Genomic DNA, 62222 nt, shown 5'->3' with positions numbered 1-62222 from the left:
CCCTTCAACCATTCCTTAAAGGGCCAAGACACTAAAACTCCAACCCAACAAGTCCTTCCCCCACCCCTGCGCAGGGAGAACCTGAGGTCACCCGGCTCTTGCGGGCCGGCCCGGCTCCAGACGTCTACGCTCGTCCCATTAATGGTCTGGTCCCTCCGGCCACAGGGCGGATGGAAGGACTTCGATCCTGCCCAGGACGCACCTCTGCCAAGGCTGGGTCCATTAGCGCCCCCACCGCATCCTGCCTCTCCGCACCAACCCCCCCTCCCCGCCCCCGAAAATCTCCGCCGGGAAACTGAGGACGGGCCGTCCTTGGGGCGCCGGGCCCAGGCCTTTCCCTGGCTCCCGTACACCTTGCACTTGCACCTGCCCATTTTCCAGTCCCATCCATTAAGGCCCAATGGGGTTTTATTGTCTGTGCAGACCCTGAGATGCCGATTCCGCACCTCCCCCCCATATACTCGGGCCCTGGGGCTTGGGAGTCTGTCTTGTCTCTCTCATAAAAGTCTATTCACAACTTGTTAATCCCTTTGAGGCCCTGGGATGAAAGGGCAGGGATCCCAGCAGCTCCACCCTCACCCTCTGCCGCCTTTGGTACTTTCTCTGTGGCTACAGAGGTGACAGACGCCCTGCTGGGGCTGGGGGCTCCCAGGGACGAGTTAGGCTCAGAGCCTCCAGGCTCCCAGTACATAGACTGGGGAGCCCAGGAGAAAAGCTCCCTGGAGCCCACACTGGGACAGATGGCTCCGCGGGGACCTGGCCCCACCTGCTGGTGGCTTCTGAGCTAGAAAACCTCAAGTGCAAATGGGCTGTGCTCCAGAGGCTGGCGATCAGATGGAGTCAGGGGCTCAGCCAGGTCGGGGATTAGGATCTCAACCCTGGTCTCAAAGTCTAACTGGAATTCGGATTCATCCCTGGGCGGCACCACGCTTGGAATGGGGTCTCGGAATGGGGTCTCAGAACAGGGTCAGAGGCTTAGCAGAGCGGTCAGCAATCCAGTTGGGGGTCTGGGACTCAAACTAGGGTCTAGGAGTCGGGGCTCAGTCCAGGTCGGGGGCTCAAACAGAGACTGAGGCTCAGTCTAGATCGAGGGTCAGAAGGAGGTGGGGGAGACTGGGTTTCAGGCTGAGGTCAGGGCGGAGTTGCTGGGAGGTTGCTCAGCCCGGGGTCAGGGTTCAGCCCATAGTCTAGTCCAGCCTGGGATCCGTGGGTGGGCCTCCAGTTGCCTCACTCCGGGATAGGAAGCTCTGCCTAAGACTGGGGACTCAGTCTGAGGTCATAGGTCATCCCATGGTCAAGAGTTAGCCTGGGGCCAGGTTTAGGCCTCTTGGTGGATCAGGAAGATTAGGAGAACAGGACAGGCCATAGCAGATGCGTACTGTTTACCAAAATCCTGAGCTCTGGCTGGGAGCCACAACCCCGGGGTAAGAAGAGGGAAGTCCGTCCTTGGGGATACTGGGAACTGTAGTTTAGTGAATGCCCTGTTGCGCTGCATTCTGGGTAATGTAGTCCTGGACCGGTCTGTCAGTTAAGAGTAGGTAGAGGAATTCCGCTTCAAGGGCCGGATATCAGATCCATCACAATTGGTTAGATGGACTGTTCATCAAATTACATCCGGGACAACCTTCCTAGGGATTGGTGAGAGCGGAGGAGGAGTTAAGCGGTATCAGCGCTCCTATTCGGAGCTGGTGCTGTCCATTTGGGGTCGTACGGGGGAGGGTTTGCGAGGAAGCGATCGCTGATTGGTTACGCGGGCTGGAAAAGCCGACAGGTCAGGCCCCACCGTGCGGCGATTGGCTGATAGGTGGGCGGGCTTGGGGGCGTCAGAGGCGGTGTCAGGAGATGCGGTGGCTCCAGAAATGGCAGTGAGCGAGAGGAGGGGGCTTGCCCGCGGGAGGCCCGCTGAGTGGGGGCAGTGGCTCCTGCTGCTGCTGCTGTGTGGCGGCTGCTCTGGGCGCATCCACCGGCTGGCGCTGACGGTGAGTCCCGCCGCGCCGCGGTCCGGAGCGGGGGTCTCAGCTTTGTCCCGGAGAAGCCCCTGGCTTGGAGTGGTCTCGTCCTACCTCCCCTGCTCCTTACGCGGGATGGAGCGGTCCGGCGCCCCCCGTTTCCGGGCCCGGAGTGGGCTCGTCCTGGGAACCCCCTCGGTCCTCCCGATGGAGTTGCCTGGTCGACCCCGCCCGTCGGGGGCGGGGCTTCATATCCCGAGACCCTTGGCTCTTAGCCTTCCAAATTCTCGAGATCGGTTGGGGGGCGCTAGGGACCCGTGGTGCCGCCCAGGGCAGACCCTGCGGGTTCTAGAATGGGGTCCTCTGGGCGCTCATTGGGATCTTGGGGGCTCAGTTGAAATCTCGGCACGCTGGGGGCTCAGATGGAATCTAAAAATTTTCCAGGAGATGAGAGCCAGGCCCGCCGAGACGCATAACTTTGCTCTCCGGGTGATGCTCACCCAGTGCGGGGACTTCCAGGTGCCCCAGGCTTTCTCTCCCTGGATTCTCAGTGGCCAGAGGAACCGGGGCCACCGTGTCTGGCATGGGTCTGGGGTCACGGCCTCCGAGGAGGCCCTCTCAGCCTCTTCTGTCACCCTCTGACCTGTCCTAAGTATGGAGATACCAGGAGGGGGCCGAGGTCCTTAGGGGAGCCTCATGCCAGCGCCCTGGGGCTGAGCTGCTGGGAGTCTGAGTTGCCTTTGCCTTCTTGGTCTCCGGCAGGGGGAGAAGCGAGCGGTCATCCCACTGAACAGCTTCGGTTTCTACACCAACGGCTCCCTAGAGGTGGACCTGAGCCTCCTGCGGCTGCGCCTCCAGGAGACAGACGAGAAAGTCCCACTGGTGAGGGGCTTTGAGGAGTTTGCTGGAAGTGGGCGAGGTGCACAAGTTTCCGAGGTCCACCTCCACTAGATTCACATCCTAGCCCTGCCAGCCACTCGTAGGATCTTGGGCAAGTCCCTTGGCCTCTCTGAGCCTCAGTTTCCTCATCTGTAATGTAGGAATAATAATATCTTATGCAGTATGTGCTAGGCACTGAGCTGGAGGCCGGAGCAGGGGGTGGGGTAGGGCATACCAATGGACCAGACAGCCCCAGTTCCTGCAGGCAAAAGGAGTAGCTAGATTCATGGAATACCCACTGGGTACCGGGTACCAGGCAAAGCAATTTCCATGGGTCTGTTCCCACACAGCCAACTCTCAGGGATGCTGTGAAAATTTGGCACCTGTAAATCCAAACTTACTGGTGTTTACACAGTCTCAGAGGTATGTGGCTTGCTTAGAGTCACAGAGCCTGGATGCAAATTCAAGTGTGCTGGATTCCAGAGCCAAAGCCGGAAGCCAGCAACATTTTATTTATTTGTTTTTTTTACATCAACATTTTAATTGGAGAAAACAAGGTAGGCTAGTCCAGAGGACCCGCAAAGGTCTCCCTGAGGAAGTGACATCCAAGTTCAGTGACACAGGATGGTGAGGGGTTAAAGGAAGAGGAATAGGGGGCGGGGGACAGCATGGATTGCTGGAAAATTCAGTGAGCCAGTGTGGGATCTAGCACATAGTAGGTCATCAGTAAATTCGAGGTTACGTTTCTATTGGTACTGAAAGAGGTGGCTTGGGGCGGTGGGGGGGGCTCTACCAGAGCCCCTCACATCCTCCCCTTTTCTTTCCACCTGCCAGTTGGGGTTCAGTCTGACCCGGGTTCGATCTGGATCTGGCAGCGTTCGATCATACTCAGTGAGTGGAGGGGGGAGGTCGGGAGGGCGCACGGAGGGCCTGGGATGGTGTGGGAGGGGGGTGTTGTCTGTCTGCATCTGCAGCCCTAAGACCCCCGTTCTTTCCTGGGGGAGGAGCAGGAAGAGACCTTCCTTTGCAGGGTGGACAAGGAGGAGGCAGGGTTGGGCTGGGCCAGTGGGAGGAGGTAACCTAAGGCTCCCTCTTGCCCACTCCCCAGACGCGGGACCCCCAAGAGTGTCCTCTCCAGAAAAACAGTACCAACTTCCTGGTTCTCTTCCTCATCAACACCAAGGATCTGAAGTGAGTTGGGGGCCGGGGGCTCCCCTAAAGATCCATCCTTTGAGTTTCCCTCGATGCCGTACTCACAGGAGCTGATCGGGTGGAGCCAGAGAGAATCTTGGCGCCCTTCGGAGGAAAGCCACTCACTTTTTAATTTCGCCTTCAAGCCTTCTGATTGTGGGCAGGAGGGAGAGAGGGGAGGGGTGCCCAAGGAGTCTTGGGGTCTCAGTACAGAAGCCCCGCACACAGCGCTGTTGTGAGAATTAATAACAGTCATTCACACTTGTTGAATGCTTCCTATGCTCCAGGCAGCGTCCTGTGAGCTTTACAGAGCTTAACTCATCAACCCCTTCTAGTGTTATTATCCCCATTCTAAAGATGAGAGAACTGATGCCCAAGAATTGGGGTTTGCACCCAGGCAGCTTGGCACCAGGGTCCAAAGATACCATGTTGCCTCTCTGTGTATGTCAGCGTTTTCTTTTTAAATGATGTACTTAAGGAGAATGAGTGAGTTAATGTCATGGAAAATGACAAACACTGGTGCAGGCAGCGCACAGATATAGCAGCCATCTCGATGGGTGGTACCCAAATGCTAGAACTTTGTGACCACTGATCAGCGTGACGCCAGCCCCCAGAGAGGAGACCCAGAGGGCCCAACGGGCCAGTGAGTCCCTTGGCGCAGGTGGTGTGCCTGACATGAGCCTTCAGCTCCCAGCCTCATCCTCCTACCCTCCACCCTCATCCCAGGGTCCAGGTGCGAAAATATGGGGAGCAGAAGAAGCTCTTCATCTCTCCTGGACTCCTCCAGGAAGCGCCCTCCAAACCAGGGCTCCCGAAGCCAGAGCACGTGGTCACCCCCAAGGTGGACAGTGGTGAGTCAGGCTGGCTATGCGGGCAGGGACAGGGGCTGGGCAGGGCTGGTGTGCCCATCCCCCCATTTTTCTGCTGTCCCTCTGTCTGCGCATCTCTAAACTCATTCACTGGTCCCCTACAGGGACCAACACGACGCTCGACAAGGACAAGTCGAAACCCACAGTGTCTCAAGGAGACCAGCAGGTTCAGGCAAGCCAAGGCAGGAGGGAGAAAGGCCCACCGCAGGGGGCGTTGGGGACCTGGGGCCGGCTCATGCTCAGTGGAGGTGCTCTGTCCCCTCAGGGCCTCAGTGGGCAGGACAAGGAGCTGGTAATGGGCCTGGGCCATCTCAACGACTCCTACAACTTCAGCGTGAGTGTCTGTGAGCACCTGTGACCCCACCTCTCCCCAGAGCGGGGCCCCCCACGCTGAGGCCTCCTCTCTTGTCTCCCCTCACCACCCAGTTCCATGTGGTGATCGGCTCTAGGGCTGAGGAAGGCCAGTACAGCCTCAATTTCCACAATTGCTACAACTTGGTGCCAGGACGGGAGCACCCATTCGACATCACGGTGCGTGGAGCGCCAGCTACAGGCCAGGTCCACCCCCAGAGTTTAGTGTCTTCCCATCCTCCTTGCAGCTGTGCTGTGAAAAGAAAGCTGATAGACCCATTTGGGAGATGGGAAGACTGAGGCTCAGAGACGGGGTCGGGGGTCACCCAGCTAAAGCGTGGGAGAGCTGGAGACTCACACTCAGGGCTCTGCCAGTCCAGAACTACCATGCAACCCCCACTGCCCACCACTGCCCCCTCCCCAGGTCATGATCCGGGAGAAGAACCCCGAGGGCTTCCTGTCGGCGGCGGAAATTCCCCTCTTCAAGCTCTACCTGGTGATGTCCGCCTGCTTCCTGGCTGCCGGCATCTTTTGGGTGTCCGTCCTCTGCAAGAACACGTAATGCCCTTGCTCCCGGGGGTCCCCCATCTCCCCTCTTCAGACCCTCGAGGCCCTGCCCCTGACTGATGTCTCCCGCTTCTGTCCCTGATCCCCTGCCAGGTACAAGGTCTATAAGGTCCACTGGCTCATGGCGGCCCTGGCTTTCACCAAGAGCATCTCCCTGCTCTTCCACAGTGTGAGTCTTGGGCTGGGAACAGGAGGTGGCGGGCTGGGGTCTCTGGGTCCAGGAAGAAGCCCATACAGGCCACTCCCCAAACCCCTACAGACCCTGGGCTTGGGGTTCCATTTGTCCAACCATCTGTGTGTCCATCCATTATATCGTTGTGGCCAGCTGTCCCTCCAACTCATCTGTCTGCCTGTCCTTCTGTCCAGCTACAATTGTCCACCCTTCAGTCTGGCTGTCCACTGGTCCAGCTGTGACTGTCCATCCATCCAACTATGACCTTCCATCCACTGTTGCAGCTGTGACTGCCCGTCCCTCAGTCCAGCCGACCGTCCATCCATTGTTCTGGCCGTAACTGTCCATTTCTGAGGCCACTCGCCATCCTGATCGAAACTTAGTTCATTCGACTTCCTGACCACCCGTCCGATAGGGATTGTCCGTGTTGCCAAACCATCACCATCTGCCCCATTGTAACCACCATCCACCCGTTCACCCACCCACCCACCTGTCCATCTGTCTGACTGTCCATCCGTCCATCCACCTCCAGATCAACTACTACTTCATCAACAGCCAGGGCCACCCCATCGAAGGCCTCGCTGTCATGCACTACATCACGCACCTGTGAGTGCCCTTCTGTGCCGGGCAGGTGGCGGGAGGCAGGCAGGAGAGGGCTGGGCTCCCCCACCCACCACCCCCCACCCCCGTCCCCCAGACTGAAGGGCGCCCTCCTCTTCATCACCATCGCCTTGATCGGCTCCGGCTGGGCCTTCGTCAAGTACGTCCTGTCCGATAAAGAGAAGAAGATCTTTGGCATCGTGATTCCGCTGCAGGTGCGGAGGAGGCCCGGGGCGGGCGGGCAGGCAGGACACATGCGCCTGTGTGGCGCGCCCACCCACGTGGCCCCGCCCCGCCCCGCCCCGCAGGTCCTGGCCAATGTGGCCTACATCGTTTTGGAGTCCCGCGAGGAAGGCGCCAGCGACTACGGGCTCTGGAAGGAGATCCTCTTCCTGGTGGATCTCATCTGCTGCGGCACCATCCTCTTCCCTGTGGTCTGGTAAGGACTTGGCACCGGCCCCCGCCCCCTGCCCCCCATGGTTATGGGCGGAGGAGTGCTGACCACACCCTGTTTCTCCCACCTCGTCCCAGGTCCATCCGGCATCTGCAGGACGCATCTGGCACCGACGGGAAAGGTGAGGCATTGTTCCCTGGGACTCCCTGTGCCCTCAGCCGCCATCCTACTGTAGGCCCCTGTTTCTGACCCCTGGATGTCCCTTCCCTCCCCTCTGACTGTCCCCTCCTGCCTCTCTACCATGCCCTGGACATCCGTCTCCAGACTTTGCGCCCCGTGGACACTCCTCTAAATGTCTTCCGTCTCCCGAGCCCTCCTCCACCCCTCCCCTTCGTCCCGCCCTCAGCCTCCTTCCACTGACCGCCCCCCTCTGTGCCCACCCCTCAGTGGCAGTGAATCTGGCCAAGCTGAAGCTGTTCCGGCATTACTATGTCATGGTAGGAACCCCGCGCTCACCATGGGGGTTGGGGGGTGAACAACCAACCCACTGGCACACCCCCACTAACCCCTCCATCTGCCGTCACTCTGAGCCTCGCCCCTCTGCCCACCATCCCCGAGCCCCGACCCCAGGCATCCCGACTGGTCTCTGTGGTCTCACCGCCCTGGGGGTCCCTTGGTTTCATGCCACTCATGTCCCTGCAGGTCATCTGTTACGTCTACTTCACGCGCATCATTGCCATCCTGCTGCGCGTGGCTGTCCCCTTCCAGTGGCAGTGGCTATACGAGGTGAGCTCGAGGGCCCCAGGTGGGGCGGGAGGGTGGACCAGACAGCGGAGGGGCTCGCCCTGAGAGGGTATGTGCCTGACACTCCTGCTCTGTCCCCTCGCCCCCCACCCCCCGCCCAGCTCTTGGTGGAGGTCTCCACTCTCACCTTCTTCGTGCTCACGGGCTACAAGTTCCAGCCCGCAGGCGACAACCCGTACCTGCAGCTGCCCCAGGAGGATGAGGAGGATTTGCAGGTGGAACAAATGTGAGCCTGCTGGGTTGGGTGGGGCTCGAAGGGCTGTGGGGATAGAGTGGACAAAATCTGGGCAGCAGGGATGGGGCCAGGGTGGGCAGGGCTGGGGCTCTGGGTGAAGTGAGTGGGGGCTGGGTGGGCAGGGCCAGGGCTCTGAGTGAAGTGGGTGGGGCCTGGGCAGCAGGGGTGAGGCCTCGGTGGGTGGAGCCTGGGCTCTGAGTGAAGTGGGTGGGGCCGGGGCAGCATGGGTGGGGCCTGGGTGGGCGGCGCCAGGGCTCTGAGTGAAGTGGGTGGGGCTGGGGCAGGGCAGGGCAGGGCTCTGGGTGAAGTGGGTGGGGCCTGGGCAGCAGGGGTGGGTCCTGGGTGGGCGGGGCCAGGGCTCTGAGTGAAGTGGGTGGGGCCTGGGCAGCAGGGGTGAGGCCTGGGTGGGCGGAGCCTGGGCTTTGAGTGAAGTGGTTGGGGCCTGGGCAGCTGGGGTGGGGCCTGGGTGGGTGGAGCCTGGGCTATGAGTGAAGTGGGTAGGGACTGGGCAGCTGGGGTGAGTCCTGGGTGGGCAGAGCCTGGGCTCTGGGAGAAGTGAGTAGGATCTGGGTGGCAGGGGTGGGGCCTGGGTGGGCGGGGCCAGGGTTCTGGGTGAAGTGGGTGGGGCCTAGGTGGGCAGAGCCTGGGCTTTGAGTGAAGTGGGTGGGGCCTGGGCACCTGGGGTGGGGCCTGGGTGGGCGGGGCCAGGGCTATGAGTGAAGTGGGTGGGGCCTGGGCAGCAGGGGTGAGGCCTGGGTGGGCGGAGCCTGGGCTCTGGGAGAAGTGAGTAGGACCTGGGTAGCAGGGGCGGGGCCAGGGTTCTGGGTGAAGTGGGTGGGGCCTGGGCAGCAGGGGCGGGGCCTGGGTGGGCGGGGCCAGGGCTCTGGGTGAAGTGGGCAGCAGGGGAATCACGGTGGGTGGGCGTAGGCAGCTCTGGGGGCAGAACCAGGGCAACTCTGAGGGTGGAGTGGGCAGGACATAGGCAGTAGGGGTGGTGTTGGGGCGGGCATCTCGGGCAGAGTGGGCGGGGCACAAGTAGCTCTGGGGAAGGGGCCCGAGCGTCTCTAGGTGTGGAGGGCGGGGCTTGGGCAGCTCTAGGGCTAGGGCAGGGGGGCGGGGGCTCTGGGCAGTGGGGACAGGGCCAGGAGTCTGGAGGGGGCCAACTGGGCAGGGCCTAGCGCGCCTCAACTCTTGGACCGCCTCCTTGCTTTCTGCCTCTAGAATGACCGATTCTGGGTTCCGGGAAGGCCTGTCCAAAGTCAACCAAACAGCCAGCGGGCGGGAGCTGGTGTGATTATATCCCCATCTCATCGCGGAGGATCCTCCTCGACCCTCCTTGGTCCTCCTCTCCTCACACACGTTCCTCCGTCCAGCTCTTCTCCCAAAGCGCATGCGGGGAGGATGTGGGGGCCGGTGCGCACATGGTGCCCAGCTTCCCGGGACCTGAGTTCCCGGAGCCCAGTCAGAAGAAGACAGCTGCCTCTTCCCCCTCAGTATCGGGCAGCCCTGGCCTCACCCCGGGACCACCCCCCAATAGCAGCTGTACAGAAATGACCAATCTGTTTTGCTACCCCGGTTACTTGCCTTTCTGGGGGTTGAGGTCTAGCACAGAGGTGTGTTTACAACTTAGAAACCCAGATTCCGGTGGGCAGGTGGGGGAGCTGAGGGGTTCGGGGGGAGGGGAGGTGGGTTGCAGAATCCATTGCTTTACACGTTCAATAAATGTTATTTGAGCAGCTACTGTGTGCTGGGCCCTATGCTGGATGCTGAGGACAGAAGAGTGACCAAGACCCGCTCAACCCCAACGCTCAAGGGGCTTACCGTGGTGGGGGGGTGGGGGGGCCTCGCAGGCCCAGATGAGGGCACAGCATGTGCAAAGACTGGAAATGAGAAAAAAGTGATTGGAAGACACACAGGTGGCTTCGGCGAAAGAGTCTGCCAAGCGGTAGCTCACGCGTAGCGATTGCCACATGCCACAACCCTATTCTAAGCCTCCCGTGGACCTTAACTCATTAGAAAGCCTATGAGGCACAGAGAAGCTATGTGACTTGCCCAAGGTCACACCGCTAATGAGTTGATGGGAGACTCAGGACTCAAAGCACCGGCTGTCTGGTTCCAGGGCCGTCCTCTACCTCTGTGCACACTGCCCACTGCCCTTGGACTCCCTGTAGCCAAACCTCTCCACCTTTCCCCCATTTGCTCTGTGACCCTGGACAAGTGGTTCAACCTCTCTGTTTCCACATGCATAAACTGGGGACCCCATAAGTCATGGAGTATCACCTATTGGCACAGTGCCCAGCAACACAGCCTGACCTTTCAAGGATTGCCCTGAATTGAGGAGTGACCTCAGGTTAGAGACGCACCTGTGCACGCATCTGTGGGCAGGCTCCCAAGATGCATGTCGTCCCCTGCCCCACCTCGCCCTTTAACTAGAGCACCCAGAACCCCTTTTGGAGCTCTGAGAAACTTTCCTCGGTGGGGGCTGCAGGCATGGCAGAGGGCTGGGGAATCGGGCTGGGGTCAAGGCTTCCTGCAGGCGGAAACAAGTCTAACTCGGGCCAAGATGAATAAATAGGCCAGCCAGCCGAAGAAGGAAGTGGGGAGGCATTGCAGACTGAGGAAGTTATGCGAGCAAGGCGGAGAAGCCCGGAATAGCTCACAGGTCTGGCTGCCAAGCTGGCTGGGGCCAGTGGGAGGGCTAGAGCAGCTAGCAGAAGCCTAAAGACAGGCAGACACACTTGGACTTCATGCTGGGGCCCACGGGAGCCAAGGAAGAGATTAAAGCAGGAGGGACATGGCCATACAGGGTGGATGTTTTCCTCCACGTGCACGCTGGGGTCGGCAGAGTCATGGCTCCCCAAAGATGCCCACATCCTAAGCCCAGGACCTGTGAATACGTTATGTTACATGACAAAAGGCGCTTTGCAGATACGATTAAGTTAAGGATGTTAGAATGGGGGATTATCCTGCACCAATTGGCTGCTCCCAATGTCATCACAAGCATCCTTATAAGAGGGAAGAGGGTCACAGTCAGAGAAGGAGATGTAATGATGGAAACAGAGGCTATAATGAGGCCCTTTGAGGACGGAGGGAGGGGCCATGAGCCAAGGAATGCAGGCAGCCTCTAGCAGCTGGAAAAGACGAGGAACAGATTCTCCCCTGGAGAAGGAACACAGCCCTGCTGACACCTTGATTTTAGGCTTCTGCCCCCCCAGAGCTGTAAGAGAATAAATGCGTGTTGTTTGACGCCACCAAGTTTGCGCTCACTTGTTGCAGCAGCCATCAGAAACACCTGCAGTTTGGGAGCAAGAACTCTAGAGGTGGGTTCCAGTCCCAGCTCTTACCATCTAGAGCATCTCAGGCAAGTGGTCGAAGCCCTCAGTTTCTTCAGCTGTAAAATGAGGATAGTGACAGCGCCCACAGCGTACAGAATAAACAAGTGAAGATACGAGAAATAGACAAGATGCTGTCGCTGAGCCTCATGGCGGTGTTCACTGTCAGGAGCGCGTACTCACATATTACACATCATCATTTTGTAGAAGGAATACAAAGGCGTGTTTTAGAAAAGAAAAGCCCAGTTGCTGTGGATAAACTGGAACAGGACAGTCTACAGAAGGGAGGCCAGGGAGCACGGGGATGGAGAGAAGGATGGGCTGGGAGAGACAGTCCAGGGGGTGCTGAAGGCTGGACACAGGGAGCAAGAGGAAGAGGGAACTCTGGCTTGGAGGCCGGGTGGGGCTGCCACCAAAATAAGGCAAGAGGGAGGAGGAGCAGGTGTGCGTAAAAATAAAAACACGGTTCCAGCATGTCCAGCGCTCACTGTGTGTGGGGGCCGTCTGCTGAGCATTCTGCTTGCCTGATGCCACCAGCTTGTCATCTCAACCCAGAGGGAGGTTCCGTGGCTGTGAATTTCCAGTTTACAGATTAGGAACTGAGGCTGAGAGATGGCAGAGCTGGAATCAAAACCTCTGCCCCCAGTGTCCCCCAGGGTGGGGGGTCCCCTGGTGCCCAGGCCTCTGGGGAGTGTGCATGAAGCAGGGGAAAGGAGCCATAGGACAGATAAATCAATTCACCCAGGTCAAGGTGACCAGAGAGTTAATGAGTAATGAGTGGGAGGAGAAAGGGGAGCCCAGGCTGTGTAGCGGGAGGAGAGTGAGCCTGGGTATGGGTCCTGACGGGAAATTCTCAGAAAACAGTGTTGCAAGGACCCCATCCTTGAAATGGGGGGCTTGGAGGGAGGGGGGCGGTTCCCGCTGTTCCCAGGCCTGGCAGCATCTCTGTGGGGAAAGGGGTGGGGGTGGGGTTGCAGCAAGTAGATTACCGGACCTAGGCAGGGGTGGGGTGGGGAGGGGGGTGCCTAGCCCCACCACCCAGAAATCTTCCCCACTTCCTTCCTCTTTTCATCTTCTGCACCCCAGCTTGGGTTTTCAGACAAAATACGGGGTGCCCGGTTAAATTATTTTTTTTCCTCATCCACTGTCATTTATTTAATTATTTATTTGTTTGTTTATTGCAGTGACATTGGTTTATAACATTAAATAGATTTCAGGTGCACATCAATATATCTCCATTTCTGTGTACATTACGTCATGTTCACCACCCAAAGACTAGTTACCATCCATCCCCACACACATGTGCCTCATCTCCCCTGTCACCCTCCTCTCTCCCCGCTTCCCTCTGGTAACCACCAATCCAGCCTCTGTCTCTATATGTTTGTTCGTTTGTTGTTTTTATCTTCTACTTATGAGTGAGATCATACAGTATTTGACTTTCTCCCTCTGACTTATGTCGCTTAACATAATACCCTCAAGGTCCATCCATGTTGTCACAAATGGCTGGGTTGCATCCTTTTTTACAGGTGAGTAGTATTCCATTGTGTATACACACCACATCTTCTTTATCCATTCCTCCCTTGATGGCCACCTCACTTGCTTCCAAGTCTTGGCTATTGTGAATAATTCTGCGATGAACATAGGGGTGCGTGTATCTTTATGCATTCGTGTTTTCGTGTTCTTTGGATAAATACCCAGCAGTGGGATACTGGATCGTAGGAGAGTTCTCTTCTTAACTTTTTGAGGAATCTCTCTGCTATTTTCCATAGTTGTTGCACCAGTTTGCAACCTGTTCTCCCACCAGTGGTGTATGAGAGCTCCCTTCTCCTCACCTTCTCTCCAACACGTGTTATTTCTTGTCTTTTTAATTACAGCCATTCTGGCAGGCCCATGTACTGTACATACTTTGTACTAAGTCTGCCCCAGTTATCCCACTTGCCAACGCAGGCAGCTCCCTCTGCACCCTCCATGCCCACCAGCCTGCTGACTGCAAGTCCCATCCTTTAAGCTTCCTTCTCTCCCTCCCCTTCTGGCTCATCTTGCCCAACATCCTCCTCCCAAACATCTGGGCGCAAATGCACATCCCCCAGGAGAAAGCCATGAAGGATTCCTCCTGCTGCCTCCTTCCCTCCCCAGGGGCCTTGCTCCCCCTTCACCTCCACCCCTCTAGTCAGTGACTGGAAGTCGGGGCCAAGACCCTTACCAACTTCCACCACCAGGGGCAGGAACCGTCCCTCTGAGTCCCGGGTCTTCGAAGCTTCTCTGCTCCTTTAATCGTCAAAAGAGCAGAAACCATCCTCAGTCCCATTGTTCAGAAGGATCAACTGAGGCTCAGAGAAAGGAGGAACCCAGCCTGGCGGGGAGACAGAGGCAGCTGGAATTCCCTCTCAGGGTTGTCAAACCACACAGCCCAAATGCTTAAGGTTATAATGAGGCCAGGAGATGGGGTGGGTTTTGCGAGGGGCTATGGGAGAGGAAAACAGAGGAAGGTAGCAACCTGTACCCCCACCCCCACCCCTAATCCCGCCCCGATTTGGGAGAGTAAGCAGGTGTTTCTATCTGCCTCTGCCTCCTCTTTCAAAGAAAGGATGTCGCAATCAGAGCAGACAGACGCCAGGTTTGTTCTATTTCTCCAGGCCTCCCCGCGTCCAGGTATGAGGGCAAGGCCAGGAAAAGAGCCTGCCTTACAGGAAATCAGACCAGTTCCCCATTAACCCCTTGATGGGGCTTTGGAAACCAGCCCTCCAGGGATCGGGGGTCCCCACCCCCAACCCATTCTGCTCCTATGGCCAGACTTCACACACCCCCTACCCCAGGTGCACAACCTTGCTGGGAATCAGAGAGATGCAAATTAAAACAACACCGAGGCAATGATCCAAATCGTTGCAGTGGGGAAATTGGGAATTTCCTGTAGGGCCGGCAAGTATGTAAACCAATTTTGTGTTATGGAGGGGAATTCAGGGGTATCCAGCAAGGTTACTAATTTTATAAACTTTGGTCTGGGATTATCTCCTTTCATGACAATAACAACTCTGTGAAGTCAGCGCTGTTATAACCCCATATTACGTGAGCACACTGAGGCCCAGGATGGTTATCAGTAGCTTGACACCTCTGATGAGTGTCAGAGCTGGAAACTGAGGCAGGCTCAAGATAACTCAGTGAAGAGTGCATGGTTTGTAACCACGGGAGTCTGTCTGTCCCTCAGCAGGAAGCTGGTTAATTTCACACACTGTAAGATGAGACAGTTGCCTGTAAGAACGCGGAAGCTCTTCATGCACTGATATGAAATAATTTCTAAGGTATATTGTTTATGAAAAAGCCAATTGTTATCTATGGACAGCTAATCTTTGACAAAGGAGCCAAGAACATACAATGGATAAAAGGAAGTCTCTTCAACAAATGATATTGGGAAAACTGGACAGCCACGTGCAAAAGAATGAAAGTAGACCCTTACCTTACACCAAACACAAAAATTAACTCAAAATGGATCAAAGACTTGGATGAAAGACCTGAAACCATGAAAGTTCTAGAAGAGAATATAGGCAGTACACTCTTTGACATTGGTCTTAGCAGTATTTTCGAAGACCATGTCTACTCAGGCAAGGGAAACAAAAGAAAAACTATACAAATGGGACTACATCAGACCAAAAAGCTTCTGCACAGCGAAGTAAACCATAAACAAAACAAAAAGACAACCCACCAGCTGGGAGAAAATGTTTGGAAATCATATATCTGACAAGCAGTTCATTTCCAAAATATATAAAGAACACATGCAACTCAACAACAAAAGAACAAACAACGAGATCAAAACATGGGCAGAGGATATGAACAGACATTTTCCCAAAGAAGACATACTGATGGTCAACAGGCACATGAAAAGATTCAGAATCACTAATTGTTAGGGAAATGCAAATCAAAACTACAATGAGATATAACCTTATACACGTCAGAATGGGTATAATCACCAAGACAAGAAATAACAAACGTTGGAGAGGATGTAGAGAAAACGGAACCCTCACACGCTGCTGGTGGGAATGCAAACTGGTGCAGCCACTATGGAAAACAGTATGCAGATTTCTCAAAAAATTAAGAATAGAAATATCATATGATCCAGCCATCCCGCTACTGGGTGTTTACCCAAAGGATATGAAATGGACAACTCAAAGAGACTTATGTACCCCTATGTTCGTTGCTGCGTTATTCACAATAACCAAGATGTGGAAGCAACTCAAGTGCCCATCAATTGATGAATGGATAAAGAAGATGTGGTGTATATTATATACAATGGAATACTACTCAGTCATGAAAAAGTCCCTTTGCCACAACATGGATGGACCAAGATGGTATTATGCTAAGAGAAATAAGCCAGACAAAGAAAGATAAACACGGTATGATTTCACTCAAATGCGGAAGATAAACACATGGATAAGGAGAACAGATTAGTGGTTACCAGAAGAGAAGTGGGTAGGGGGAGGACGAAAGGGGTAAACGGGCATATATCTATGATGACAGATAAAATCTAGACTATTAGTGGTGAGCACAATGCAGTCTATACAGAAACTGATATACAATAATGCACACCTGACATTTAGGCAATGTTGTAAGCTAATATGACCTCAGTAAAATAATTTTTTACAAAAATCAAGGCATAACCCAGAGAGACCAGGAAGAGTAATATGTGGAGCATGCTGATGGTTGTTTTTAAAACTTGTTAACGTTTGTAAATTCGTAAGATACCTCTGCAAAGAAACTTGAGATTTGGGTACCTGGTCACATCTGAGACCTGCATGACAGGCAACAAAAATGGGAGGAAGGTTACCTTTTCCTGTAGATCTACTTCAACCTTTTGGATGTTGAACCATATGATTATATTGTCGATTCACACACAAAAAATGAAATACAATTTATAATACTGGTAACATCCTAAGTGAATGTTGATGTAAGAAACATACAGAAGCTAACCGTGGGGACTTTCCTCAATGATGACTTGTTTTAACCATCATAGCTACTGAGGCATCTTGAGAAGGGCAGGTAAAGGGAGCTCCAGGCTCCCATTGCCTTAGGAAACACGCTCACCTGGGTAGGGACTCCTACACATACTTCAAAGCCCAGCTGAAATGTCCCCTCCTCCAAGAAGCCTTCCCTGACCCTCCAAGAAGCAGAGTTCTTCGTCTCCCCTGGGGAAGACACTCCATGGGGCTAGGAATGTCTGTGCTGTACTCTGCCCCCTGTCCCCAGCCTAGCATGGAGGGAGATTCTAGGACCAACAGAGAGGTGGACCCGTGGGAAGAATTTGGTTAATATATGCATGATCAAAAGTGGACAGGAGGCCAGGCCCAGATACCTGAGGTGGGGGGCTCTCTGACCCTCACTATTCCTCCAGCACAAAGGGGATGTGACAGGGGGAGGTCCCTGTCTAACAGCTGTCCTTGACCCTGAGGGAGTCCAGAGTGGGGGCGGTTGTGTTCATGCTGCAGGAGGACACGTCCTCAGGTTATTTACCCCAGGGTGTGCCCGCCCCAGGGACTGGAAAATTTAAGGAACAGTATTGAGAAATCTGGGGCAGTCCCAGAGAAGAGGGGGGGTATGGGGGTGGAGGTCTGGGCTGAGAGAGAGGAGGAGGCGGGCACCAGATAAGAGGAGGCTTCCAGAGGTCTCTGCTCACTCCTCCCCGTCCTCTCCCTCAATCCCTCCGTCCCTCTGTCCCTCCACGGTCCCTGCACCATGGGGCCTGCCTCGGGTCCCAGCCTGCTGCTGCTTCTGCTGAGCAGCCTCCCCCTGGCCCTGGGGGACCCCCTGTGAGTAGTCCCGACCCCACCCCCATTAAGGCTGCTTCTGAGGTGGGAGTGGGCATTTGTGGGGAGCAGCCCCTTCAGAATTCAGGTGCATTGGGGTGTCTGTGGCTCAGGGGTCAGGATGTTTATAAGTTGGGGCTGCCTGTGAGGTTGAGAGCTTGTGGAATTCGGGTGCTGTGGGACGGGGGTTGGGTGTTATAGAACCGGGGGCCTGTAGGTCCAGAGCGCATGGGGTGCTCAGTGATACTCCCAATGGGGTGACTGGGAATCTCGGAGGCTTGGACCTCACAGGATTTGGGAGCGTCAGCGTTTGTAAGCTTAGGGACTTGCTGTTTGGGTTTATGTCATCTGGGGGGTGGATGTGGTTGTGTTTACAAGCTTGGTCTGCTAGAGGCTTAGGTTTAGAGTGTTTCTAGATTTGGGGTTTAGAGGTTCGGAGCATGAGGTGTTGGGCATGTAGAGGGTTGGGTGTTTAGAGACTTGCGGGAGTTTGAAGGTTTAGGGGTTAGGGCTCCAGGACTGTGGGCTTAGGCAATTGTGGGTTTGGAAGTCCAGAGTCTTGGGGAGTTGCTGGTTAGGCTTTGAGGTTCAGGGGTCAATGGAATCTGCAACCCCTGGCTGTCGCAGGTCCTTGGATCCCTCCAGGACCAGGGGCCGGGCAGAGCCCCGGGGACAGCGCTGACTCCGATGAGCTGGAGTGTCGGTTCCCTGGGACGACAGCTCCACCCCCATACCCCACTCTGGCAGGTTCTCCATGATCACCCCCAACATCCTGCGGCTGGAGAACCAGGAGATGGTGGTGCTGGAGGCCCACGAAGTACAAGGGGACGTGTCTGTCACTGTCACCGTCCAAGACTTCCCGGCCAAGAAGCAAGTGCTGTCCAGCGAGAAAACCATACTGACCAAAGCCAATGGCTACCTGGGGACGGTCACCATCAAGGTGGGAGCACACTGGAGCCCGGACCTACTGACACCCCCCCCTTCTCTGAGACCCTCCCCCTGCTAATGCATTCCCCTCTGAGACCCACCCCTCCGAGCCCCTCTCCATCTGAGCGCCTTCCCTTTCTGAGCCCTCTCTTCCTTCAGCGCCCTTCCCATCTCTAAGTCTCTCCTCTGAACCCCACCCTTTCCCATCCGACCGTCTCTGAGCCCTCTTCCCCTTCTGAACTCCCGTCCTCTGACCCCCTGTCTGGTTCCCTCTCCCCATCGCCCTCTTGGATGCCTATCCCCTCTCCCAGCACCTCTCCACTCCCCATACCTGGGCAAACTCGGGAGACCAGAGGGATGGCAGGCTCTGTTGTGAGGAGGGGCAGGTGTGGACCCAGCTCAAGGTCCAGAGGCTGGACCCGGGACCCGGGGCCCTGGGACAGACCCCTAAGGATGCGCTGGTCCTTGCCTAGATCCCGGCCAGCAAGGAGTTGAGATCAGCAAAGGGGCAGAGTTTCGTGACTGTCCATGCGTCCTTCGGGGGCACCACGGTGGAGAAGGTGGTGCTGGTCGGTGCTCAGAGCGGGTACCTCTTCATCCAGACCGACAAGACCATCTACACCCCGGGCTCCACGGGTAAGGGGCCGGAGGGTGGCTGGAGAGGGCGGGGGCAGGCGCGTGGGGAGAGGCAGGGCCTCACCATCTGTCCCTTCCTCTCTTGCCTCCTCCCAGTCCTGTATCGGATCTTCACCCTTGACAGCAAGCTGCTGCCCGTGGGCAGGACCGTTATCGTCAGCATCGAGGTACCAACCAGCCAGGGCCCTAAACGCACCCGGGCAGAGACTCGGGAGAGACAAGACATGGAGACAGAGACAGAGACACTGGGTCAGGCACAGCGGCAGAGACCCAAAGGCAAAGAAACACATCGAGGCACAAACAGGGAGATGATCAGAGATGAGGCAGGGACTGGAAGAAGGGAGGGCAAGAGGGAGGGAGGAGGTATGTCCTCCTCATAGGATCTTCATGAATATTTATTGAAATCATGCAAAGTTAACAGGGACCCGGTTCTGATGGCTGCGAGCTGACTTTTGGGGTTGGTGGGATCCCCGGAGAACAGAGAACACACACCCCATCTAAAGGCACTGATCTACCCAGCTCCAGTTAGATGTCACCTTGTGCCATCAAGAATGCATTATCCACAGTTATCCCAATTTCCAAGTGAAGCCAGAAAACCAGTTTTTTACATCATACCTCCTGCCATTTCACCGTTGACAACAATGAAGTAATATGTGTATTAGGTCAAACCACGCGAAATTGCTATTCTTGTGGGTCGAAATGTCAAATGTAGGCACTTCTGTGTGGCTTGGCACACACTGGATGCTTAGCCAGGGGTCCAGCACAAAAGTAGGTAATAAATGCTAGTTATTACTCGAATTCAGAGAGTCACAGGTAATAATGAGCTTATATTAACTATGTTCCAAGTCAGTGAAGTAGGGGCTATATTTATCTTCTTTTACATTGAGCACAAAGAGGTGAAGTAACTTGCCCCAGGTTACACAGCTTGTAAGCGGCACAGTGGGGATTTGAACCCAGGCTGACCAATCCAGGTCCAGGTTCTTAACCAAAGTGCCACACCCCTCCCTGTCTCCCCACAGACCCCCGATGGCATTCAAATCAAGCAAGACTCCCTGTCTTCTCACAACCAGTTTGGCATCTTGCCCTTGTCTTGGAACATCCCGGAGCTGGTCAAGTATGTCCTGCCCTCCAGGAGGGGGTTCAGGGCCCCCCCAGCCCGGGCTGATTGGTGGGGGGCTGCCGGGCCCGGCCGGATCACTCGCCTGCCTTCTCCGCAGCATGGGGCAGTGGAAGATCCGAGTCCATTATGAAGACTCTCCACAGCAGGTCTTCTCCACCGAGTTCGAGGTGAAGGAATATGGTAAGAGGACGAGAGACCCGGGCGGGGGTCCGTCAGGCTGGGCCCAGCGCCGGCCCCCCACCACCACTGTCTGTCCCCACACAGTGCTCCCCAGTTTCGAGGTCCAAGTGGAGCCCACAGAGAAATTCTACTACATTGATGATCCGAATGGCCTGGAGGTCACCATCACGGCCAGGTGAGGGGCTAGGGGTGGGGCCAGGTGAGGGGACAGGTAAGAACCAGGTGAGAGCTGGGTGACGACCAGGTGAGGAGCCAGGTGAGAGTCAGGTGAGGGACTGAATGAGGGCCACATGAGGATGAGCTGAGGGGACAGGCGAGGGACCAGATAAGGGGTGAGGTAAGGGCCAAGAAAGGGCCAGGTGAGGGTGAGGTGAGAGACTGGGGGCTCCGGGTCCGTGGAGGTTTGGGGCAGAAACTCACCTTGTCAGGAGGGAAGAATCTGAGACTGTCCTCACCTTGCAGGTTCCTATACGGGAAGAACGTGGATGGAACAGCCTTTGTCATCTTTGGGGTCCAGGATGGTGACCGGAGGATTTCGCTGGCCCAGTCCCTCACCCGCGTTGTGGTACGTGACAGAGGCCCCCTCTGAACCCCTCCCTCCCGTCTGAGCCCTTCTGCTCCCTGAGCCTTCATTTCCTCCCCCAGATCGAGGACGGCACTGGGGAGGCCGTGCTGAAAAGAGACGTTCTGCTGAATGGGGTACAGCCCTCACGAGCGGATGCGCTGGTGGGGAAGTCATTGTACGTGTCCGTGACCGTCATCCTGCACTCAGGTGAGGCCCGGTCTGAGGGTGGAGGCCCAGCACCACCATGTGGTCCTGTCTGAGAGGGGAGGCCCATCTGAGCGAGGAGGGGACCGAGAATGAAGGTGGGGTCCAGTCTGATAGGGAAGGCCAAGTCTGAGGGGGGAGGCCCAATCTGAAGGCAGGGTCCAATCTGAGAGAGGAGGCCTGGGCCTGAAGGGTGGCCAGGACCCCATCCTCATGGCTGGCCCCCTCAGGCAGCGACATGGTGGAGGCGGAGCGCAGCGGGATCCCCATCGTGACCTCCCCCTACCAGATCCACTTCACCAAGACGCCCAAGTTCTTCAAACCAGCCATGCCCTTCGACCTCATGGTGAGACCCAGGATGGGGCTGCACCCCCCACCCTGCTCCTGAACTCTGGCCACACCTCTGGTTCCGCCTCAACCCCCTCCACCTGCCCCTGCACCCACAGGTGTTCGTGACGAACCCCGACGGCTCCCCAGCCCGCCGCATCCCCGTGGTCACCCAGGGCAGCAATGTGCAGTCGTTAACCCAGGATGATGGCGTGGCCAAGCTGAGCATCAACACCCCCAATAGCCAGCAGCCCCTGACCATCACTGTGAGTCTGCGCCAGCCTCGGGACCCTACACCGGGGAGACGGGGACTTTATTGGTACAGCAGAGTCCTGACGTTTGTACAAAGGGATCCTGCCATGTGCACGGTGGGGGTCCTTTCATTTGCAGAAAGAAACATAGAGGTGTTTTCTTTGGCATCGAGGGGTTCCTGTCTGCACAGTGGGGTCCTGCCATCTGCCTGGATATCTTATAAGGACCCTTGTGACTACATTTGACGCACCTGACTAATCCAATATGATCTCCCCGTGTCCAGATCTTCAGCTCAATCCCATTTGCAAAGTCCCACATTCCCAGGTCCCAGGATTAGGATGGGGACATCTTTGGGGGACCCACATGCATCCCTCTTTCCCTGCCCAGGTAAAAACAAGGAAGGAGGGTATCCCGGATGCCCGACAGGCCACCAAGACCATGCAGGCCCACCCCTACAACACCCTGGGTGGCTCCGGAAACTACCTGCACCTTTCCGTGCCTCGCATGGAGCTCAAGCCTGGGGAGACCCTCAATGTCAACTTCCACCTGCGCACGGACCCGGGCCAGGAGGCCAAGATTCGCTACTACACCTACCTGGTCTGTGGCTTCCCAGAATCCCCAGCCCCTCCTCCTTGCTTCTCCAGCACCCCCAGGAGCACTCCCCCATCCTGGATCCCCTCCATCCTCCCTCCCACCTTCCCCATCCTTATGCCAACCTGCCCCCCCAGATCATGAACAAGGGGAAGTTGTTGAAAGCAGGACGCCAGGTGCGAGAGCCCGGCCAGGCCCTGGTCGTGCTGCCCCTGACCATCACTACGGACTTCATTCCTTCCTTCCGCCTGGTGGCTTACTACACGCTCATCAACGCCAAAGGCCAGAGGGAGGTGGTGGCCGATTCCGTGTGGGTGGACGTCAAGGACTCGTGCGTGGGCACGGTGAGCTTCCCTGCATCCCCCTCTCTCTGCCCATCTTACGACTCTCCACCTGGCCATCCTTTCTCTGTCTTGTGCCTCTGGCTCTGCCTCTCTCCAGCCTTCTGAATCCATTTCTCTCCAACGTTCGCAGAGTTTCTGCCTCTCTCTTCTCCTTTTCCATCTTGTTCTTTCTTCCTTTTCTGATTTAGTCTCAGTATCCCTCTTGCTCCCAGTTGTCTCTCTTTCCTTGCCTTTCTGCCTGATCCTGGTTCTGCGCATCTCCCTTCTTCTCTCTCTGTCTCCACCTTTCTGTCCTTCCAGCCCAGCCCAGGATCTCCTCTGTCCTCGGCTGACTGACACGGGGGCCTCACAGGACTGACTTTACCCTCCCCCCCACCCTCCCCACAGCTGGTGGTGAAAGGTGGTGGCAAGGAGGAGAAGCAGCATCTGCCTGGGCAACAGATGACCCTCAAGATAGAGGGTGACCGGGGGGCCCGAGTGGGGCTGGTGGCTGTGGACAAGGGCGTGTTTGTGCTGAATAAGAAGAACAAGTTGACCCAGAGGAAGGTAAACCCTGGCGTCACTGAGAGGGAGTTGACAATGGTGGAGGCAAAGAGGTGGCTTTCAGCTGAGGTGGGAAGTTCAGGGTGAAGATGGGAATGTGACAGTCATGGGTCCGGGTTGGGGATGGTCATGGGAATGTACACATTTCTAAGGGTCCTACATCAGTGTAGTCTGGAATCACGCACTGAACGGCCTGGGACCGGGATGAGGACGGAGGTGGGTTGGATGGACATGTTGGTGAGTTGGTGGAGACCCTGCTGGCCTGGCCTCACGCTCCACTTGACCCTCTCCTTCCCCACAGATCTGGGACACAGTGGAGAAGGCAGACATTGGCTGCACGCCCGGCAGTGGGAGGGACTATGCTGGCGTCTTCATGGATGCTGGGCTGGCTCTCAAGACCAACAAAGACCTGCAGACCGCCCAGAGGACAGGTGAGGATGCGGCCAGCGCTGGTCAAGGGTGGGGCCGTGCCTCCACCTCCCAGATGCTGAGGCATGTTGAGGGCAGGACTCTGGGCTCAGGGGGCCCCGGGTTCAAGTCCTGCCTCCACCACCGTCTAGCAAGTCACTTCTCCTACTGAGATGGAGCCTCACTTTCTCCATCTGTCAAAGGGGGCAGTAGCACCCTTACCTCACGGCCAGTGTGAGGAGTAAACCAAGGATGTCCAGTAGGTGCTTAATCCAGCTTGTTCCTGGTCCCCCTGCCCCCCAGATCCTCAGTGCCCAAAACCAGCTGCCCGGCGACGCCGCTCCGTGCAGCTCATGGAGAAGAGGATGGACAAAGGTGGGAGTCTCCACCATCCCTCGCCCACCTCCCCACCCTGGGCCTTGCCCATTCGGGATCCCAGCCAAAGAGGGAGGAAGGGAGGGCCGGGCCCTGAGGCAGTTCTCCCCGGGGTCTGTCCTGAGTTCCTCCCGCTGTGAGTGGGGTCTGTGCCCCTGCAGCGGGCCAGTACAAGGAGAAGGATCTGCGCAAGTGCTGCGAGGACGGCATGCGGGAGAACCCCATGGGCTTCTCGTGCCAGCGCAGGGCCCAGTTCATCCTCCACGACCAGGCGTGCGTGAAGGCCTTCCTGGACTGCTGCACCCACATCACCCAGCTGCGGCTTGAGCACAGCCGGGACACCTCGCTGGGCCTGGCCAGAAGTGAGTGACGGGGGCCTGGGGAGGAGGTCCTGTCTAATGGGGGCAGGAGGTCCAGTCTGAGCGGGGAGGAGGTCCAGTCTGAGGGGGGAGGAGGCCCTGTCTGAGGGAGGAGGAATCCTTCAGTTGAGGAGCTAGGGATCCAGGTCTGAGGGAAAGACAAGGACCTGGTCCAATGAGGGAGGATTCCTTGCCTGAGGGCAAAGGCGTTTCCTGCCTAGGATGGTCATCCTTGTCCCGCCCCTGTCCGTCTGAAGTTTGATGTTGCCAGTGCCCAGGACATCCACCCCCTCAGGGAAAGTTCTAGATGATAGAGCTGGTCACACTAGCTGCCAATGGGAAGACTAAAATGGGTTCTAAGCTTGCCTTTACCAAAGAAAACTAATTTATGTTGCCTTTCAAAGAGAGGTGCCTACCTTGATGCCTAGGATCGTTCGTTCATTCATTCGTTCATTCATTCATTCATTCATTGGGTCATTCAGTTCTGGATAAGATAAAACACGTACATACTTGAAAGTTTACATATCGGGCCAAATACATCTTAGGCAAAGCCAAGAGAATTTTTTTAATAATAAGCCCATTTTGAGCAAAACTGGAGTGATCTCCACCACACAGCGGCATTTACAGAATTGACAGGAGTCCTAACTGCCATTTGCTGAAAAGCTTTGAGCCCAGTGTGGCCTGATCTCTTCTTTTCTTAAACATCTTTTATTATGTCTTAATCAGAGGAAGACCTTTCCAGTAGGATGGGCATTGTTGAAACTGAACATGTGGGGAGTGTACTTCAGGCAGCCCAGAACGTTTGTGAAGGTCACCTCGGCAAGGTCACAGTTCATTCAAACTTGTCCAAATTTCTCTATTTAGCCATCATGCACAAACTGGTCATTGCTTTAGTGATCATTCCATAAACGATTGGAACCTTTCTTTGGTACCTCCTGTCATTTTCACGGGGGACGGGAAACTGTGATCATCCAATTGGATTCCAATAGCGAAGGGCATGTGAGCGGCTCTTGAAATCGAGGGAACTTACATGATCGATTACAGGATGAAAAGTACCGAAAAAGAACACCTTTGTTTCAAAACTAAGGAAGACTGGGAAACTTCCACAGTGGCGAGCTGGCGGACCAACGTCCAAAGAATTGTCTCATCTCCTTTTATTTGTTTCTTTAAACAGTCTCCAACTTAACAGAAAAATGGGAAATGCAGATAAAAAGCAATTTCCCCCTGAATTGTTTCATGCCCCAACACCCCCAAGTAGTTTCATGTGGATTTTCTAGAGGCAAAGATACTCTCCTACGAAACCACAGCACAATTGTCAGAATGAGGAAATTAACATTGATTTGTTACCTCCAGCAAATCCTCAGACTCATTCAAGTTTCGCCAGCTTCTTTTTTTTTTTTTTTTTTGGTCATTTATAGGAAGAGGATCCACTCCAGAATTGCGCGTTGCATTTACTGGCAGGGTCTGTTTAGTTTCCTTGGATCTGTCCAGTCCCTGGCAGCACTTCCATCTTCCCATGACTTTCACGCTCTTGACGTTTATGAAGTATATATTCCGGATATTTTGGGATTGTGCTGCAGTTTGGGCTGTCTTGTGTTGCTTCATGATCACATTCAGGTTTTGCATTTGGGGCAAGACTCTCACAGAAGAGATATTATGTACCTGAGCCCCTCCAAAAGTCATCACACAGCTGTGGATGTGTTTCCCCTACTAAGAACCCCTCCAGGGCTGTTGAGATGAATATTTAAGGGCACAGTGGGGAAGTGGGTCTGTTGTAAACCCAGATTGCACCCCCATCCTTCTCAGGTGACCTGGATGAAGACATCATCCCGGAAGAGGACATCATTTCCCGAAGCCAGTTCCCTGAGAGTTGGCTGTGGGGCATAGAGGAATTAAAAGAACCAGAGAAAAATGGGTAAAACTTGAGTAACCCCCACTTCAACCCACCCCCAGGCCAGCTCCTATCAATGCCCCAGACCAGATTCTTTAATTTGCATGCACCTCCAATGCCCCCTCTTTTCTAGAATCACTGTGGAACCCCACAGCCCAGCCCAGAAAAACCAAGAATGTTGCTACCTACATGTGGCCCCCTCCAACCGGGCCATTGGGGCCCCTCCATACCAGCTGTCCCCCTCCACTCTGCTCGATGCCTTCTCCTGATGTCCCCTTCTCTCCCTCATGCAGAGTCTCCACCAAGATCATGAACGTGTTTTTGAAAGACTCCATCACCACTTGGGAGATTCTGGCTGTGAGCTTGTCGGACAAGAAAGGTGAGGGAAGGTGGGGGCCCCGACCTCAGGAGGCAGGACCCCAGGGCTCCTGGGTATTTTCTGTGTTTCTTGGTGGCTTGTCCCTTGACCCCTGGTTACTGGGGGGGAGTCAAAGAGTCTAGACTGTGGGTGACATAGTCAGTGCTTTTTGTAAATAGATTTTGTTTGTATAGGAGTTTTTGTTTGACAGAAAAATTGAGTGGAAAGTCCAGAAATTTCCCACATACTCTCTGCTACCCCCACATGCACGGCCTCCTCCACTGTCAACATCCTGCGCCAGAGTGGCGCAATTGTTACAATCGAGAATCTACATGGGGTCATTATCACCCCAAGTTCATACTTGACGTGATGGTTCACTTGGTGTCGTACATTCTGTGGGTTTGGACAAATATATAACAATGTGTATCCACCATTATTGTTTCACACAGAATAATTTGCAACAACAAAAACTTTTTTCAATGAGTGTGAGCCATTATTGTTGTTATTATTGGAGTCAAACATTTTAGAGATCAGAGAGTAGATGTCTTTCAGAGCTGCAGAGACACTTTCTTAAATAATACAAATCATGCATCAGAATCTCTCCTTTTTAAATAAGTAGATTTTATTAAACCATTTTATGTTTACAGAGAATTGCCATATACCCCTCCCTTTCCCCAGATTCCCCTATCTTTTACTCCTGTTTGCATTAATGTCGCCCATTGGTTACAATTGACGGGCCAATATTGATACATTGTTATTAACTGGAGGTGACAGTTTAGGGCTCACTCTTGGTGTTACATTCTGTGGGTTTGGACAAATGTATCAGGACATGTACTCGCTGTTACAGTATCACATGGAATAATTGTTCCATTGCCTTAAAAATGACACAAATTGTGTATCAGGAGTCGATACCTTTTAGTTCAGTTTCCATCCTCCACCTCGTTCCAGAAGAAAAGCTAATCTGGTGCAAGGATGCCATCACCTCCACTCCAATTCTTGTTTATCTCCATTTATGTTTTTTAACAAAGAGAGAGAAGGGGGCTAGCTTTCTGCAGGCAACACAAACTAGCCAGTATTTAACGAAATTGTTTTGTTTTCCTTGGGGTAACCTCCTACTTACGGTGCAAGAAGTTGGGATCTCACATACTGTAAGGATGCCACGTTAAATTTGAGTTTAAAAAGTGTGAAAACAAATAGTAGGTAAGGAAGGTAAATAGCACCAGTGACTACAGCAAACCTTGAGGGTGATGAGTAAATGGCTGTAGGTTGGAAAATAAGGATTTTGTTCAAGTCTCTGATTATTTTTTCAGATTATTGAAGAATAACTGAAAAAAATATTATTAAATCTTAATAGATTTCTCAGTGTAACGTTATTTTTAGGGTGATAGTGGTTTTGTAAGTTTCACTTGCATCAACACTTTGGTCAAATTTGATCTGGTGACTGTTGTACCACAAGTAACCATGTTTTGAGCATCATTTTTGCTCAGTGTAGACCAGCACAATCCAATAGAAATATGATGTGAGCCATATACGTCATTTTAAATTTTCTCGTAGCCCCATAAAAAAGGATCAGGTGAAATCAATTTTAGTAAGACATTTTACTTAACCCAGATATATCCATAATATTCTCATTTCAACATTTTGTAAAAATTTGCAGAACCACTATGACACTAATAATAATGTTACAAAAATAAATCCATTAATAGCTAAGGATAACCTATTAATATGTCAAACCTATGAATGATATATCTTACTTTTGTTTCTTCTAAGCCTTTGAAATCTGGTGTGTGCTTTATACTTACAGTGCATCCCAATTAGGATTGCTAGCTTTTCCTTGGGAAGTCTTTGGTCTATATTTTAGGATTTGTAAAATTTGCAGTTGAAAAGGGGAGCCGGCCTACTCAAGTTGTTGCAAACATACTTCAAGGTTTTGCAATCACTGCATCAAATATCATTTTAAAAATTGAGATGTAATTCATATCCCATGAAAGCCACCCTTTAAAAGCGTACAACTCACTGGGTTTTAGCATATTCTCACGAGCATTGGTTTTTAAGTTTAAATCTGATTAATTGAAATGAAATAAAAGAAGGAGTCCAGTGCCCGTTCAAGCTAGCCACATTTCAGAAGTGCCCAGTGACCAGGAGGGACTTGGGGCTTCCCTTCTGGGGAGCACAGATGTGGACCCTTCAATGATGCCTTCTTCCCTCCTGCACATCTATCTATGAATAAAATCACAAAGAAAATGAGAATCACTAAATCACGGAAACTCCCAGCCACCATCCCCATCTGTGATTTACCACCGTTAATGTTGTTTAGTCTACGGGCTCCTGCAAAGACAGGCTGAGCTTGAGACAGTTCCCGTGGTCAGGGGTAAGCTCTGAGACTCTGGGGCGGGGGGGCAGGAAACTTGGACTCGAACTCGGACCCTGTCCACCCCATCCATCCCACACCCCTGACACCCCGCATTCCGCTTCCACCTGGGCAGGGATCTGCGTGGCTGACCCCTATGAGGTCACAGTGATGCTAGACTTCTTCATTGACCTGCGGCTGCCCTACTCCGTTGTGCGCAACGAGCAGGTGGAGATCCGAGCTGTCCTCTACAACTACCGGGAGGCAGAAGAGCTCAAGGTGGGCCCTGCGACAGCAGAGGCACGGTGGGGGGCTTGGAGGGGGACCCACGGCACGTGCCCCTGGCTTGATACTCTCTGCCCCCGGCAGGTGAGGGTGGAACTGCTCTACAATCCAGCATTCTGCAGCCTGGCCACCTCCAAGAGGCGCTACCAGCAGACTGTGACCATCCCGCCAAAGTCCTCGCTGGCTGTGCCTTATGTCATTGTGCCCTTGAAGACTGGCCTACAGGAGGTGGAGGTCAAGGCCGCCGTCTACCACCACTTCATCAGCGATGGTGTCAAGAAGACCCTGAGGGTCGTGGTGAGTCCTCGGGGCACCTGTTGCCCCTTGTCCTTCAGGAAAGGCTGCTGTCCTCCCCGTGCTGTCAATCCAGTTTGGAGACCCAGGCTCTGAGCCACCAAGAGTGTCCAGCTTAGGAAATTTGGGAGTCCTAGAAATTCGGAAGCAGAGCCAGGATTAGGGTGAGCCAAGTGAGGTACTCACCCCGAGCACGGAATTTTAGGGGACACCAAAAAGCTTAGTAATAAAGACGAATAGTATGTCTTTTTGTTAAAATATATTTTAATATCAAATATGATTTTTTGTAACAATTCAGTATAGGAGTTATCTTTTGACTTTAAAATCTTGAGGAAACATATTTCACAGAATAAATTTTATAGAGCAATAGTATACAATGCAAGAACATAGAAAACTTCTGTTTTTACCTATGATTTTTTATCCTGAAAAGGTACATTAACCTAATTTACCCTTAAAAAGTAATTAAAAGTAAATTAACTATTTCTCACAGTGTGGAACACTTTCAAATCTAACAAGAGATAATATTATCAGTAAAAATGAGTCTTTTATTGCCTCAATAATATTTTAAAGCAAGACGTGAGGTCATAAACAAGATCAATAATATTTTAATGAAATATTTGAAGAAATAAAAATTAATGCCAAAAATATCTGTGATGAACAAAATATCAAAATTTTAAATACAGACAGGATCTGACATTGTCAAACCAAGCCTCACTGGAGCCTGAAGCAAAAGGAAAAATTCGTGCTCCCATAGATGTGCGCTTGTGGGTTTTTCTTTTCTTTTTTTTTTCTTTCTTTCTTTTTTTTTTTTTTTTTGCTGAGGAAGATTTGCCCTGAGCTAAGATCTATTGCCAATCCTCCTCTTTTTATTTTGCTTGAGAAAGATTAGGCCAGAGCTAATATTTCTGCCAATCTTCCTCTGTTTTTGTGTGGAGGGATACCACCACAGCATAGTTGGTGAGCGGAGTAAATCTACACCGGGGAGCTGAATCTGCGAACCTGGGCCGCCGAAACGGAGCACACTAAACTTTAACCAGCCAGCCACAGGGCCAGGCCCATATGTGTATTTTTTAATGCTTACTTTTTCCCTAAATGTTAAAGCAGTTGAAAAAAATATTGAAGCATTGAAAACTAAATGCATTAAAACTGACAGTGTAATTTTAAATCGAGATGTCTTACTTATACCCACCAGAATTTATTATAATTTTTCTTTCCTGGCTTTAAGGGAAGTGGACTCATACTTTTTCAATTACTTTAATGTTCTGGGATAAAATTAGCCATTTGAATTTAGCTAAAAACATAGATTTAGGGAAACACATTTTGCTTTTCCCCTCTGGCTCCAATATGGCTCAGCGTACTGGGAGAATTTCCAGCAGTGTCCGCGAGCCTGCATGGCCCAGCTCCCATGAGTCAGTGTGCCCCCCCCCCACTTCCTATTCTGCCCTCACTGACGCTGGTAGCTTGAAATCCATCATGGTGGGGATATTTACACCATGGAAACTGACAGCACAACACATCAGGATCTTTTCTTCCTGCAAACGTGGATGTTAAATATTTACCAGCATGCTCCTGGAGGAAAGTCAGTCTGCAAAGGAAAGTCTGGGCATTACTACCAGGTGAAAGGAGAAGAGGTTCTCAGAAGGCAAAAACAGCCACTGTCCAGCATGGACTTTTGTCTGCAGACACACGAGGGCTTGAGTTGGGCCTTTGATGCTAATTAAGATGGTCCCTGTTTTGTTTTGTTTTTTTTAAAGATTTTATTTTTTTCCTTTTTCTCCCCAAAGCCCCCCGGTACATAGTTGTATATTCTTCGTTGTGGGTCCTTCTAGTTGTGGCATATGGGATGCTGCCTCAGCGTGGTTTGATGAGCAGTGCCGTGTCCGCGCCCAGGATTTGAACCAACGAAACACTGGGCCGCCTGCAGCAGAGCACGCGAACTTAACCACTCAGCCATGGGGCCAGCCCCAAGATCATCCTTGTTTTAACTGAGTGCTTATTATGTCCTAGGCTCTGTGCTAAGTACTGACGCACAGTCTCTTATTTATTTTCATTTTATTTATTTAATTTTATTTATTTGTTATTATTATTTCCTTATTACTTATTTACTTTAGTTTTAAATAGTATTTTATTTTTTAATTTATTTTATTTTAAACTTAAATTTAATTTAATTTTTAAAAATTTATTTTCTTTTTTCTTTAATTTGTCCTATTGAGAGGCAGTGGGCTAAAAACAGACTGTGGAGCCAGACTACAAGGTTCAAACCTCAGTTCTCTTCTACTAGCTGTGTGACCTTGGGCGAGTTACTTTACCTCTCTGTACCCCAGTTTCCCTATCTTTAAAATGTGAGTGATAATAGCAATATCCTCTTCATTGGGGGGTGGTTGTGGAAACTAATAAAAGAAACCTTAACTAACTTGGAGTCGGGAAGGCCTATAGGGGGAGCTCTCACGCCCCATCACACATCATCAGTTACTCCAAACAGGAAGAGACATAAGCTTGCATCTTGCAAAGGAAGTTAAACTACTTTCCTAATGAAGGAAGATTTCTCTCCCCACCCAGCAACAGCCCAACCAATCAGAAATGCTGCAGCTCAGCCAATGAGAAACGCTGCAGCCCAGCCAATGAGAAACGCTGCAGCTCAGCCAATGAGAAATGCTGCAGCTCAGCCAATGAGAAACTGTTACCACCCTGAACTGTTACTTTCCTCCAATGGACTTTCTTTAGGGCAGCCCCACCTACTCCCCCTTTTCTCTATAAAAGCTTCTCCCTCCTTTGTTTTCTGGATTTGCCTGTGGTTTGCCGAAGTACCCAGGTTCTAAATTCCAATTCCTTTGGCTAATCCTGAATAAACTCATTGTAAGGGTGAAATAAGCGGTGAATTTGCCTTTTAAGTTCACATTGTGAAGATCAAATGAGTTAACTGGAGTAAAGAAAGCTTCTAAGCACATAAGAAGATTTCAAAAGGCTTTGTTATGTCCTTATTGATTTCTGACTTAATTCTCACGAAAATAGTATGAAGTAGGTGTTTGTGTTGCCTGCTCCTTATAAGGGAGGAAACTGAGGCACAGAGAGGCAAAGTGACTGGCTCCAAGTCACACAGCTAAGAGGGCAGATGCCACCATGTCCCCGCTACAGTAGTCCCAAACAACAGGACCCTGCTAACCAACTGTTTGTCTGCCTATCCTTTCATTCACCCGATCCCCGCTTTCCCCGACACCATCCAGCCAGAAGGAATCAGAGTCAATAAAACTGTGGCCATTCGCACACTGGATCCAGCACACCTGGGCCAAAGTGAGTCAGCCATGGGAGAGGAGATTGGACCTGGGGGGTGGTGCAGGGTGGGGTGGGGGGGGGCTGGTGCCATCGGAGTCCCCCGTTCGTCTGGCAGATGGAGTGCAGCGAGAGGAGGTCCCTGCCGCAGACCTCAGCGACCAAGTCCCAGACACGGAGTCAGAGACCAAGATCCTCCTGCAAGGTGAGATGCTCTTGGCCCTGAGCCCACAGGGCCCAGGAAGGTGTCAGGGGGGCCATGACCCCAGAAGGCAACCCACTTCCATCTGTTCCAGGGATACCTAACCACCGTGCCTGCCTCCTTCACTTCAGCTAGAACAACTCCTCCCTGATCTGTTTTTTAGGAAGCTCCTGACAGCATTTAGTTTAGAAAACAGCTTTTGCTGATAAAGGTGTTTAAATGAGAAACTATATAGTTCAACAGCAAAAATTCTGGAACCAAGTGCCCAGAAGGGAGGACTGGGGTGAGAAGGGACAAGAAGGAGCTGGAAAGGCACCTTGCAACCTGTGAGCTGTAAGGTTTTGAGGGGACACCTTTGTTTTCCTCATCTGTGATGGGGGAAAATAATACTGTCTATATCTAAAGGTTGCTGGAAGGATTAAATGAGATACTATAGGGTGTTCTCTTAGAAAAGAGCCTGGAACATAGCATTAAGCACATACGGGTAGTCCTGACTGTTGTTACTGGAATTAATTTGCCAATGGTGTCACAAGAGACCCAGGACCGGAGTGCCCCTGTGAAGCACAAGCCTGCCGCCTCCACAAATATAGACCCCTCCTCCCATATTTGGCCACTCAGTCCTGCAGCTCTGCCTGCAATCACGTGTCCCTCAGCTGTCCCTGACCCCTTGGTCCTGGCTGGTTGGAGACTGGGGAGAGTGGGGGCACCCCGACCTTCCTCATCCCACCCCACACCAGGGTGGGACACCTTGGCTGAGCGTCCACCTCCCACCTGGCTGCAGGGACACCGGTGGCCCAGATGGCAGAGGACGCCATCGACGGGGAGCGCCTGAAGCACCTCATCGTGACCCCCTCGGGCTGCGGCGAGCAGAACATGATTGGCATGACGCCCACGGTCATCGCAGTGCATTACCTGGACCACACCAAGCAGTGGGAGAAGCTGGGCGTGGAGAAGCGGCAGGAGTCCTTGGAGCTCATCAAGAAGGGTAGGCGCCCCCGCCCCTCATGGTGACCCCCCCCAGCCCCCTCTTTGAGCTCTGTGCTCCCTGAGACACCCCCATCGAGGCCCCGCCTTCCTCTGAGATCTCCTCCATCTCCCTCCTCTGAGATCCCATCCCCTCATCTCAGAGCTCCCTCCCCGACTGAGGCTCCTTTGCCCTGAACCCCCTGGGAACCCTCCCCTCTCTGAACCCCGCCTCCTCTGAGAACTCTTTCCCCTTCCTCTCTCTGGCGCTCCACCCGCCCCCCCCGTCCAAGTCCCTCTCCCTTTAAACTTTCCTTCCCCCCCAGATACCCCTCCCTTGCCCTGAGCCCCCTCTTTCCTCTCTGAACCCCTGTCCTGCCCCTCATAGCATCCTTGTCCCCTCTCTAAACCCCTCCTCTCCCTGTCAACACCGCACCAGCCACCCCCTCCTCTCAGCCCCCGCTCCTCTCCCGACACTTCTCCCTTCCCTGCAGGGTACACCCAGCAGCTGGCCTACAGACAACCCAGCTCAGCCTATGCAGCCTTCCTGAGCCGGCCGCCCAGCACCTGGTGAGACGCGGTGGTCAGCTTGCCCATCCTCGGCCTGAGCAGGGCCCGGATCCTGGCCTCGGGTGGTCTAGGGGGCCTCGCCCACGCAGCCCTGTGTGAATGGATCCCTCCACCCGCAGACCCAAGGTGCCCGCTGGCTGAGTGACATGCAGTCATCAATCTTTAGGCACCCACTGCAGGCAGTACCCGGTCCTGAGCTCCAGGAAGGGAAGCCGGCCCCACCCCTCTCTTCTCATTGGTTGGCTGGGATGTCAGTCTCTGGTTCCCAGATCTGATTGGCTCATGCTCTGTACCCCCCCCCCCCCCCGAGGCTGACAGCCTACGTCGTCAAGGTCTTCGCTCTGGCCTCCAACCTCATCGCCATCGACTCCCAGGTCCTCTGCGGGGCTGTCAAATGGCTGATCCTCCAGAAGCAGAAGCCAGATGGAGTCTTCCAGGAGGATGCGCCTGTGATAACCCAACAAATGACTGTAAGAAGGAAGGATTCAGGCAGGCTGGAGAAGAGGGGCACCTGAGCCTCACAGGATGGAGGATAAAGACTCCCCCATCCGACCACTACCCAATTCACTGTAGTGGGGAGGAGGCGGGACAGGGAAAGAAAGGAGCAGAGAGTGTCACTCCTCCTTCGGAAACCAGAAACCTGCAAGGTCCAATGCAGAATGAAAGTCCCCTGGTTCCCCATTGCTTTTAAAATAAACACAGATGCAGAACTCCTTAGGGCCGTGAAACTCCAAGTGTGGTCCCCAGGTCAGCAGCATCAACATCACCTGAAAACTTATTAGAAATGCACATTCTCAGGCTGGACCCCAGATGCAGTGAATCAAAAATTTAAGGGGCAGGGCCTAGGAATCAGAATTTCAACAAGCCCTCACAGGCAATGTGTGCTTAAGTTGGAGAATCCTTGCCTTAGCCTGACCTTCCAGGCTTCCAGCCTCACAGCCTTGCCCCCTCTCTCTGCACTCCATCTGTACTGCTAGGAGCCTTGCTCTCTCCAGTCACAGGGCCTTTGCACATGCTGATCCCACTGCCTGGCCTGCTAACCCCTGTTCTCTTTGACAGTTGCCTCCTGCTCACTCTTCAGATCGTGGCTCCATCTGTCGTCTCTCAGGGACACATTTTCTAACGTCCCCCGACTGAGTCACATTCCCACTGTCCATTCTCACTGCCTCATCGACTTCTCCTGCACAGCACTCAGCAGTCTGTAATTATGTATCTGTTGATAAGCTGATTGGTTCGTGTCTGTCTCCCCTGCTAGACAGGGAGTTCTGTGAGGTCTGGGGCTGGTGTCTGATTGTGTCCACCATCATATCCACAGCCCCAGTGACATTTGAGGAATGAATGAATGACTGAATGAATGAATACTAAAGAGTTTGACCCTCCTGGGGAGCCCTGGGGAGAGACCTAGGACTGCTTTGAGCTGCTGATCCTACAGGGGGGTTGGTTGGCATGTGGGGATACACCAGTGACCCTATTTTTCTTCCTGCTCCCCACCCTAGGGCGGCTTCCAGAGTGCTGAGGAGAAAGACGTGGCCCTCACAGCCTTTGTTCTCATCGCGCTGCAAGAGGCTAAAGATATTTGCGAGGGACAGGTCAATGTGAGTGTCCCCTGTGGTCCCCCTCCCTCCCCTCTTCTGACTTTTCTGGTCCCAACCTTGCATATTTGAGAGAAATTATGGCAGAAAAGAGACAGCACTGCCTACAGCTGTGGGGTGAGACAAATCTGACTTCAAACCCTGATTCCCAAGCACTCCACCTCACTAGGCCTCCTTGTGTGCGACTGTAAAATGGCTATAATAATCTTTGGTGTTTTTAGGACTCTGTGAGTTGTCCTAGATGTAACACACATGTGACACAGGTTATGCAAAAATAGATGGGGAGTTTATTTTAAGGATCAGAGAATTTATCAAGTGCAAAGAGGAAAGTGGCCTCAGGGACTCTGACAGGATGCTTTGTTCTCTCCTGTGTTCTTCATTCCCTTTTGCCCTATAATACAGCTTTCCCTGTCACTCAGCCTGCCAGGCAGGACATGGCTGCCTTCCTTGGGGAAATAGCCAGACCAAGGCTAGAGCGTTCAGATTCCCAGGCAAGGATTCTGATTGGCTCAGCCTTGGTCAGGTGATCACCCCTGAACCAATCAGCTGAGGCCAGAAAGTAGGTCTCAGTGGTCCAGTATGGCTGCTTCCACAGTTGCCATGTGAACAAAAAGGAGGAGAAGAAGTTCCTACAGAGGTCAAGGGTAGATGGGGGAGAGACAGCTGGGCAGGCAAAAGGACGAGTTTCTCCTACAACATAGCAACATTATAACGGAGTATAGCATAGGCTGTGGAACAAGACTCCTGGAGTTCAAATCAAGAGGGCACTTGTTCCGCTGGGACAAGCTCGCCCGAAAGCTAATTGTTAAATTTCCAGGAATTTTGTGAGCTGGTTATTCAACACAGTCATTATTCAAAAATTAAATTCTATAAACTTACAGTTAAATCAATTAAACAGTAAACATTAAGCCTTAAAAACAAAGATGATAAACACTTAAAATTCATTTCCTAATTATTTTACTAGCTTTTATCATTATCTATGCTTGAAATTATTTATGTCTATTGTATCCGCATGATGGAAATCCTATATAACACTCTGCTACCGCCCACCTCTTCCCAACTCTACATTCAGTGATGACACGTTGGTAGGTTGAAATAAGCCATGGTGGTGCTTACCCCATGGAAATCAGCAAACACTACAAATGATGTCTTCCTCTGCCCCTCAACTCTCTGGAGCTCAGTATTCTCATCTGTACAGTAGCAATGATGATGAGAATAGTACTTACCTTGTAGGATTTTATGATGTTAAGTGAGTGGATATATGACTGGCACGTGTAAGTACTGGCGATGATGATGATGATGGTGATTGGGTAAGAGGCGTTCCCAGTGGTGTGCTGAACCTGCTCATATCAGCTCATGAGCACCTATTTGGGGCATCTCTTCCCCACTCCATCTTCAGGGAAGTCACATTTGATAGCTTGAAATGGGCCATCGTGGGAGTATTTATACCACGGTATTTGGCAATCTATAACCACCCCCTCCACCACTGGAGAGCTGGTTGTTAAACATCTACCAGCACACCATGGAGTATACAGACTGCCTTAGGCACCTAGTAGGTACTCAACAACAAGGCAGCACACAGTTCTTAAAACATCTGGAAAACTCTCAAAAACAGACAGATACAAGACAGGTCCTAAGGCCAGAAACCGTCCTGGTGTCCAGGGAGTGGTGCTTGTGTGATCCTTACCAGCTCTCTGTGGCAACTATGCTTTCCTCATGAGAGTACTCTATCCTCTTTCTCGTAGAGCCTGGCGGGCAGCATCACGAAGGCAGGAGACTTCCTTGAAGCCCACTATCAGAACCTGCGGAGACCATATACTGTGGCCATTGCTGGCTACGCCCTGGCCCAGATGGGCAAGCTGGAGGAGCCCCTCCTCAACAAATTCCTGAGTGCAGCCACTGGTGAGGGGCAGCCTGGTGGGATAAAGAGGGGTGCATGGCTTGGGTTTGAGGGTGGCGATCTTGATATGGGATGCATGGCTCCAAGGTGAGCTGAGATGGATGGCTCTAAGGTGTGAAAAGTCCTTACTGTATGTCATGCAAGAAGGTGTGCTGCATCATTCATTCAACAAGTGTGTGTTGAGCACTTGCTTTGACGCAGGAGCAAGGACATGGACTCCGATGGCAGACAGACCCAAGTTCATATTCCACTCTGCCACATTCTCACTGTGTGACCTTACACAAGTCACTTAACCTCTCTGGACCTCGTCTTAAACTGATATCTACCTGATAGGGTAGTTGTGAAGATTAAATAAGTAATGCAGGTGGGCAAATCTAGCGCACAGTAAAAGCTCTGTTACTGATGCTGTTATTGCTTTTTGTCGATAATATTTTCATTATCTCAAGGGTAATTAGGATTAGATAAGATAATGCCATAGGGAATTTAGCACAGTGCCTGGCACACAGTGAGTGCTTAAACATTGGTCCGGTGATGACATTGTGTCAGGTTTACACTCACTGTTGTAACATATCTGAATGTATACTGAAGAGATTTGACACAACAGAAGTTTGTTCCTTGCTGTGGAACGGCACTGTGTGTGTTCCAAGTTGGTAGACAGCTCTCCTCCATACAGCCTCTTATGTTTTCATGGCTCTGCCACCCCGGAGCCTTGGAATCCATTCCATCCAGGCAGAAGGGGAAGAGTCAGAAGGATTGTGCGAGGGAGGTGGAGTGGCCCCATCACTGCCGTGTACATTTCATTGACCAGAGCTCGGTCATGCAGCCATACCTACCTGCATAGGCTTCTGGGAGATGTATTCCAACTGTGGGCCCAGAAAGAGGAGATAATGGTTCTTGGTGACAGTCTCTACCATGGGTACTTTCTTACGCACTTGGGATATCATGGTGAATACAGCACTGCACCTGCCATCATGTACTCACACTCCAGTTGAGGAAAGAAATGAGTTAATAGATTTCTATAGAGCATCACAATGCTAAGATGAGAAGCAAAGGATGCTTTGAGAGACAGAAAGAAGGACCTCACTCAGTCTTGGGGTACCATTAAAGTTGAATTGTGCAAGATGAGTGAGAATTAACCAGGAGTAGATGGAGAAAAGTCAGCCCTGGTGGTCTAGTGGTCAAAATTTGTCACTCTCACTGCCACAGCCTCTGCTTGTTCCCGATTGGGGAACCACATCACCCATCTGCTGGTTGTACACTGTGGCAGCTGCATGTTGCTGTGATGCTGAAAGCTATGTGCGCAGCATTTCAAGTGCCAGCAAGGTCACCCAGGGCAGACAGGTTTCAGCAGAGCTTCCAGACTAAGACAGACTAAGAAGAAGGATCTGGCCACCCAATTCCAAAATATTGGCCGTGAAAATCCCAAGAATACCAGTAGAGCATTATCTGATATAGCACCAGTAGATGACAGGATGCTGCAAAAACACCAGGCAAGATTCACTCTGTTGTGCATGGGGTCACTAGGAGTCAGAATCGATTCGATGGGACTAATGACAAAAATGGAGAAAAGGTGCTCCAAGTAGAGAGAACAGAATATGCAAAGGCCCAGAGGTAAGAAGGAGCATGGAAAGTTTAGGGAATCTCCCATAGATCAGTGGGGCTGAAGTTTGGCATTCAAATGGATGAGGGAAGAGAGTGAGGCAGGAGCCGGCAGACTGAGGGCCTCAAATGTCAGCCAGGACACCTGCACACCAAGAAGTCTAGCATGACTCTTTCTCCGAGCTTTCTCTGAGCTGTCTCCAGGACTGAGGGACTGAGCAGTGAGCGTGAGTGTGGGGGTCTTCTCTGCAGATGGGAACCGCTGGGAGGAGCCTGGCCAGAAGCTCTACAATGTAGAGGCCACATCCTACGCCCTCTTGGCCCTGCTGCTGCTCAGAGACTTTGACTCTGTGCCTCCGGTGGTGCGCTGGCTCAACGAACAGAGATACTACGGAGGTGGCTATGGCTCCACCCAGGCAAGTGGCCCTCCATCCTCCAGACACCTGCATCCCTACTTCCCCTGGCCTCCCACTGGCCTCCCAGGGAAGATGCTGAGACCAAGAGAGGCAATTCTGACCCACAAGCCAGGGTGATTGGAGTGGAGTTGAGAAATCAGTTTCTTTGAGTCGTGCCTCCATCTGTGGATTCTAGAAAACATTCTGGATGTCCCAAACTGTGCTCTGAGCCTCCCTTTTTCTCCTGGTGTCTAGATCATGTTCTCAGAGCCTAGGCTGCCCTTGCTGGGTTCTAGACCATGTTCCCAGTGCCACCAGGCACCCCATCTTCTCCTCTCTCCCTGGTGGGTTCTAGACCGTGGTTTCCGTAAGCTCAAGCTTCAGCAACCTCAGGCTTCAGTTTGACCTCCTTCCCTTCTGGTGGGCTCTCAATCATATTCCCAGTGTCACTTTTGGATTACAGATCATATGCTCAGTGTCCCCAGGCTCCGACTTTATTCTTTTTTCGTGCCTGGGCTCCAGACACCTTCTCAGTACCTCCAAAGCCTTGTCTTAGCCTCTCTCCCCTGATGGGTCTAGATGCATTCTCAGTGTAGCTAGCTTCAGTCTGATGCCTACATTTTCTAGACAGGTTGTCAGTGTCTCCAGCTCTGGTATAGGCCTCTGTCCCTTGGGGGAATTCTAGAACATGTCCTCACTGTCTAAGAACTTCCCGTCTTACCTTCATGCTCTCTAGTGGGTTCAAGGCCACACTCTTAGTGTCACCAAGCCCTGGTCTGAGCCTCTTTCACTTAGAGAGTTCTATAACATGTCTTCAGTATCCAACATCCCCTAATCTTATCCTCATCCTTCCTGATGGGTTCTCGGCCATAGTCTTAGTGCCCCAGCTCTGATCTGAGCCTATTCACTCCCCCAGAGGGTTCTAACCACTTTCTCAGTCACAATCCAGCTCATCCTCTTTTTCTCATGGGTTCTAGGCCACCTTCATGGTGTTCCAAGCCTTGGCCCAATACCAGAGGGATGTCCCTGACCACAAGGACCTGAACCTGGATGTTTCCATCAACCTGCCCAGCCGCAGTTCTGCGGTCACGCACCGCATCTACTGGGAATCCGCTAGCCTCCTGCGGTCAGAAGAGGTACAGCCACCTGTCCAAACCTTCCTCTCTCTCACCCTCCATGCCAGCCAGGGTTTGCCGGGAGGTAGGAGGAAGGGCAGATGACCATCGCAGCCAGGGGAAGGCTTGGTACCCATCACCCTCTCTTCTCTCTCCCCACTCCCTGCAGACCAAGCAAAACGAGAAATTCACATTAACAGCTAAAGGGAAAGGACAAGGCACCTTGTCGGTAAGGAAGGGGAACCCACACCTGCATGGCCCTGCAGGGGCCCTCCCCTTCCCAAGTCAGGTGGGCTGATACCTAGTCTTCTGTCTCATCTTGCCAGGTGGTGACAGTGTACCAAGCCAAGGTCAAAGGCAAGGTCACCTGCAAGAAGTTTGACCTCAAGGTTAGCATACGACCAGCCCCTAAAACAGGTAAGAGGAGTAAAGACCCTATCGGTCACCTTTCCTCCACCCCCATTCTGATGTCTGCCCCCCCTCCTAAATCAGGACCCAGGGACCCCCTTCATCCTTCTGTCTTCTGTCTTTCTAGTCAAGAGGCCTCAGGATGCCAAGAGCACCATGATCCTTAACCTCTGTACCAGGTAAGAGATGGGTCACTGGGCTTCATCTTGGCCATCCCTCTGTCTCCAGCAAGACCTCTTACTAATAATATCCATGGTACCTAATAGTTTCTGGGAGTGTATTGTGCATCTATTACCGTCTTAATTACCTGCCAGGAGGTAGATAGCATGGGCACTCCTCACTTTACATGGCATGTGAGTCTAGAAATGACCACGTTAGCTGAGACCGTGCAAAGCAATCTTAATAATCAGTGAGGGAAATTACAATTGTTCTAGGACCTTTACAATTTTTTATCACACATCAAAAGCTCCCATACTGCCAGTTATAAAGGCATAGAGAAATAAGAAGCATAATAAAGTGAGTATTTGTTGACTACACTGTAATTGAAAACATTAGATTAAGGTTGGTTTTTTTCTTCCTCTTTTAAACACTTTCCAAAGCACCGAAGTTTGGACAGTGCCTCTTTTCTTTCTTTTTGTGTGACCTATGATATGGAGCAAGCATCTTTTCTATGCTGTAGTGAATTGTCAGGTTCCCTTCTAAGTTTGAGTCAACTTCCAACATTTTATACTTTGAGCTCTCAATGTCACGATATATCTCTGAGAGTTCCTTTAATGTGAAGGTTTTTGCTGGCATCACTTCCCCTGGGACATCTTCATCTTTTTGTCACAACCACTTTTCTCATGGGTGTCAATAAGTTCACCTTCACCGAATTCCCCTAGCTCATATCTGGTCTCTCAAACGGCAGCAGGGCCAACGTTCTCCCCATCTGCCATTTCTTCTGTAATTCCAGTTATGTTCTATTCAAATTTCACTTCCAGCGTTATCACTCTTCATTTCTTTACTGCGCTCCCATCTTTGTTAGCCAATTCCCCCTTTAATTATTCAATTTGGTAAAATGTCATGTAGGCTTATCACTGGGAGATAAGCAAGCAACACAACTACACACTTTGCTTTCTATGCACGAACTGAATAATGGATGCTCAGCAACCCATCACCAACAGCCTTGAAATGAAGTGCTGTGATTGGTCATTGATTGTGATGTGTATCTGTTATTTATGTCTTGATTGGTGGACTGAGAGCTAGCAATAAGATTGGTACTTTAGGCAATTACTCGTGACTAATATCTGCATATTAATGTGTATATATTATTACTATGCATGTGTATTAATATTAATATGCAAATTTCAGTACCACTGAAATTTGAACTGTGTTGCTGGGGGACTGCTGTTCTTGAACTAGACCGTGGTAACTGTCAGCTTAAAAAGCAAAATTGCCTGTTAGTTTATCTCCAAATAAGTTTATTCAGGAAGAGCCAAAAGAATTGCTATTTGGGATGTGCATGCTATGGCAAACCATACGCAAATTCAACAAACAAGAAACGGGAGCTGCCTTTATAAAGAAAAAGGGGGAGTAGGGAGGGGCTGTTCTAAATGAAAGTCCATTGAGAGAAAGTAACAGTTCAGGGCAGCAACAGCTTTTCATTGGCTGAGCTGCAGCATTTCTCACTGGCTGAGCTGCGGCATTCCTCATTGGCTGCATTGTGGCATTTCTCATTGGCTGAGCTGCAGTGTTTCTCATTGGCTGAGCTGTGGCATTTCTCATTGGCTGAGCTGCGGCATTTCTCATTGGCTGAGCTGCAGTGTTTCTCATTGGCTGAGCTGTGGCATTTCTCATTGGCTGAGCTGCGGCATTTCTCATTGGCTGAGCTGCAGTGTTTCTCATTGGCTGAGCTGTGGCATTTCTCATTGGCTGAGCTGCGGTGTTTGTCATTGGCTGTGCTGTTACCAGGTGGGCAGAGCAATCTGCCTTCATGAGTAAAGACTTTTACTTCCTGCCCAAGATGCAAGAGTCCATGTCTTCCTGTTTGGTGTGCTAGGGTGTGAGAGCTCCCACTCCAGGCCTTCCTGACTCCAATTTAGTTAAGGTTTCTTTAATTAATTTCCACATAAAGGAATTATGCCAAATGAGACCTGACCATATTCTTGTCGTCATTTTCTTGAAGATCTGAGGCATAGAGAAATCGAGTAACTCATCAAAGTTTACACAGAGCTGGGATTTGAACCAATACAATTGGGTTCCAGAGCCTGAGCAATTAGTCCCCTAGACCATTATGCTACCTTTTCTTTAGTCTCCTTGGGGGAGTGTTTCCAAATTCTAACATCCCTCTGTGATCCTATGTGGGAACCAGAAGCCTTAGTCCCCATCAGACCCCACTGTCCAGGCACTGACCCCCGGGCTGAGCCCATCCTGGGACTCAAGCCCTCTCTCCCTGCCCCATCCAGATACCTGGGAAATGTGGATGCTACCATGTCAATCCTGGATATATCCATGATGACTGGCTTCGCTCCTGACACTGGTGACCTCGACCTGGTATGAAAGTCTTGGACTTGGGGGCTGGGATCAGTGGAAAGGAGCCTGGGGTCTTGAAGGGGCTGGAGGGATGGAGAGGGACCCACAAAGGATTTTCACAAGCCCTGTCCTTTCCCAGCTGAGCCGTGGCGTGGACAGATATATCTCTAAGTATGAGTTGAACAAGGCCTTCTCCAACAAGAACACCCTCATCATCTACCTGGACAAGGTAAGGCTTCCATTGGGATCTTGACCCCTATCTGGCTGGCCTTTCTTTCTCCATTGGCCTTTGTCTGTGGGTCAAACGAGCCCAAGTTAGAGGACAGGATTAGTGCTGCTGAGTGGTAGAGGAAGGGACATATAAAACAAGGTGGCAAATGCAGGTCAACAAGGTGGTCAACCCATGTCAACAAGGTGGTCAACCTAGGCCAATGAGGTAGTCAATTTAAGTCAACAAGGTAGTCAACTCAGGGCAACAAGGTGATCAACCCAGGTCAACAAGATGGTCAACCCAGGTCAACCCACCTTCTATAAGCATCTCACCTTCTGACCACTGATGTTCTAACCTCATTTTCACACTTGCTTCCTCCAACTTATTCTCATCACAGGCTTAAACAACCACTGAAAAGAGCCACTTTGGTTTAAAAAAAAGAAAAGAAAAGAAAAAAGCGCTCAGTGAAGACAAAGAACTCTTCTTGCTACCCAGCCCCAGTATTTCTCTCTTCTTTTACTTTCTCTCCATCTGGCTTTCTCATGTGCTCTTCATCTCTAACATGACTTGGGCTTCCTCCTCTCTTCTGCTTATTTCTTCCCATTCTCCAATCTTCATATCCTCCCTGCCAACTCCTAATACCCCTCGTGCCCCTCACCCCATATTAGTCAACATAAGTAACACTAGCTACTATAATAAAACCTCTAAGAGTATGGGGATCTCAACACAAGAGACTTGTATTTCTCACTCAAGTCCATTTGGTGTGAGAAGTGAGGAAGGAGACTTCTGCTCTAAGCAGTCACTCAAAGATCCATTCTCTTTCTACATCTTGTGGCTCTAGGATCCCTAGCATCTCAGAGTCCTGTTCTGGATACATTCTTTCCAGAAGAAAAGAGGATTGTGCATGAGATCAGTTTTTGAAAAGTTTTTTGTATTTTAATTTTTGTTCTTTTTAAATTTTTATATAATTTCAACCTTACAGAGAAATTTCAGAACAGTATAAGGAAGTTTCATATACCCTTTACCTAAATTCACTATTGACCTCATTTCCTTCCAAATATACATGTCTATCATATATGCATATGTTTCTTTCTTTATTTCCTTCTTTCTCTTTCTTTCTTTCTTCCTTCCTTCCTTCCTTTCTCTTTATTTTCTTCTGGATTTATTGAGACATAATTGGCATATAACATTGTATAAGTTTAGGATGTACAACATAATGATTTTATATATGTATTTATTTGGAAATGATTATGACAATAAGGGTAGTTAACACATCCATCATCTCATATAGTTATAACTTGTGTGTGTGTGTGCATGTGTGTGTGCTGAGAACTTTTAAGATCAACTCTCATCAATTTTCAAATATACCATGCAGTATTGTTAGCTGTGGGATGTTTTTGTGGGCATAGATAGCAGTCCCTTGGCCAGAACTCAATGGCATGGCCACAACAAACTGAAAAGGAGATTGAGCAGACTAATCTAGCCAGGAGCCTTGGAGAAAAAGAAAATGGATTTGTTAAACCGCTTTTTCATCTTTTGGCAAAGATTCCTGCCTGCCCCCATCCTCCCCACCCATTTCCCTCCTTGGTCCCTCCGTTTCTCCACCATTGCCCCAACCCCCACATGTACTCTATGTTGGACTCCCTTCCATGTTGCCCCCACTGACCAACCTCCTACTTCCCCCCAGATCTCCCACACCCAGGAGGACTGTCTGTCCTTCAAAGTTCACCAGTACTTTAATGTGGGGCTTATCCAGCCTGGGATGGTCAAGGTGTACTCCTATTACAACCTGGGTGAGCAGCCAACCTAGGGCCTGGGGTCTGGGGGTCCCAGAGATTGGTGAGTTGGGGGTCTTGGGATCCCAGGGATATATGATTTGGGGGTCTGGGGGGTCCCAGGGTTGGGGACCTGGCATCTCCAGGTTTGAGGGACTGGAGATGGGAATCTGTGCCCCCCAGGTGTGGTCTCTGGGTGGAGGTCCTAGCTCGCTGACCCCTCCCCACCACCTCTGCCCACAGATGAGACTTGCACCCGGTTCTACCACCCAGAGAAGGAGGATGGAATGCTGAGCAAGCTCTGCCAAAAGGACATGTGCCGCTGTGCTGAGGGTGGGTGCACAGGAGCCAGGAAGGGGCAGGCCATGCCCACTGGATCCCCCATCCCCACGGGGGTGACCCACGGGGCCCTGAAAGCCCTCACCCAGTGGACACTCAGAAGGATGGCCCTGGGGCTGCCCACACCCATGGGTGGTGGGCTCTGGACAAGAAGTGGGACTAAGACCACATCCCCCGCTCACCCATTCCGCAGAGAGCTGCTTCATGCACCAGGCGGATGACGAGGTCACCCTGGATGACCGGCTGGACAAGGCCTGTGAGCCAGGAGTTGACTATGGTGAGTGCAGGGCATGGGACACGTGCATGTGTGATGGTGTGTGAGCAATGGTGTGCATGGCTCACCAGTGTGGTTGTGTGTGAGACTGTGTGATGGCGGGTGTGGTCTTGTGTGTGACTGGCTGTGAGTGTCCACAGCTGCATGTGACTGTGTTTCAGGCTGTGGTGGTTGTAACTGGTGTGTATGTATGTTGTGTTGTGAGGGGCCGTGATGGCATGGCGAACTGTCATTATGAGTGGACTAGGTATGTACAAGTGTGTGAGAGAAAGTGGTTGTGAGTGGATGTGGTTGTGTGCCTGGTTGTGTGTGCGACTGTGAGGCTGTGGTTGTGGGCAGCCACGATTGTGTGAGATGGTGGTTGCAGGTGACAGTGGGTGTGAGTAGCTGTTGCATGTATGACTGTAGTTATGGATGGCTATAATTGTATTCATGGCTATGTGTGTGACTATGAGGTTGTAGCTGTACATAGCCACATTTGTATGGGATTGTTGATAGGAGTAGCTGTAGGAATGCATATGACTATAGTTGTGGGCAGCTATACTTGTGTGCATGGTTGTGTGTGTGGCTATAAGACTGTAGTTGCATATAGCCATGGTTATATGAGACGGTGGTTGTGACTTACAGTGGATGTGATTAGCTGTGATTGTGTATATGACTGTCACTATGGGCAGCTGTCATTGCGTGTGTGGTTGTTATGGGACTTTGAGGTTATAGTTGTGTTTAGCCATGATTGTGTGTGTGTGACTCTAGGACTGTAGGTGTGTATTACTATGGTTGTATGAGACAGTTGTTGTGGGCGACAGTGGATATGAGTAGCTGTTATGTATATGAGCGTACTTGTGAGTGGCTGTAGTGATGTGCATGGTTGTTTGTGACACTGTACTTGTGCACAGCCATGGTTATATGAGACAGTGATTGTGGGTGACAGTGGACAGTTGTTGCATTTATGACTGTAGTTATGGATAGCTGTAATTGTGTTCATGGCTATGTGTGTGGCTGTGAAGTTGTTGCTGTACATAGCCACTGTGTGAAATTGTGGATGGGAGTAGCTATAGTAATGCAGATGACTATAGTTGTGGGTGGCTGTACTTGTATGCATGGTCGTGTGTGACACTATATTTGAGCATAGTCATGGTTATGTGAAATGGTGATTGTGGGTGATAGTGGATAGGAGTAGCTTTTGTGTCTATGACTGTAGTTGTGGGTGGCTGTAACTGAGTGTGTGGTTGTGTGTGTGACTGCGACTGTAGCTGTGCATAGCCATGGTTGTATGACACCAGCTGTTGATGACTGGATATGAGTAGCTCTTAGGCATATGACTGTAGTTGTTGGTGGCTGTAATTATGTGCATGGCTGTGAGTGTGACTTTGTGTGAGATGCTGGTTGTGAGTGACTGTGATTGCATGTGATGTGTGTGGCTGTGTGTGAGATGGTGCTCGTGAGTGACAGAGGATGTGAGGAGCTGTCCTTGTGTACATGACTAGTTGTGGGCAGCTGTAATTGTGTGCATGGCTGTGTATGACTGTGTGAGATGGTGGTTGTATGACTGTATGTGGCTGGGTGTGTTACTGGGGGACTGTAGCATGACTAGCTGTGATCCTGCATGGATCTGCCTGGGGGGAGCCATGCACCTAGGTGTGCATGCAGGTGAGGATGCCCCATGGTCACCCCTGCCCCAGACCCACACTGTCCTCCTTCCCCCACAGTGTATAAGACCAGACTTCTCCGGAAGGAGCTGTCAGATGACTTTGATGATTACATAATGGTCATCGAGCAGATCATCAAATCAGGTCAGCCCTGTGCTCTGTCTTCTGTCTTCCTGCCTCCCCCTCCCCCATTTCCCTCCATCCCACCAGCTCAGCTTCCCTCTCCGTCCCCTCCAGGCTCCGATGAGGTGCAGGTTGGACAGGAGCGCAGGTTCATCAGCCACATCAAGTGCAGAGAAGCCCTGAAGCTGGAGAAGGACAAAAAATACCTCATATGGGGCGTCTCCTCCGACCTGTGGGGAGAGAAACCCAAGTGAGTGCTGGCCCTGTGCATGCGCATGGTCACCCCCTCCTGCCCTTCCTCTGGCCCCTCCTGACCTGTCATCCTTCCCCAGCATCAGCTACATCATTGGGAAGGACACCTGGGTGGAGCTGTGGCCTGAGGCTGATGAATGCCAAGACGAGCAGTATGAGAAACAGTGCCAGGACCTTGGCAGCTTCTCCGAGAACATGGTCGTCTTTGGCTGCCCCAATTGAGCCCCCATCTTGGTCCCCCCAATAAAGCTTCAGTTATATTTCACGTGTCTCCCAAAGTCTGGAGGTCTTTGAGAGAGGGAAAGAGGCAGCTGTGATCCCAAGCTGCCTCACCTACAGCTCAGCGCCATCCCACCTGAACCTCACTTGCTTGCACTTCAGTCTCTCCTGTCATTCACCTGCAAGTTCACTGGCTTCTCCACCCAAAGAGCACGGGCCTGCGGCACCTGCATCTAGCCTGAAGTGCACCTGCTGCTTCTCCTGCGTCTCACCTGCACCTCAGCTCCATCCTTACCTGAATTCTCATTTGTATTCTCACCTGCATCCTCACTAGCAGCTCACTGCCCCTTCAACTGAGTTCTCACTATTTGCTTACCAGCCTCCTTACGGCCTCATCATCTGAATTCTTACCAATATTCTCATCTGAATCTTTACTCTCTCACCTGCACCCTCACCTGTCACCTATCTGCATTTTTTCTGCATCCTCACCTGGCCCCCCACCTACATCTTTATCTGTAAACTTACCTGTATCTTTCCCATTCTTACCTATTCTTACCTGTCTGTCCATCTGTATCCTCATCTGTATTTTCTCTGCATCCTCCTCTGGGTCCTCACCTGCATCTTTGCCTACATCCTTCTCTGGATCTCTTCTTGTCCTCTTACCAGCATCCTTACCTACACTCTCACCTGCATATTTACCTGCCTTCTCATGGGCACCTTCCCCTGCACCTTTACCTGTGTCTTCACCAGCCTCATAACCCTACAGTCATCCTCTGCCTTCTCACCCTCTTCCTCACCTGCATCCTTACCTGCCTCCTCACCTGTTCTCACCTCCATCCCATTTTCCCCTTATCTGCAGCTCTCACTCCATTTCCTATCTTACCTGCATTCCAGTTGCCCTCCTGTAGGCTTGCCCCACTCTCCCGTTCACTACCTCCTAGATGAGCCCGAACAGACTCAATGCTTCTGTAGGATAATGTGGGGCATCTGTGCTCAGGAGGGGGCGGTAAGAGGCAGGCAGGGCGATATTTCTGTCTGGAGCTCCGAGTGAGCTAGCAAAGGGAAGGCATGAGTCAGCAGTCAAAGAGGGAGTGTGGGGGCTGTTGCGGTCACAGCATCACCAGAGCTGCGTGGGGAGCGGTGGCAGCCACAGGCGAGGGGGGGCCACTGGCTGCCAAGGGGGACTGGGGCCCCAGGCGCATCTTCTACCTACACCTCTAGTCCCTTGAGGACTGTTCAGGGTGGGATCCAGGCTCCCAGCTCTGGATCGGGTCATCTCGTGCAAACGCCCTGAGCCTACAAGTCACTCCTCTACAGCCCCCTTCTCCTAGGACCCCCAGGTCCTGGAAACCCCCACCTCCCAAATCCAGGAATATGGGGGAAATAGAGTCGCAGCCTACCTCCACTCCCTCCAGCCCTCAATTGCCAGGATTGCCAGAGACCCCTGTCTAGGGGGGACTCAACAAGCCTCATCTCTCACCAGGTGTCTCAGGTGACATCTTCCAGGCCCCTTGCCCTCCTCTACATCCATCTTCTCATTTCTTTTCTTGCTTATTCCCCCTTTCTCCTGCCCTGGGATTCATTTTCTTCATTTCTTTAACACACGTCATGGTGTTTTGTTTGAGGGCCTGTGGTTCTAGGCTGTGAACAGCACCGACAGGATCTCATGAAACTTACATTCTACAGACAGCATGGAGTTGATTTCACACAGTGAGGATGTCCAAAAAGAGTGGAGAACAGGGTGATGTAAGAAAGGCAGCCTGTGATGGGGCCACAAGTTAGGGTCATTTAGATTGAGTGATGGTTCATTTCATGTATCAACTTGGTTAGGATATGACTAGTTGTTCAGTCAAGCACCAGCCTCAATGTTGCTCTGAAGGTATTTTTTTAGGGAGATTCACACTTATGTTCATTTGACTTTAAAAGCCAGTTACCCTTGATAATGTGGGTGAGCCTGATCCAATGAGTCAAGGGTTAAAGAGAAAACATTAAATTTCTTGGGGAAGAAAGAATTCAAGATGGTGGCACAGAAATTTTGCCTCAGTTTCTAGCCTTCAGACTCAAGACTGCCACATCAATTCTTAACTGAATCTCCAGCCTACCTGCTCATCCTGTGGTTTTTTCATGTGCCAAGCTGCACAACTTCATGAGGCAATTCCCTAAAATAAGAATCCGTGTTTGTGCGTGTCTCTCTGTCTACCTATCTCAGATAGATAGATAGATAGATAGATAGATAGATAGATAGATAGATAGATAGATGATATGATGGCTGAATGGATGATTGGATGGATGGATGGGTGGATGGATGGATAGATGGATGGATGGATGGATGGATGGTTGGATGATGGATGGATGGGTGGGTGAATGGATGGAGATATATTGTTGGTTCTGTTTCTCTGGCAAATTCTGCTTAATACAGGTGGTCAGGGAAGGCTCTTGTGAGGAGGGGGCTTCTTGAGTCAAGACATAGATGACAAAACAGGAGCCAGCCGTGGGGGATCTGAGAAAGACTGTTCCAGGCAGAGGGAACAGTAAGTGCAAAGGCCCCTAGACACCTGGGGCAAAGTGAGCAAGAGCATGAGGGCTTCAAGATAGTGACGACCACTTAGAGTCTATTCTAAGATCAGGGGACAGCAAAAATTTTCTGCAAAGGGCCAGATAGTAAATATTTTAGACTTTGAGGAGCAAGAGGTGAAATCAAGGATATTATGAAGGTATCTATAAAACAAGAGAGGAAATGTCTGCCCTGCCAGGCCCTGTTCTCTTGGGACGGGCCATCTGGGGTGGTGGGCTTGCTTTGCTCCTGGCTGCTGGAGATATTCTCTGGAGGAAGAATGATCAATCTGAGGCTTGGAGGTCCAGGCAGGAGGAGGGGGTGAGGGCCAACCCCCAAGGGCATTTCTTCTGTCTGCTCCAGTGACACCCAGCCCCCAACCAACCTCCTCCTCCCTGTCTCACCTGGATTAGGCAGCCAGAGGCAAGAGGACATGGTGAGTCATCAACCCCCATGATGAGATTCATCCACTCAGTTCCTGGCAGTTACCAACAGAGGAGACTCCAACATGTACATGTGGGGGCACTATGATAGCACAGGCTGTGGACAATGGTGAGGTGTTGGATGATGGCAAAGGAGGCAGACCCTGGGAGCAGAGTGGGGAGCAGGAGGCAGAAGAGGATGCCCTAGCTGATCTTGGAAGGTCACTAAAGTCTTCCCACCCCTGCCCTACCCTTTCTGCTTTCCCTTCAACCCTCCCTTAAAGAGCCAAGACACTGAAACCTCAACCCATAGGTATTTCCCCAACCTGGTTGCAGCAAGAACTTGAGGTCACCCCACTTTTGCGGGCCAGCCAGGCTCTAGGTGTCCATGCTAGTCCCACTAATGTTCTTCTCTCTCCAGCCACAGTTCAGATAGGAGGATCTCAATCCAGCCCAAGGTGTGCCTCTGTCAAGACCAGGTCCACTAGTGGCCCTACCACATCCTGCCCACCGCCCCTCAAGTCTGAGCTTGGAAACTGAGGATGGGCTGTCCTTGGGGCGCCAGGCCCAGACCTTTTCCCGGCTCCTGTATAGCTTACACTTGCACCTGCCCATTTCCCAGTACCATCCATAAAGGCCCAATCAGGTTTAATTGTCTGCACAGACCCTGGGGTTCTAACTCATCACCTCCCCCCGGATACTCGGGCCCTGGGGCTTGGGAGTCTGTCCACACCTTATTAATCCCTTTGAGGCACTGGGATGAAAGGGCAGTGATCCCAGCAGCTCCCACCCTCATCTTCTTCTGCCTTGGTACTTTCTCTGTGGCTACAGAGGTGACAGATGCCCTGCTGGGGCTGGGGGCCCATGGGCTCCCAGGGATGTGTTAGGCTCAGAGCTTCCAGGCTCCTGGTACACAGACTAGGGAGCCCAGGAGGAAAGCTCCCTGGAGCCCACACTGGGACGGATGGCTCTGCAGGGCCCTGGCCCCACCTGCTGGTGGGTCTTGAGCTACCAAACCTCGAGTTGCAAAGTGTGCTGCACAGGTCGGGGAATCAGATCCAGTCTGGTGCTCAGCCTGGGATTACCACCTCAACCCCGGTCCCAAGCTGAAACTGGAATTCGGATTCATCCCTGGGTGACACCATGGTTCAGATGTGTAAACTGAAAAAGCAAATTCGCCTGTTATTTGTTCTCAAAATGAGTTTATTCAAGAACAGCCAAAAGAATTGCAATTCTGGACGTGCATGCTATGGGAAACCATAGGCAAATCCAGAAAACAAAGGAGAGAAGCTGTTTTTATAGAGAAAAGGGAGGAGTAGGGAGGAGCTATTCTAAAGGAAAGTCCATTCAGGGAAAGTAACAGTTCAGGGCAGCAATGGCTTCTCATTGGCTGAGCTGCAGAGTTTCTCATTCACTGGGCTACGGAGTTTCTCATTGGCTGAGCTGTAGTGCTTTTCATTGGCTGAGCTGTGGCATTTCTCATTGGCTGAGCTGCAGCATTTCTCATTGGCTGAGCTGCGGCATTTCTCATTGGCTGAGCTGCGGCATTTCTCATTGGCTGAACTGTGGCATTTCTCATTGGCTGAGCTGTGGCATTTCTCATTGGCTGAGCTGTGGCATTTCTCATTGGCTGGGCTGTGGCATTTCTCATTGGCTGGGCTGTGGCATTTCTCATTGGCTGAGCTGTGGCATTTCTCATTGGCTGAACTGTAGCATTTCTCATTGGCTGAGCTGTTGCTGGATGGGGGGAGAAATGTTCCTTCAGTAGTAAAATCCTTTTACTTCCTGTCCAAGATGCAAGCTTATGTCTCTTCCTGTTTTGTGTAAATGACGACTTGTGATAGGGCCTGAGAGCTCCCCCTACAAGCCTTCCCAACTCCAATTTAGTTAAGATTTCTGTTATTAATGCCCACATTTCTCCCTTTTGATCAAGATCTTTGTCCAAAAGCATCCCTGCTCAACAGTCAGGTTCTCTGCATGTAGTGGTCTTGTCCTTTGGCACCAGGAATGACGTCTGCTGGTTGCAGTGTCCCATGTTGAGGAGAAAGTGCTTAGCAGTTGGAAACCATTTAGGCCACATTTGAGTCACAAGGAAGCTTAGGAGGGAGGACTCCCAGGCATTTCCCGTATAAAGTCTATATTTCTCCAAGATCATAGGCATTGGAGGTCATTTCTAATTGTCGAGCTAACATCACCTTCTCAGGTACTCCATTTTTACAGAGGCTTGACAGGCAATAGGTGCAGAACTTTACAATAAGTCCATAGAGTAAGACTAAGAACACTATAATAAGCCCAGTTTGCAGGATGGGTCTAAGCCAGGAGCAAAGACCTGAAGGTAACCAGCTGAATAAATAAAAAAGACAGTGGATTGTCAGGTGCAATTTGTTGTAGCCAATGTGTTTGCTCTCTAATTGTAGGTAATTGAGTTTCTACTTCCCAGAGGCATTTATCAATGTGCAACAAGAGGTGTTTGACACTGCACAGACATGTCCTTGCTCAGCAAGCAGATAATTAGGTGCTTTATAATTCTCCAAAACTACCTTGGTCAATGAGTTAAGTGCCATTCACTGAGAAGAAATTGCTTTGGCTATGGAGTCAGCCAGCTCTTCTAAGGTCATGGAGAGATTCCTGATCATTTGTTCATTGGGGCTCACTACAATCCCCAGGAAGAAAGCTCTTCCCATGGAGGCAAACCCAGAGTCGCATACACCTCCTGGGAGTTCTCATTTAGAGCAACTATGGAGATTCAATGGGAGAGACACACAAGAGGTCTCTGGCTATGAAGAGAGAATAGGACAGTGAATATGGCAAGGGCACACTGTCCCTGTATTCCCAAGCTGTCAAGGCAATGAGTTGCTCAAACATAACAGCCATTAGTGAAACCTCCATAGATGAAGATATAACCAAGTGGTGTACATAAGACCCCACAGAAGTGTTATCATCTATAGACTTATTCATTGGCATAGAGGCATTAGCATTATATAACCAAGGCTCAGATACTATGTTGCTAAATACTGAGAGGTTGCCTAAATATATGAGCATGTTAAGAAATATACAGCATCATGGGAGAGTGAGCTCTCCCCTTAGACTCCCCTCCCAAGATACAATAAAAGGACATTCATATACCAACAGAGGGCATTCATACATCACAAAAGACGTCTGAGAGCCCCACACAGCCTTACGTCTGGAGGTGGAGGTGCTGGACGTCCAAGAAGAAGTGAGAGGAGATCTCCTCTCCCTCCCCCAATGGCAGCAACCCGGAGCTCCAGTCTGCAAGCTCTGAGAGGAGAGGCGGGAGAGGCGGCCCTCTGTGAGAACAGCTTTGCTCTCCAAGCTCCCTCACGGCCCATGGGAAAGCCCCACGCAGATGTGACTAAGACAGAGCAGAGGTGTCTTCAGCAAGCCAGCACCCCAGCAGAGCAGATGGTGAGGGTAGAGTGAGAACATCCCCAGGATCATGCAGGTGAAGGAAGAACCCCTCCCGCCATCCAGCGCTCCAGCGCAGCCTGTTGGCCAGAGCGCCCACACAGATAGAAAAGCAGCAGCTGCGAGCAAGCACTGCACATTGCAGTGGGCTCAGAATACACAGTTCTTGACCCCGACCCAGCAGGGGCAGGTAGAAGCCGCAAGCTGTGGCCAGATATTATCACTATGCGGAGGTACAAATCTATGCCGTCAAACAGTGTGAAACAATATATTAAATCTCCAGACCAGAGGAAAATGACAAGCACCCAGAAATCAATCCTGAAGGCACAGAAATTTGTAATCTAAATGACAGAGAATTCAAAATAACTATCATTTAAAAACTCAAGGAGTTACAAGAAAATACAGACAGTTCAATGAAATCATGGACTTCTTCACAAAAGAGATTGAAACTATAAAGAAGAATGAATCTGAAACGTTGGAGATGAAAAACACAATGGATGAGATAAAGAAAAAAATCTAGACTCCCTGAATAATAGGGCTGATATTATGGAGGAGTGAATCAATAGTTTGGAGGGGCAAAATATAGAAATGCTTCAGATGGAGGGGCAGAGAACTAAGACTAAAAGAAGTGAAGAAATTCTCTGAGAAATAGCCGACTCAGCTTGGAAATGCAACATAAGGATTATAATTATTCAAGAAGAAGAAGAGAAGGAGAATGGAGAAAAAGCTTGTTCAAAGAAATAATAGCAGAGAACTTCCCAAACCTGGGGAAAGAGCTGGGAATGCAAGTAAAAGAAGCCAATAGATCTCCTAACTGTATCAATGTAAAAAGACTTTCTCCAAGGCTTATAGTAGTAAAGTGGGCAAAAGTCAATGACAAAGAAACAATACTAAGGGCAGCAAGGCAGAAGAAAATAACTTACAAAGGAACCCCTATCAGGCTTTCAGTGGATTTCTCAGCAGAAACTTTACAGGCTAGGAGAGAGTGGAATGATATATTCAAACTTCTGAAAGAGAAAAACTTTCAGCCAAGAATACTCTATCCAGTGAAAAGATCCTTCAGATACTATGGAGAAATAAAAACTTTCCCCAACAAAAAAAAACTAAAGGAATTCATTGCCACAAGACCCCTGCCCCCCTGGACAAGAAATGCTCAAGAAGGCCCTCATACCTGAAAAAAAAAGAAAGGGGTTACAAAGCCATGAGCAAGGACATAAATAAGTAGACAAAACCAGAAAATTGCAGCTCTCTATCAGAACAGGTTAGCAAACACTTAATTATAACATTAAAGTAAAAGGGAAGGAAAACACCAAAAATAAGTATAATCTCAACTCTTTAACCACAAACTCACAACACAAGATGGAATAAGTTGTGACAATAATAACTTAGAAGGGGAAGAGGAACGGGATGGAATCAGCTTAGTCTGAGGAAATAAGAGGCTATCAGAAAATGGACTATCTCATCTACAAGATTTGTAGACAAACCTCATGATAACCACTAAACAAATAATCAGAACAGAGACACAAATTACATATAAAGAGAAATCTAAGAAAACCACCAAAGAAAACTACCTAACTGAATAGGTAGTCCATAATACACGGGACAAGAAACAAAGGAAATGCAGAAGAACCAGAAAACTAGCAATCAAATGGCAGCATTAAGCCCTCATATATCAATAATCACTCTAAATATAAATGGATTGAACTCTCCAATCAAAAGACACAGACTGGTGGGATGGATTATAGAAACAAGACCCAACAATATGCTGCGTCCAGGAAACACATCTTGGCTTCAACAACAAACACAGGCTCAGAGTGAAGGGATGGAAGGCGATACTCCAAGCTAATGGCAAACGAAAGAAAGCAGGTGTTGCAATACTTATATCAGACAAAGTAGACTTCAAGATAAGACAGGTAAAGACAGACAAAGAAGGGCAGTATACAATGATCAAAGGGACACTCCCCAAGAAGACGTAACATTTATAAATATATGTGCACCCAACACAAGAGCACCAAAGTTCATAAAGCAACTATTAACATACCTAAGAGGAGATATTAATGACAACACAATAATAGTAGGGGACCTTAACATCCCACTTACATCAATGGATAGATCATCCAGACAGAAAGTCAACAAGGAAATAGTGGATTTAAATGAAAAACTAGACAAGATGGGCTTTATAGATATATATATAGAAACTCCATCCAAAAACAGCAGATGACACATTCTTCTCAAGTGCATGTGGAACATTCTCAAGGTTAGACCATATGTTGGGAAACTAGGCAGGCCTCAATAAATTTAAGAAGATTGACATCATATCAAGCATCTCTTCTGACCATAATGCTATGAAACTAGAAATCAACTACAAGAAAAAGCTGGGAAAGGGACAAAGATGTGGAGACTAAACAAAATGCTACTGAACAACCAATGGATCATTGACAAAATTAAAAGAGAAATCAAAAAATATCTGGAGACAGGGCTGGCCCCATGGGTGAGTGATTAAGGTTGCACACTGTGCTTCAGCAGCCTTGGGTTCACTGGTTCAGATCCTGGGCACAGAACTACACACTGATCATCAAGCCATGCTATGGTGGCATCCCACATAGAAGAACCAGAATGACACGCAACTAGGATATACAACTATGTACTGGGGCTTTGGGGAGGGTAAAAAAGGAGGAAGATTGGCAATAGATGTTAGCTCAGGGCTGATCTTCCTTACGAAAAAAAAGTATACCTTAAAAAAAATCTGACTTATAGAAAAAGGATAAACTGTTGTTTTAAAAAGAAAAATATCTGGAGACAAATGAAAATGAAAAAACACCAGACCAACTCATGGAATGCAGCAAAAGTGATCCTAAGAGAGAAATACATAGCAATACAGGCCCACCTTAACAAACAAGAAAAGTCTGAAATAAGTGATCTTAAACAATACCTAAAAGAATTAGAAAAAGAAGGCCAAACAAAGCCCAAAGTCAACAGAAGGAGAGAAATAATGAAAATTAGAGCAGAAATAAATGAAATTGAAACAAAAAAGACCGTAGAAAGGATCAATGAAACAAAGATTTGGTTCTTTGAGAAGATAAACAAAATAGACAAACCCTTAGCCAGACTCACTAAGAAAAAAAGAGAGAAGGCTCAGATAAATAAAACTAGAAATAAACAGGAGAAATTACAACAGATACCACAGAAATACAAAGTATTATAAGAGAATACTATGAAAAACTATATGCCAACAAATTGGACAGTCCAGAAGAAACGGATAAACTCTTAGACTCATACAACCTCCCAAAACTGAATCAAGAAGAAATAGAGAATCTAAATAGGCCAATCACAAGTAAAGAGATTGAAACAGTAATAAAAAACCTCCCCAAAAATGAAAGTCCAGGGCCAGATGGCTTCTCTGGAGAATTCTACCAAACATTCAAAGAAGATTTAATACCTAACCTTCTCAAACTATTCCAAAAATTGAGGAAGACCGAACACTTCCTAACACATTCTATGAAGCCAACATCACCCTGATCCCAAAGCCAGACAAGGACAACACAAAGAAGGAAAACTATAGGCCAATACAACTGATGAGCACAGATGCAAAATCCTCAACAAAATATTAGCCAATCGAATACAGCAATACATTAAAAACATCATATGCCATGATCAAGTGGGATTCATAGCAGGGACACAGGGATGGTTCAACATCTGCAAGTCAATCAATATGATACACCACATTAACAAAATGAGGAACAGAAACCACATGATCATCTCAATAGATGCAGAGAAAGCATTTGACAAGATCCAACATCCGTTTATGATAGAAACTCACAATAAAATGGGTATAGAAGGAAAGTACCTCAACATAATAAAGGCCATATATGAGAAACCCACAGCCAACATCATACTCAACAGGGAAAAACTGAAAGCCATCCCTCTGAGGACAGGAACAAGACAAGGGTGCCCACTCTCACCACTCTTATTCAGCATAGTAGTGGAGGTTTTGGCCAGAGCAGTTAGACCAGGAAAAGAGATAAATGGAATGCAAATAGGCAATGAAGAAGTGAAACTCTTGCTGTTTGCAGACGACATGATTTTATATATAGAAAACCCTCAAGAATCTACTGTAAAACTATTAGAAATAACCAACAACCACAGCAAAGTTTCAGGGTACAAAATCAACTTAAAAAAATCAGTTGCATTTCTATACTCTAATAATGAACTAACAGAAAGAGAACTCAAGAATGCAATCCCACTTATAATTGCAACAAAAAGAATAAGATATGTAGGAATAAATTTAACCAAGGAAATGAAAGACCTATACAATGAAAACTATAAGATATTACTGAAAGAAATTGATGATGACACAAAGAAATGGAGAGATATTCCATGCACATGGATTGGAAGAATAAACATGATTAAAATGTCCATACTTCCTAAAGCAATCTACAGATTGAATGCAATCTGAATCAGAATCCCAATGACATTCTTCATGGAAATAGAGCAAAGAATCCTAAAATTCTTACGGGGCAGCAAAAGATCCTGAATAGCTAAGCAATCCTGAGAAAAAAGAACAAAGCTGGAGCCATCACAATTTCTGACTTCAAAATATACTACAAAGCTATAGTAGTCAAAACAGCATGGTACTGGTGTGAAAACAGGCACACAGATCGATGGTACAGAACAGAGAGCTGAGAAATAAACCCACACATCTACAGACAGCTAATCTTCAACATAGGAGCTAAGAACATACAATGGAGAAAGGAAAGTCTCTTCAGTAAATGGTGTTGGGAAAACTGGACAGCCACATGCAAAAGAATGAAAGTAGACCATTATCTTATGCCACACACAAAAATTAACTCAAAATGGATAAAAAACTTGAAGGTAAGACCTGAAACCATAAAACCCCTAGAAGAAAATATAAGCACTACACTCTTTGATGTTGGTCTTAGAAGGGTCTTTTCAAATACTATGTCTTCTCGGACAAGGGATCAAAAGAAAAAATAAATGAGTGGGACTTCATCAAACTAAAGAGCTTCTGCAAGGCAAAGGAAACCACGATCAAAATGAAAAGACAACCCACCAACTGGGAGAAAATATTCGCAAATCGTGTTTCTGACAGGTGGCTAATCTCCACAATATTCAAAGAACTCACACAACTGAACAGCAAAAAACCAAACAACCTAATCAAAAAATGGGCAGAGGATATGAACAGACATTTCTCCAAAGAAGATATACAGATGGCCGACAGGTACATGAAAAGATATTCAACATCACTAATCATCAGGGAAATGCAAATCAAAACTACACTAAGATATCACCTTACACCCATTAGAATGGTTATAATCACCAAGAGAAAAAATAAGAAATGTTGGAGAAGTTGTGGAGAAAAGGGAACCCTCGTACACTGCTGGTGGGAATGCAAACTGGTGCAGCCACTATGGAAAACAGCATGGAGATTTCTCAAAAAATTAAAATTAGAAATACCATATGACCCAGCTATCCCACTACTGGGAATTTATCTAAGGAACTTGAAATCAATAATTCAAAGAGACTTATGCACCCCTATGTTCATGGCAGCATTCTTCACAGTAGCCATCTCATGGAATTAGCCCAAGTGCCCATTGACTGATGATTGGATAAAGAAGATGTGGTATGTATATACAATGGAATACTACTCAGCCATAAAAAAGGCAAAATCGTCCCATTCACAACAACATGGATGGCCCTTGAGGGAATTATGTTAAGTCAATAAGCCAGACAGAGAAAGACAAACACCATATGATTTCACTCATATGTGGAAGATAAACACACTGACAAAGAGAACAGTTTAGTGGTTTCCAGTGGGAAGCAGGTTGGGGGCTGGGCACAAGGGTGAAGAACACATTTATATGGTGACTGACAACTAATAATGGACAGCTGAGATTACACAATGTTACAAACTATTGTGAACTCAATTTTAAAAAAATATATACAAATGGCTCAACTTACATTGATGGTCCCACAAAATTTTTCATAAAAATATTCAGAAGATCTTGTCTTCTCCCTTCAAGGCTGGGTCAAACTAAAGCAAGGAATGAGTTTAGACAGGCTTAGCACCCTGGCTCAGTACAACGGGCCAGCAGAGCAATTTAGACAAACAGCAGCATCTGGAATCCTAGTGAAATTACTTGTAAGGTGAACTAAGGGGTCATTACTGTCTTGGACAGACTGAAGTTTCTGATGGCAAACCCAGCAAACAGAGAGGTTTCCCCCTTTTGAGAGGGACTGTGAAATGTGCAGAGGGCATTGTCCTTCCAGGAAAGAGAAGAAGAAAAGAAAAAAGAAAAACAGAGAGAAGAGGGTATAGAAGCCTCTGGTCATCTTGGGGAAGGCGTCTGCCTCAGATGTCAGCTGCTTCTCTTCCTAGCCAATTTGCTTTGGAGGGCTCCAGCACGGGGACAGGACCAGACGTCAGGTAGAGCCTTCTTCACTTGTGAGATGTGTACCCAAGACTTGAGTTCCTGAAGTTTGCCTGCCATCTGGGTAGTGAGGAGGGCCCGTTACAGGCCCTTCCAAGGAGGTTTCAAGAGCAGTAAAATTGGAAGTGTCAGTTTGGAGTATCACACCCAGACATGTAAGGAAACTAGAAGCATTTAGGATCCAGTCCAGCTGACAGGTATAACAAAACCTTAAAGGCGATTAACAGGACTAGAATTTAATATCTACAAAGGTGCCAATACAATGTCTCTTTCCACAATAACTTCCACTTTTATTAAAGATAATCATACTAAAATGAATTTGTTTGTATTAAACTTGGCCGGATTATTTATATAAATGCAGCAAGAATACTGATTGACCGTATAAGCTCTTTTTTTTAAGATTGCTTTGCTGGAAGCTTGTAAGCAAAGTACTAGGTTTATTTTACAAGAAGTTCCTCGAAGCTGCCTGGTCATATCTGAGCCTACGTATATCTTTCTTGAATATAATACTTTAGTTAAGGCCTTGGTAGTATTAGGCAATATTTCCAAGTGTGTCCTGTTATAAGGAGAACAGACCTTCCCTGTCCCTGAACCCATGCAAATACATTGTTGTGAAAAGAATACTTAAGAGATCAGGTAGAGAGAAAAAGATGCATGTTTCAACCACTTTGCAAAGATACATTTTACCAAATTGTTGTAAATTATAGACAGCTTAAAGTATAGGACAAAAAAAGGAGTCCTTTACATCTGGAAAACAAAACATTGAAGCAATCAATTTTCTGTTACAGTTTTGAAAATTCTTACCCAGTTCAGTGTTATGATCTTAAAGTTATCAAAACCTGTATTCCAGAGGACTT

At 50.0% G+C, this 62222-nt stretch overlaps 2 protein-coding genes across 3 annotated transcripts; both read left to right on the top strand.

Annotated features, from left to right (window-relative positions):
* The first annotated feature begins 818 nt into the window (after positions 1–818).
* GPR108 (G protein-coupled receptor 108) lies at positions 819–9747 on the top strand. Of its 2 annotated transcripts, none has more exons than XM_070622763.1 (18): positions 819–1979; positions 2712–2831; positions 3663–3719; positions 3937–4019; positions 4746–4870; positions 4993–5060; positions 5154–5222; positions 5315–5419; positions 5664–5797; positions 5900–5975; positions 6511–6584; positions 6676–6793; positions 6887–7017; positions 7110–7153; positions 7420–7469; positions 7675–7758; positions 7878–8002; positions 9233–9747. In XM_070622763.1, exons 1-18 carry the CDS (start codon positions 1860–1862, stop codon positions 9303–9305), a joined length of 1656 nt encoding a protein of 551 aa, XP_070478864.1. In that variant the 5' UTR covers positions 819–1859; the 3' UTR covers positions 9306–9747. The 2 variants fall into 2 exon arrangements, with proteins under 2 accessions (XP_070478864.1, XP_070478863.1); XM_070622762.1 differs by having other exon boundaries at positions 1792–1979; positions 5315–5446.
* Positions 9748–16768: 7021 nt separating this feature from the next.
* Positions 16769–48560, top strand: LOC103540378 (complement C3). Its single transcript, XM_070622760.1, has 41 exons — positions 16769–17141; positions 17886–18078; positions 18539–18701; positions 18798–18868; positions 19721–19815; positions 19919–20001; positions 20086–20176; positions 20464–20566; positions 20647–20773; positions 21001–21116; positions 21217–21363; positions 21737–21946; positions 22078–22284; positions 22672–22830; positions 23129–23258; positions 23539–23610; positions 23772–23972; positions 25776–25884; positions 26154–26239; positions 28705–28847; positions 28938–29150; positions 32372–32438; positions 32536–32622; positions 33401–33604; positions 34077–34152; positions 34463–34622; positions 35649–35747; positions 37490–37646; positions 39496–39659; positions 40616–40774; positions 40923–40982; positions 41080–41170; positions 41289–41340; positions 43606–43693; positions 43812–43901; positions 45571–45676; positions 45902–45991; positions 46191–46274; positions 47981–48064; positions 48158–48293; positions 48376–48560. Exons 1-41 carry the CDS (start codon positions 17068–17070, stop codon positions 48515–48517), a joined length of 4989 nt encoding a protein of 1662 aa, XP_070478861.1. The 5' UTR covers positions 16769–17067; the 3' UTR covers positions 48518–48560.
* Positions 48561–62222: the final 13662 nt, after the last annotated feature.

The sequence above is a fragment of the Equus przewalskii genome, chromosome 6, assembly GCF_037783145.1.
Source record: "Equus przewalskii isolate Varuska chromosome 6, EquPr2, whole genome shotgun sequence".
In the NCBI taxonomy this organism is placed as follows: domain Eukaryota; kingdom Metazoa; phylum Chordata; class Mammalia; order Perissodactyla; family Equidae; genus Equus; species Equus przewalskii.
This window is presented reverse-complemented; position numbering and strand designations above follow the sequence as displayed.

Excerpts from the sequence above, each read along its gene's own strand:
- LOC103540378 (XM_070622760.1), top strand. The coding sequence starts at position 17,068 with ATGGGGCCTGCCTCGGGTCCCAGCCTGCTGCTGCTTCTGCTGAGCAGC. Across the intron at positions 23,973-25,775 it reads CTCGCTGGGCCTGGCCAGAA|GTGACCTGGATGAAGACATC; the intron begins GTGAGTGACGGG and ends CATCCTTCTCAG. Across the intron at positions 45,677-45,901 it reads GTACTCCTATTACAACCTGG|ATGAGACTTGCACCCGGTTC; the intron begins GTGAGCAGCCAA and ends CTCTGCCCACAG.
- GPR108 (XM_070622762.1), top strand. The coding sequence starts at position 1,860 with ATGGCAGTGAGCGAGAGGAGGGGGCTTGCCCGCGGGAGGCCCGCTGAG. Across the intron at positions 2,832-3,662 it reads CAGACGAGAAAGTCCCACTG|TTGGGGTTCAGTCTGACCCG; the intron begins GTGAGGGGCTTT and ends TCCACCTGCCAG. Across the intron at positions 7,154-7,419 it reads ATCTGGCACCGACGGGAAAG|TGGCAGTGAATCTGGCCAAG; the intron begins GTGAGGCATTGT and ends CCCACCCCTCAG.